Below are 60,948 nucleotides of genomic sequence, written 5' to 3'. Positions count from 1 at the left end.
AGATTAATAAAAAACAAGTGGGAGGAGGGAATGATATGAATTAATTAAAATCTATCAACAATACTAATCATACACTATGAAAAAATTAGTGAGTATGACTCAATTGTTGAGCATCATGCAAGACCAACTAGCTCCTAGATAAACAAGGTGGCCAAACCACTATGCCCCTGCTTTAATGAAGGTAGAGTAGTTGAAGTAGTACTAAACTAAGGAAGAAATCCAACCTTTAATGTCCATTACCAGCTTAAAAGGGTTATGGTAAACAAACTAGCGTAATACTCAACACCAACCTCAATTTCAACAAAAATTAACCAAATACAAAGGAAAACAAGAGTCCACCAATGAGTGGGCATTGCCTCCTAGCGAACAAGGTGCTTTTGGAGAAAGGAAATGATTTTTTAAGTATGTTGAGCTATTATAAAGCAATTTTAGCTTGAAGGTTAAATCTTTGTAGAACGATTACCATTTTTTTTTTTGAAAAGTCAACTCAATTACCTTTTCTCAAATATGGGTGGAAATTTCTCAAAGGAGAATCTAGTTCTCCCTTGTAGCACTTGTGAGTTCAGTCTTAAGAGGGAGTGCGAACAGATTGTAGGCCCAAATTAGTGAAAAAAAATCCGAAACATTGCTTCTATTATTGGGGAGTCAATCGATTGTGTAGCAAATTGCCTCTTTGTGTGTTGTCAATGCTTGCGTAGCCACCACCCTCTCTTCTTGAGAGCAAATTGCCTCCTTGTGTGTTGTCAATGACTCCCTATGTGTCATTAGAGCTTGTGTAGCCACCACCCTCTCTTCTTGGGCTTGGCTAGTCCACTTCTGAGAGAGACTCAATTCAAGGCCTCTCACAACAACTAAAGGATACTAGTAAGCGACCCAATTGTAGCTAGTTCTAAGTGCAGTTCTTTTGCCTAATCTTTGCTTAAAGGCTTGAACACTTGTTTGACCTTTTGATCCAAGCCTCCTTGCGAGTATCTTGTCATGCTTTTGTTGAGCACTATGCTCAATTACAATCTTGCATTGATCAACTGTCTACTTGCCTTGAATTGTCCATTTGTAGTTCTCCCAAGGAGAGAAGCGTTTGAACGTTTACACCACTTCCTTTGTTTTTTAAAACCTCATTTTACGGAGCTTTGTTAAGATGACACGTTAGAGGGAGAGCGTATAATTCTAGGAGGCGCGAGGAAGCTCTGTTTCCACTCAGCCCAAATGTGCACATCTGGGTGAGGGAGTAAGCAACTGTTCTTCTCACGTGTGAGAGAGGATGGTGGCGATGGCGCTAAGCACAACGATGCTGCAAAGAGTCCAACGAATTTACGTGCAATGCAGAAGCATCGTTTTCAAAAGCAGAGTGGTGTGGAACGTGAGGACGTGGAATGGGGAGAAATGAAAACAAGAGAAACCACCGATTGTGAATGATGAAACCTTCCCCCATAAAAACGACAACCAACATTGGAAGGCTTCTTTTAAACTCGCACGCTTCGTCGTTTAATTGTAGACCACCAATGTCAACATAAATCACGTGCACGCACGCACGAACTCACTCATTCATTGTCGTTCCCGCAGCCACGCCTTTCAACCACACCCAAGCTCACCCAAGACACCTACCAACTTTCAACACAACAGATTTGCAATTTCTGCACACATTCCTCCATTGCCAGACTCGCCATCATGCAAACGTTTCTACCAAATGCTTTTTCAGCTAGCACACGGGCTGCTATTCTTTACAGAGCGAAAGCTTTACAAAAAAGTCTATGGACTATGGAATTGTGATGTGAAGGAGAGAGACCCGGAACACGCACCAACTCAACGTGGAATGAAATCCAAAGAGACAACCTCATTCACGTAAAGTCTCCACTAGTCCGCACTCCCACTCGTGCCTCCCTCAGGCTTTGCGGCCCGGAAGAGCCTTCGTATATGCTCCACAATCTCGTATAGCAGCATCAGTAGGAGTGAAGTGAGGAGGAGCTCGGGGAGCGGTGGAGAAGCTTGAGTTCGTCCTGAGTGTCGAGAGGCCTCTCTGTGTCGTTGCGGATCCGCTTCACCTTGGGCGTTCCCAAGTGCTTGTGTTGAAAGCCATACATCTGCAGAATCTGGTTGTCTGCAAAGTTGAAGGCTCGCTCCATCTGCTTCAGGCAGCGCTGAGCTGCGTAATCGGTGCCCTTGCCGCATGGCTTGCAACCAACGAAGTGCGTTACAAACGGCCACCGATCATCTCCAAGACCGGGATGATACTTCTCGATCATATCCTCGTATTTGTCAACGAGAATCGCCCAATACCCGTGAAGATAATAAGCACTCTCCAAGAACACCCTCTCTCCCCATTTTGCTCTCTGCGTGATCAGAAGATAAATGAGAGCAGACTGATCATCAGCCTCGAACTCCGGCCTTCCTTCCAGCGACTTCGTCAGTAGTTTCCCTGCTTCGTCCCTTATCTTTCCCTTTGGACCCATCGGCGCCCACGCATCCAGTAGATCTAGTGACCACTGGCAGTTCCGCAGCAGAAAACTCCCCGTGTTCAGCCCAATCCATTGCTTCTTGTTGTAAACGAGCTCATCCCATCCGTGGAACACTGCATTGTAGTCTTTGTATTTCTCGACGGGCAGCTCGAACACCATGTCTGTGAACATAGCATCACTGTCCATCCACCAAATGAACTCCACTTCCGGATGGGACAGCATGATCTTCCGGAGAAGAGGCAGCTTCGCCCAGAAACCTGACATAACTGTGTCCAGATGCGCCATGTTGTAGAAGATTTCTATGCCGTGAAGGCGGCAGTAGTCTATCTTGTTCTTGATGGACTTAACAAGGTAGTGATCTCCCACTGCATTCTCGCAGGGAGCAGGCTGAGACCCTGTCACCAGAAGGATGCGGGGCTTGCCCTTCACGAAATTGCTGAACTTGGGGTTCCTGGCGAGCCAGGACATTCTTTGCTGGTCCCAATCAGAAATCTTCATGCCCAAAGAGTAAGCCTTGCCGGAGGGCACATCCTCCTCATCAAGCTCCGCCTTGTCATGGGCAACGGAAAGGGTCCGGGAAGCGTCTTTTCGTCCGGGAGCGACCTCGGAGAGGAGTCTGTGAGGGCGTTTGAGGCCATGGAGGTGGTGGCGGAGGCCATTATAGTCTGAGGCAGGGGTACCGAATTTGCCAGCACCGAGGGAGCTACGGAGGACGATGAAGGTGAGGAAGCCACAAAGGAGGGTGATTTTGAGGTTATGGAGGGAACGATGAGGGTGGCGAGGTCTGGGGGAAGGGGAGGGGAAGCTGGGGAGACGCATTGCGAGCGGGAAGGGGAACAGAAATTCTTAGCAGACGGAGCTTGGAACAGAGCTTCAAGGAGAACTTTTTGCTTAGACTGAAGAAGAAGAAGATGCAAGGGACAAACAAGGTGGTAGGGGCAACAACAAAGACCTTCAAAACCGCTACCAAACTGCCACCTTCGCTGTTTCGTAAAACCACCCTTCCTCGCTGGAACCCGCAGTGCCACCTGTACTCTCGGACCCGGCCACCTGTACGCCTGGTGGGTCCACCCTATCCGACATGGCAGTCGCATTCACCCGTCGTCGATTGCCACGTAGATCGTCCCTCCTGTTTTCTATGAGGCGACGTGTTGCTTTTTGCCACGTGTCACTTCGATCACCGTTCATCTCGTCGCGCGCTGACGTCAAGCCATCGCCCCTGCCCGCGAATTGCCACGTAGATGATCACCCCTGTGCGCGACGTGGCCTAGCTGCCCCCTGCTTTTGCCACATGGCACTTTGATCGTCCCATAAATACATTTTTCCCGTCTTCTGTAATGAACCGTTCACTGTTCTGATGCAATCCTGACACCCTGCTGCAATTGCAAACGTTGCACCAATGCACTCCTGCCGCACTTCAAATTGCATTGTGCAAAGTTAAACAAGGTGCTTGAAACGGTTGCACTCCGATTATATTTTACCAATTTAAGTCGCACCATTGCCCCTCAACCGTCTCTCCTCGACGTTTACACTTTGGCAGCGGCAAGTGACAGCCAAAGCATTATTGAAACTTTCTTGAACACTGGGTATGGAAGCTTGTTGGGACAGGGTTCTCATTGTCGTGTCATTAGTGCAAGCCTTGTGTGATGGGTCGCTTCTGTGAATTAGACGCAGACTCACCACTCATCAGATTCATGCTGTGCTGAGGTACGAGAGATCTGAGAACTCATTTTAGAAGAACAGGAAATACACACATCAACACCCCCTCTCGGAACAAAAAGAAGCAACAACGGCTCGGAACAATGACTCCACCTTTGCATAGACGAAGCGCATCTTGCCAGTCACCTTTACCGGAACGACACGCTAAAATTAGAAGCGCAAGGTGCAAAGGAATGAACGGATACAAACTGGCGTGACGAGGGCGAACTTCTTGAAGAAGCAACACCCCCCCTCGCAGAAGAAGAAGTCGCTCTCTAACTAGCTGCAGGAAGACTGGCCTGACTCCGTTATTGTACAGACCAGCCTTTTGTTGTCCGTCCTGCTCCACAAAACAACAGAAAATTCACCGTTGTGGTTTCCAGACGATGGTGCGCGAACCTTTTGCCCTCGAGTGCAAAAACGAGTTACGACGCCACCATTTTTCTTTACGTCAAATCGTGTCAAGTCTGGAGTGTAGTAAAGCGATGCCTTCATGATTCACGATACAGACAGTCGAAGGGTCCCTCCTGCGTCCTGGTTTCTGGTCGCGTTTTAAAATCCAATAATGGAAGACAAGTTCATGATATCCAAACTCTGGGAAATCGCGTTAACGCCACCCGAAGTTAACTTTTTTCGAAGAAATGGGGACTAAATTGTCGGTGACTTTTAGGCATGAGAATCGAGATGGCCACTATGTAATTAGAGCTCAATGAGCTCGGATGTCGAAAAGAGGAGTAAATCGTCTCTAAAACTTAAAAGCTCTTCATGAGACATTATCAATGAGTCTTGCTAAAATGGGTACTATGGAGGGTGTGATGGGATATGGTGGCGAGTTCCACCATGTTTCAATCTAAAATAGCCCACAAATCGAAGAATGCATGAACGTTCTCTTTAAGCCATTGCATATGCAAACAATAGGTTATATGAAACATATCTTTATCACCGTGTTCGGCATTTCTTGCCCGGCATTTCTTGCCCGTCAAGGTGTTTGTTTAATTGTTTGCACTCCGTCTCAAATAGATCTTGTCACTTCTTAACTCAATAGAGTTGGCAAATGCTTAAGCTTCGTGGATCCTTGGTGATGGGTTCCAACTATTTTGGTGCCTCCTCATTAGGACATGCTTCTCTACTCGTACCACCTTGTTGTAAAAATCCTTTATGATTGCTTTTAACAATTTCCTTTTAGTACTTTGGCTAACTCTCCTATCATAAAGGATCTTCGATGATGTTCAATGCATGACTCCTCAAGACTGAGGCCACCTGCACAATCACTCTCGCTAGCTTGGTCATTGTAATTAGCAAGGTTTTTTTAGGCTAACCCCATAGAAGCTGTTGTTAGTCACTCAATGACAATAAGTGCTAGGCTAGAGACATAGTTAAGGGGCATATTTCAACTAGGCAATTTAATGCCCAAGCAATTTCATATATTGAATGGCTCACTTTACATTGAAATGCTTCGTGGCCTACCTACGAGTGCCTCCAAACTAGCATTCCTATTATTGATAATGAAAGGAGAAGAGGGAAATGGACTAATTTCATAAGGCAAAGAAGAGAAAAATGGAAAGGCATGCGAGGAGGCGAATGAAAGGGAAAGGCAATTTTAGAAAAAGTAAGGGATACGGAGAGAGAAAAATTATTTTAGAAGGGGGACATAGAGAGGGGCTTGAAATTTTTAGGTCGGTAAAGGGAAAGGGAGAGGGAGAGAGATAAGACATTGTGTATGTGTGTGCGTGCATGCGTGCGAGTGAGAGAGAGAGAGAGAGAGAGAGAGAGAGAGAGAGAGAGAGAGATGGGAAAGGGGAGATGGTACATTCCTAAAAGAAAACCCACATATCAAAGTACCAAGAGGGAGTGGCATAGGAATAGGGAGTAATAGAGAGGGAGATGTTGAGAGGGAGAGGAAAAAAGGGAGGTGGAGAGAGGGTGAGAGCGAGGAATGCATACGTCTTTACTAAAAAGAGGGAGATGGAGAGAGGAAGAAAGGAGATGAAGAGGGGAAGAGAGGGAGAAATACATGTTGTGGTGGGTAGAGGTGACCTCCTTGAGCTTACAAGACTTTGAGTGTGTGAAAGGGAGAAGAAGAACGTAGGAGAGGCATCGCAAGGATTTAGGTACAGGTCTAGTAGAGATTGAGCAAAACTAATGTAAAAATGAGGAAGGAAAGTGATGTAGTCAAAGGATCCCCCCATCCTAGCTCCTAGTCACATTTTAAAATCCAATAATGGACAACAGGTTGATGATGGGTAAAAATCATGCATGAGATGTCCACTTTGTTACATCGTGATCATGCTCAATGAGATGGGAGGGTCAAAATGAGGAGTAAATCATCAATAAAAACTTTCCATGAGATATCCACTATGTTAAAGCATGATCATGCTCAATAAGTGGGCAAAAATTGCACCATGGAGGGCCCCTCCTCTATTAAACGAGGGAGACCAATTTGGCCCATGATGGCAAGCCATAGTAGGCAAAGTTAGCCTGCCCCATGTGGCCATGCATAGGATCATATTGTGGGGCCAAAATCAGCTACCCCTCGTCTGTCTACTACCCCTTGCATGCTTTGCCTCATCAAAGGACTGGCAACTATTGGGAGACATAGCGCCTCAACTCCTAGTCTGCGATTATTGACCCTTGCCCCACCTTAAGAGGGTAGGAAAATTTTGGCTTTTTAGCCTGTGTTATGGCCAATCTAACTCACCGCTTACCCCCACTTAAAAGTGCATGTTCCCCAAAGAGAGGGCCATGTTGACCTATGCATAGGCTATTTTATCCCATTTTAGGGTCACATGTGAGCATGCCCTTAGAGCATGACAATTGCTATTGTTAGTTTCCGGAGAAAAGTGGGAAGGAGTCATAATCATTGATGACTGCATCAAAGCAACTATGTTGGTAAGACAAACCTAGTGATTCTGTAAACCTTTGTGGTGGTTTTCATGCTAAGTTAAAAGTTTCCTATGTTCTCTCTTCATGCGGGAATTTGGATGCACGATATGTTTGCCTGTGGAACGGATATGTCGGCCATCACAGCTGAATGGGCTATGGCAGAGCTCTTGAAGAGCCCGCAGGTCATGGAAAAGCCCAAAAAGAGATGGATTTCGTGATAGGTAAGGACCGGCTAATGACAGAATCCGACATAACCGACCTCTGAATCCAAAAGGCTACATTAGCCTTACAATGGCTCGAATAATCTCTACTTCCAAGCAAGTTAACTATGAGCCTAGAACTTAATCATGTTGCAACATATGGTTGCTAGTTTCACCCCATTTCAAATAGCCCATTTCAACCCATTAGCCTTGCAATGTCTAGAATAGTATCTACTTCCAAGCAAGGCTTGACCATGTTAACTGTGAGCCTGGGACTCGATCGTGTGGCAACATATGGTTCCTAGTTTCACCCCGTTTCAAATAGCCCATAAATTGAAAAACGCATGAACGTGTTGTTCGAGCCACTACACATGTAAGCAATAAACATATCTTTATTAGGCATTTCTTGCTCATCAAGATGGTGTTTCAATTGTTTGCACTCGACTCCTCAAGATTGAGTAACCACTCGCACAATCACTCTCACTAGCTTGGTCATTCTAATCAGCAAGATGTTCAACATCAGGCCAAGCCATCATTCTAATCTCAAGGTTGGCCTCTATATTTTTGGCTCAAAGTGGCACAATCCATTATGATTACTATGATATCTTTTTACTTGCCTTTATTGCCATGGACTCATAAAAGGTTTGCATCACATATAAGAGTCAATGAGATTTATGCTATGGAAAAGAGCTAGAAATAAGCCCGGCTAGACATGAATTTCTTCGGAACATGTTGCTACTCTGAGGAGGAGTGAAGCAGCAGCCCTTATGGTCACTAGATGGTGGGTTTTATTACAAGATATGTGTAGATCTCCTGAGACATGGGTGCTAATGGCTAAGGCCCTTGTAGAGGTGGTCCCTTTTGTGTATGGTAAGACTACATGATGGGATGTCGTGAATGGTTCCCAACAAGTTCCAATGGTGACTTTACCTCTCCTTTGTCGTTTGATGATTTCATGAAATGAGGTGCTGGCACACACTGAATAAAAGCATGTTAGTGCATAGCGAGATGTTATGTACATGTTTTACGTTTGGGTATAGAGGGGTGTAGAGAAGATGCTTTGGCATCTTTAAAAAATGAATGTGAAGGAACTTTGGGATAATCCTTGTGCATTGACAAATGTAAGAAGAAGAGTTGAAGTTATAATCAAATCTGGCATCCAGTAGTGAAGGAAGAGGATTGACAAGCATTGAGTTACTCCTATCCCCCCCTTTTCATGTTCATGTGGCATTAGAGCCATTTCCCCTCAAAGTTAGAAAGACTAATCCCTAATCTGTAGTGATAGGCTTTACACTAAGCAGATATCTAACCTTGAAGCTCAAAAGGACCTCAAGAGACAACTATGGTGGACGCAAAGGGATCTCATCACCCTTACTGAATAGATGTATGGCATTCGTGATGAAGCAAATGTTTTGTATGATGCAAGGGAAGGAGTTGTGGATGTCAAACAGCATACAACCTTAGAGAATTCTCTTGCTCCTGCATCCTCTCATCCGCCCACCAAAATCAACGAACCTGAACTACACAGGGATGAAGATTTGAAAAAGACATCGGAGAAGAAATTGACCAAGAAAAGGAAGAGTGCCATTGTAGGGGATAAGAATTATGTTCTTTTGCTAGTGTTGGCAAACGTTGGATCGAGGCTCAACCCAAGTCCATAAGAAAATTGAGGAAGGGCTTACTGTATACTCAAAAGAGGAACTGGGACAAAATATAAAGAACACAGGCGGTGCTCCCCTTTGCCCATTTGACTATTACTGCTACTTTTTTATGAGTGTAGCGGTTCGTCAAGGACTATCTCTTGAAATATAGGCACCAAGCCTTGGGAATAGGCAAGCAAGTCTAACACAACCAAGAGTCTCGGGTGTTAAAGACAAAGCCACAGCTGAGTTCGAGGCTAAGGCAAAAAAGGTCCTATGAAGCAAGCCGTAGAGCTAGGACCTTGACTATACAAGGCAACGACAATCAGGTGAAAGCATTGTGAAAGTAAAAGGCATGATTCAATGGGTCATGGAGCAAAAGAGCAAAGATCCAAAAGGACACAACCATAGTCCATCTCCTTGCCTCAAAGTTGAATTTGGCAGCAATGACTTCGGCAAGAGCAGGGAGCACGCCAACATCCATCGTGCATCATTATCGGGTCTCGCACTGAGCTGTCTACACATTTGACTTGAAATTTTTGTATGCGTCATCATGATTACAAATACAAAGTCATTGTGGATCATTTCAATATGGATTTGGAAACAAATAGCTATTGAAAGCATGGTGAGTCAATTTTCATGATGCCAAGGCCACTCACTTCCCAGTTAGGCTTTCCATGAAGATATTATTTTGCTATATATGTGGCATGTAGACCTCACTCATTCAAGTTCTAATGCAGATTCACTAGTGGTGTTTATCCCAATTAGTCCTTCGTGGGAGTGCATTTGTGAAATGTTGATTCTTCTAGAGCTGTGATCTCATTTGATTTTGAGGAGTACATTTGAAGTTTTGACCTTCAGTCGAAGCCTTATGAACTCTTTCTGAGTGGAGTTTTGTGTAAAGACGAAGAGAATCATTTTATCTCCAATAAAGAGTGAGGACGGATGCTTCATGCTTGGAATTGGATTTGAGACTATTCAGCAAGGTTGATGCCCATTACTTTGAAAGTCAAGTAAGCATCTATTGTTATCTTGAGTTTACCCTATTTTACGTTTGCAAAAAGGCCATTATAGCCTCTTTGTCTTTAGGGAAGTATTCATGTAGGGATAAAAATCATAAAAATACACATTTGGGGTAGAAAGTGCTTGATACCAGAGGTTGGATGCCCATTTGATGAGGTGTGGATGCATGTATGCACTTTGATTAAGACCTAACCAAGAAATTCATGTTGGAGAATGCATCTGTGGGTATGAATGTCCAAAATTGGAAGGATTTTGATCTTTAAAAAGAAGGGTGCAGCTATTGCTAGTGCGAGTTTGGGATGCACTTGAGGTCATTTGATGCCCTAATACATGCATTTATAGAAAGTACAAAGATGAAGAGAATCATTTTATCTCCAATAAAGGGCAAGGACGGATGCTTCATGCTTGGAATTGGATTTGAGGCTATTTGACAAGGTTGATGCCCATTACTTTGAAAGTCAAGTAAGCGTCCCTTGTTATCTTGAGTTTACCCTATTTTAAGTCTGCAAAAAGGCCATTATAGCCCACCATATGCACAAGGGTGGTTGATCTTTGCCTTTAGGGAAGTATTTATAAAAATCATAAAAATACACATTTGGGGTAGAAAGTGCTTGATACCAGAGGTTGGATGCCCATTTGATGAGGTGTGGATGCATGTATGCACTTTGATTAAGACCTAACCAAGAAATTCATGTTGGAGAATGCATCTGTGGGTATGAATGTCCAAAATTGGAAGTGTTTTGATCTTTAAAAAGAAGGGTGCAGCTATTGCAAGTGCGAGTTTGGGATGCACTTGAGGTCATTTGATGCCCTAATATATGCATCTATAGAAAGTGGAAAATCCAATGAATGCAATGCTAAATGCATGATTTGATGCCTAAAAGTGGACTATTGGATGGCAAAAATTGATGCTCTTGAATGCTAAAAAATAGAGCAAGTTAAAGCATTTGTGGCAAAGGGCAAAGTTCATATTTAGATACTATATGCTCACATGAAGTGAGTGGAAATTGGTGTGCGAAAAATTCCCAAAATTGCCAACACTTTGGGTGTTGTTGAATTGCATTTGGAAGCAATTATATGCATAAAACTTGTGAATCAAGCATGGTCGAAACCTCTCAAGTTACACAAATTGTGGTGAGAACTCACCAAAAACAACTATAGTGTTTGGTCCTATCGCATGGCTGAAACCTCTGCAAATTGTGGGTGAGAAACTTACCAAAGACAACTATAATGTTTGGTCCTATCGCATGGATAATTTCTCATGGGAAAATGATTATGGGGTTTGATTATGGGTGAAGATGCATGCCTCGAATTGCCATGGGAGGAACCAAAGGGGAGGAGGAAAATTTGGCATATAGGACTTGGGTTGAGAAGTCTAGGAAGGTGTTGCATTGGATATCAATATGCATTTTAAAAACTCTCATTCCACATATTAAGAAGGCCAACACTCCAAAAAAATATTGGGATATAATTCATAAAATGTGTGGTATAAACCCTCAAGCAAGAAAAAATTAGCTTAAGTAAAGACTCCATGGAATGTATAGAGGTGATAGAAGTATTACAGATTATGTTGTAGAAATTAGGAAAACCAGGGGGAATTTGGCTACCATTAATTGCAATGTGGAGGATGATAACTTGGTGTCCATCACCTTGAATGGATTGGGGCCTCAATATAAGTCTTCGGACACATCTATCTCTGTAAGAGTCTATAAGAGGAACTATGCTCGATTTTGAAGAGGTTTCTTTATGCGTGACGAAAGAAATGAAGCCCAGACTAAAAGGGTCAAAGTAATAGTGGAAGAGAGAATCTATCCTACCATAGGGGAGGTAGAAGCGATTTTAGAGGGAGAAGTGGACCCCCAAGAGGCTGTGAGAGAGCCTCATATGCTCATGAACACATATGGATAGAAATGAATATGTGCTAAGAGCTCACAGTTAGATGCAAAGAGGAAGGGAGAGAGCCCCAAACTATGGTATAGGAAGGGCTAGCCATGTGCAACAAGCTAGAAATTGCCATTTTGGTGGAAAATATGGTCATTATTGGAAAGATTACTATGCCAAATGAAGTTCTAGCTGTAGTGGCCATGGTGGAAGGCATCAATATAACAATTATGTTGGCCAAAGGGAGTTTGATTATGAGCATAGGCATAGAGCTCATTTATGAAAATGGAGCAAAGAGCCATGAAATCTATGTTTTTGGGATTAAGATAAATAGTAAATCATGAAAGATTTCTCAAACCCATCTTGAGAGAGAGAAATGAAAATTCTTTGAGGCAGGCTCTTTCCCTTACCCCTTGTGAGATTTTTTCCCTTTGAAGTGTCGTCTTCTTTACACTAATTTCCTCCCTTATCAAAAGAAAACTGCTTTGTGTCTTGGACTGCTTGATTCTCCCTTGCACTGTTTGCCCAATACCTTCAAAGTTCCACCTCCTTCTCTCTTGACAACAAACAAGTGTCTATGTAGTGGTGAATTTGCTAACTTTTGCAATATTACCTTTGAACTTACTCATCATCCCTTTGGTCCTTCCTTTTCGGATGCTTACACCACTTCAATTCCTCCTCCTTAGCTTGTTTTCTCCTCTTGTGCCTCCTCCTCTCTACTTGCTTATTTGCTCATGAGGTTTGCAACACAATTTTTGCACCCGTATTGGGTGTAAGCCAATGTGGTTGCCACTACAAAACTCCTTCCTTCTATTTGAGTTGTTTCTTTGGTCTTACAATCATCTTCTTCTTGGCAAGTTTTAGCAATCACATGATCACAGCTCAAAATTGAATGCTTTTAGTAGTAGTAGCAATAGTAGCACAAACTATCTATCTTGGATGAGTTCTTCCCAAGCTAGTTTGGTCCACCCATGTCATCCCCTACCCATTTCAGACCCCCAAGCCTTAGTTGCTTCCTTCTCCAATGCATTGAAGGAACACCCTCTTTGATATAGTGTTGGGGTTGCTTAATTTTTGGTCCAAATTTAGTAAATCTTTCATGGTTTACCATGGTAACACTTCCTCAACCCTGAGCCTATGTGGAATCATGGTACACACTAGCCTATGTTGTGTGGGAAGAATTATCTTCCATCCTAATTCATATGGAAGAATACATGCACCCAAGCAACCAATGGAGGGCACGTACACAATACAGGCACATTTCAAAGTTTCCAAAGTCCTTTACTGCAAAAATTAAGAGATAGTTGGAAGAAAGGAATGTGAGATGTGGGGTGGGGGAGGGGGGAATTACAAACAACTCAAGTCTATTAATAGGAAATACACCAAAGATGATGCAAATAGTAAGGACCTTTCTTGGTATAGAAAGCTCTTCAACAAGAGAGATGATGTCATTAGCATGAAGAAATTAAAAAAAGGCAGTATCTCATCACTGATGTAGTTTGTCAAATTGTAGTACATGAATGTGCAAAAAATGAAAACACAAGTTTTATGGCAAAAATATTCAACTCAAAATTCCAAACGCTAAGATCACACTAAGTATTCAAAGCTACATCTATCAATTACCATTTAATACATCAGCAACCTTGCTAAATGCATTCGCAAAGTTGCCTGGTTATAGATACAAGTCTCTTCTATCCATCAATTCATGATCCATCCGTTCCCTCTCAAGTGCCATTTTCTCACATTCAATATCTAGGGCTTGCTTGTAATGTATGTGCCATTGCAAGATTGTCTATCTTGCATGATAAGCAATAGGTTGAATTGGTTCTATAACATCTATTGTCTCCTCCATATCTCGAAACTATGTAAAACCTATAAAAAAAACAAGTAATATAAAATGTTAGTTACCCATAAGTTAGACTAGACAAAACAACCCACAACCTTGTCCCTTCTTCTTCCTCCTCATTCCATCTAGTGTAAAGTCATACCCAAGTAGTTGCAATATAACTATAATGGAAATTAGTTTACAACATACATCATCTCCTACTTTTTGATTATTATCTCTCATGTTGATAAAGCACATCATCCTATTTTTTGAATATTCTATTTTTTCTCATGTACATATTGTAGTGGTTACTTGCAGAAGAGCACTTACATATTGTTTGATCACAAGTGGTGTTTTTCCATGGTTGAATTTTGGTGTTGAGGAAGCATTTGTTTCCTTTTTTCTCCATCTCACTCTTGGTCTAGAGGCCTATAAGGTTTGTAACCATAGATATATGCTTCATAATAATTCTTTTCCCTCACATATTTTTTGGTGGAGACATCAAGTAAGGGGTATCGATCTACTCTCAAAAGCAAGTTGACTTCTACAAGGCCCATGTTACAAGAATTTAAAGTACAAGCACGACTATGTTCAAGTATGGAATGCAAAAGTTACAATTGGATCTACTATCAAGAAGATAAATACTCCCTAAAAGCAAGTTGACTTCTATATACATTGTTATTTGGCAAAACACCCATATAAGGTTGTAGACAGTAGCCATACTACTTTATATTCTTGATGTGAGGGCTAAATACAAGCTAAGGCATGTGATTTTGTATTTTGATGTACATGTTGAATATATTTTTCTTTGAGGTATAGAATTTGGATACAAGCCTAAAGATACGTGTCTACTTTCTAGGATACAAGCTGAAGGTATGTCCCTTTAATTATAGCAATAGAAGGATGATTTTTTAAAGATATAAGCTAATAGTTGTGAAGCAGCATCATAAGGAAATCATACAAGTTTTGGGAAACCCTCATAGGCTTCTTCTCCAAGGGATGTCATGAAGAAAGGTTATTTAAGTTGAGATTTGATGGCCGTACCACTCTTCTATGGAAAGCAAGGGGATAAGCGCATGATGTGTATATGGGCATTCAATCAAGGGTGGACCGCACAAATAATTGGCAACTAGATTAAAGGCATGAGATCTTGCCAATCTTGTGGAGGGACTAGCTCTTACTTGGTATCAAACCCTTGCAAATGACATCAAGAATGATTGGATGCAAATATCAACTATGCTAGTAGAAGCTTTCAATATGTAAGAGGTAGTAGAGGATCTATCAAATGACATCAAGAATGATTGGATGCAACTATCAATTGTGCTAGTAGAAGCTTTTAGCATGCAAAAGGCAGTAGAAGTGGTCACACAATAAGGTGGTGAATTGATGTCTAGGATGGTAAGGAATTGTTTGGACAATATGTTAAGGATGTGCTAGAAGTCGATGAGAGGGATCTTGATGGATTTTAGAACTCACAAGATAGATCTAGAGCCAAGCAAATCCATGGCTCAAAAATTGTTGAGGTTGAGAAAGGAAACAGAAGATGCCTTGGAGAAGGAGGTTATGAGCTAAAGCAATATTACTTCGGCATGTGATTTTGAAGGAGGGGCTACAAAGGGACCCTGTAAAATGGAAGCAATTCTATATGACCATCTACATCAATACAGTGAGGATATAGCAATTCCTGCAATATCAATAGCAATCTATGCTATATCACCACCTACCTCAATATGGTGAGGAATATGATGGGAAAGACAAAGTACAATCAGTAGCTTGTGAGTAGTTCATTGAGGTAACCTATCCTATTAACTCCTTACTTAAGATCTCTATTGAGGTAAAGAATAGGAGGATTCATTCCATGCTTTGAAGGAGATAAAAATTTGGGGAGCCAGTACTTAGCGCCCCTAATCTAAATGAGATTTGCTTGGTAAATTTCAATGTCACTTTTCATGCTCTTGGAGTGATTCTTATGCAAGTGGACAACTCATAAAGGAACAATTCATTGCTAAATGCATAGTGTATCCATATTTAGTGCAGATGCTAAACCCTACTAGGAGGATTGCAAAATGGATTCAAGGGTTCCAAGATTTTTCCTTCTTTTAAATAGATGATTTGACTAGAACATCTCTCGCTACACTATCAAATGAAGAAGGAGACATTAGGATTTTCCTAGACATGAAGTCAAGGAGGAATTAGAGAGCTCAGAGTTAGCTATGGGATGAAAAGCCTACTTTGTACCTTTGATGGAGTATTCTTGTCATCTAAGAAAATAAGAACTAGGGGGCAACTTTACATGATAAGCAAGGATATGAGCCACCGGTAAGTAGATATGGGCCTATGTGAGAGCCAACAACAATGTATATTATATCTCTTTGATGATGGGACTAGGACTTCCACTGGAGCACAAACTCAAAGAATTATAGATCCTTAAATATTCTTGGTTATTTGTCAGACAATTTCAAGGATTATGGAAGGTGCCTATGGAATCTTTATGGAAATTGTATGAAGCTACTTGGGGATATTGGGATATTTTGATAGGTGGAAGAGCAACTATCTCCACAAGAAAAAAATGGTTTTGTAGATTGATTCACTCATAAAGCCTTGAAACAAGATCAAGGCCACTTTTTTTTTGGGTTTCATTAGTGAAAGTTAGGAGGAGCTCAATGCCATGAAATGTCATCTAAATAATAGAGAATACCAAGTTGACAGGAAGGCACAAATGAAAAACAACAACTTGCACAAAGGTGATGAGCGGTATTGCCCAAAGATGTAACATGGATTCTAGGGGTCATGCTTCTAGGACCATCATTACAAGGACAATTTGGCAAGAAGGATATTGGTGGCCCAAATTTTATAAAGATGTGTACCAGTAGTGTATAAAACATGCAAAGAATGTCAACAATTTGGGAAAAAGAATATCATCATAGGGCCCTTGCATAAAGCAAAGGCTTATGGACCCTTTAAATTTTGGGGACTTGCTTTTGTGGGGCATTTACCTAGGAGTTCCAGCGGAAAAACCTACATCTTCTAAGCTATTACCTATGACACTCGATTTTTGAAATTCCATGGCCCATGAGGGTCTTAGTTCACCCTGTGATGAGAGATTTAGTCCATTTGCATGTTTGGTATTGCATGAGTTAGCCCATGAGGGTCCTAGTTTCACTTGAAAGGAGGTCCTATAGTTGTGCACTCACTATTTTTCACCATGTTGTGGATTGTGTTTATCCATGTACTACTTACTATATTAGTGTTGGGACATAAGGGGTGCAATTGATTGTATTTGGGAGATAAGGCAACTATTTCATTGGATTATGTTCATGGGTTTCTAATTAGCATAGATCTACCACTGACTACAAGAAGGGTTTTGAGATTTGCCAGAGTGATAGTCAATAGATTGAGAGAGCTTATTTTGCCAATGACTTAGGGAATACTTGAGTAAGCTATATATAGATGCAAGGATAGTTGTATGGGGTTAGCATCATGAGGTCCTCGACCCACTTTTGTTTGTCATGTATGATATAGATTTTGCATAGTCCATTCATTCTTACATAGGTTTTTGATTTGGGCACTATGGCACATGTGTCTTGATATATGTTGATGGGTGCTTATACATGTTTTCCTAATGAGCAACAAGAGGGGTTTTGGATTGCCATTAGTGAAGTTATGCAATTGTTTTTTTTTTGGGCAAAGAAAATTTTGTTTATATTCTGATCATCTATACAATGTTGTGAGGAGCAAATACAAATGAGTGTGTGAGAAAATGATTTTGAGTAATGTGAGTATGTGGTTATGAATTGGTATGTTTCCATGGGATTTATTCTCATGAGGGTCCTAGTCTGCCTTAAGGGTTTATTTATGTTGATGTATTCACTTGCAAGAATCTATGCACAATGACCTGTTGCACTTGTACTCATGAGAGAAATGCCATTCACGTCTTTGTATGTTCTCAACATTTTACATTTGATGTTGTGGACATGTTATGGATTGTTGTGGTCATTATCCCCATTAGAATGATGCAACTCAAAAATAAAATAATAGTTTTGATCGCTAGGAGTCCCAACTCACTTGAATGAGTTAGTTCATATTTAGAGGAGATGAATTTACATTTGGTTTTACCAAATGTAAAAGGCTTGTAGATCTCTTTGAGTTGATTGTTTGATGTGTCTATATTAACTTAACCTAAGCGATATATCCTAAGATATAGCCAATATTTATTGCAATAAGGTATGGGGATCACCTAGATGACATGGTAGATTGGGTAGATCTAGATAATCTAGTCACTTGGATGCTGTGTAATGGTGTGATTGGCATGGACTAGTAGACTCTATAAGGTTAGCTTATGCAATTGCCTCTTTGTCTTTTGAGTTTCATTACAAGGGTGACCTAGGTTGGAGGAGTTGTAGGAAAAAAAGCTCTTGTTGGCACAAAGGGAGAGGGATTAGTAGTTGAAAGGAAGTTGGGCAATCTGTTGGTTATCAATGCTTACCATTTGAAACTAGCGGTCTTGTATGTTGAAAAAGCCACACTCAACATTGTCGGCACAAAGGGAGAGGTATTAGTAGTTGAAAGGAAGTTGGGCAATCTCTTGGTTATCAATGCTTACCATTTGAAACTCGCGGTCTTGTATGTTGAAAAAGCCACTCTTGAGTGACAAGTTACATATACTGTTGTTGGTACACTACCTTTTATTTCTTCTATATGTGGAGAGAGAGAGAGAGAGAGAGAGAGAGAGAGAGAGAGAGAGAGAGAGAGAGAGAGAGAGAGAGGGAGAGACTCACCTTGTCTCTCATGGCACATGCTATAATAGCTATTTTGAGAAGATCTTGTACTAGACCACTTTTCTCTATTTAGGCCTTTGAGGACCTTGAGTTGTGGTACATATAAATTAGGATAGAGTTGAGAATACTTGACTTTCCTCCTTTTGTTTCTTCTTACAAGTGTGAGTTATAGAATGAGGGATTTATTGGGAGGGAGGGTATCTTTATAGGAGGATGGGTATCTTGATATAGGGTTTTAGAGAGGAAACAAAATAAAAATCCTAAAATCAAATGAAAAGAGAGAGAAGAAAGATTAGTTTAGAGACTAAGTTAAACTAGACCGTTGGCTATAGTTATAAAGGTCACTATAGTCCTCACCATAGAGGGTTGAATGTTAACAAAAAGCCTAACAAATACTATTGATTGTAGCCCATAGTTGGGTCAAGCCATAGAGGGTTTATCGTAGTTATAAAGGTCACTAGAATCTTAACCTTAGAGGACCTTGAGTTGTGGTACATGTAAATTAGGATAGAGTTGAGAATACTTGACTTTCCTCCTTTTGTTTCTTCTTACAAGTGTGAGTTATAGAATGAGGGATTTATTAGGAGGGAGGGTATCTTTATAGGAGGATGGGTATCTTGATATAGGGTTTTAGAGAGGAAACAGTATAAAAATCCTAAAATCAAATGAAAAGAGAGAGAAGAAAGATTAGTTTAGAGACTAAAGTTAGACTAGACCATTGGCTATAGTTATAAAGGTCACTATAGTCCTCACCATAGAGGGTTGAATGTTAACAAAAAGCCTATTAAATACTATTGATTGTAGCCCATAGTTGGGTCGAGCCATAGAGGGTTTATCATAGCTATAAAGGTCACTAGAATCTTAACCTTAGAGGGTTACCTATAGAGGCTTGGGAGTCTACTAATGCTTATAGTCTCTTTTAAGCAATTTGTCTTTCATACATCTCTCCTTAGTTGGCTTTCCATTCCATCATCATAGTGGTAAAGACCCTATCGTGAGATTCAAAGGCATACAAAAGGTATGTTCATTGCTTTTCTTCCTTCTTAGCGTTCTCTATACCTCACACAAAGGAAATTCCTCCCTCTACCAACAAGAAACAACCAATACATAGCATGAAAATTTTCTCAAAGAAAACTATGACCAAGACAACATGCCCACTCATAGATCAAAGGAATCTTTGTTTCTCCATGATTCTTTTGCTAAATACCTACTTTGCTATTACTAAGACAACTCCTATGTTGAGTTTGCTAATAAGATCAACTTCAACAAACCACCAACTAGGAATTGAATCACACAGTGCTTCATCTAGAACTCATCACCTAACCATAGAGCAATTTGCTCAATCTTGGAGCACCAGAGGTCATAAGGAGGACACATGGCCCTCGATTGACCTCTACATTCGACACCATGAAAGCCCCATCCACAAGGGATGCATCAATTGAGCTTGTTAAGTACAACCATGTCTCTAGTAGGAAACACTATCTAGGTACTAATTAGTCCTCCCACCAATGAGCCCCACCTTTGCAAATATACAAAGCCATAGTCCATATTTATAATTACCATACTCATCCCCTTCCCTTCTAGACCTCCATCCAAATATAAACTCTAGCTAGGATTACTCATCCTAACCTCTTGACTCCGTCCACTAGTGTCTATCTTGACACATAAGTGAGTCACGAGCTAGTAATGTCCACTCCCCCAAGATAGAGATGCCTAAAAAGTTCTTGCACTTCCTTTGGTGCTAATTGTGTGCACTCCTCTTTGTTAAATACGAGCAGTCTTTGATATATAGAGATCAATAGGAGATTGGATGGAGGTAATAGCTTAAAAAGGAGGAGAAGTGGTCACCCAAAGCTTGCATAGACATTTTCTTGCAAACAATTTTCAAAGATGGAAGAGAAATGCAAAGAAAGATTAGGGAAATGCATGCATAAAAATGGAGTGAGGCAATTTTGAAAGGCATCACAGATGTGGAGGTGAAAACATACATTTGCCAATGTAAGGGGTTGAAAAGTGGAGACGAACACATGCATTTAGTCATGAAAACGTGAAGAAAGACAAGGGAAGTTCATGAGCTAGACATGGAGTGAGGATATTGTGAAAGGGATCTACAAGGGAGATTGGAAACATACATTTGGTGTGTGTAAGAGATGAATTGGAGGGAAACTGTATGCAAAGTTCGAAGCCAACTACTCCATTTAGATGGAAACATGAGTGTGTTTGTCGAGCGCAATTCTGTGAAGGGTGCGGCTAGCATAAGGCATGAGCATTTTCTTGCAAGGGGAAAATAATTTTGATTCAAGCTGTAATCCATGCTTGATGTTTGGAGTAGCATATGCTCCCCATGATCTCGTCATTTTGTGATGCCAAGTGTATGCAAAAGCAAGCTAGGAATCTTATCATAGGTTCTTTACCACTCAATGTCTTCGATTTTATAGCAAATGATTTAGTAAGATAGATCTAAAAGTTAAAGAAATGTAAGCAAATGAAAATATAATGGGTAATGGGAACTTTAAGCTTTAGTAAGTTTGGTTTGGGGCCATTATGTTTTTTTAATTTAGAGCTATGGCTCAAGTACAGAGTAAAGATGGGTGCTCATTGTGACAGTAGGAGTAAGAAATTGAGTATAGCTCCCTTGCTTCTTCCATAGAGCATCATTATACTTATTCAAATGTTATTGGAAAAACAACATAGTCTTGGTAGCCCAAGATTGGGCTAACAGAATCAATGTCTTGGATTTGAGGTGCCTATTTGTCCTTATCTTCTTGATTCTCACTAGCCTCTTATTTCCATTAAATACAAAGTAGGAGAAGAAGAAGCAATGCAAGCATACTCTTTTTTAGGCAAGAAATTGGATAGATTTCCATTTTCTTATCACTAGAGTTATAGGGGCAACATTCTATGTTATCTAAAGCACAAGTCAATCTCCAAATCTTCACCACCATACCTAAACTAAAAAATGCCAACCTTTTCCTTGAGTATGCTTAGTACTATCACATGCCTCTTAAACTTGCGAGTATCTCAACACAAGACATCAATCCATCTCAAAGCATGCCACACCTATTGCCATCTCTATCAAAATTAAATATATACAAGGCTTTCTTAGGATTCACCAGCAACTCTAATGTTATCTTTCCTTTACACCGATTGCTCAAAGATTAAAAATTAGTCTTTTTTGTTCTTACGCATACCTTAGGGTTGAAGGCATAATTTGCCATGTAAATCTAGTCAAAGGTTTTGTGGATAAAATGATCTATTGTTAAGAATCAATTGTAGTGTGATTGCTAAACACATATCATTAAATAACATCGACATATGTGCAACATGATATCAAAGCTATAACTAAATGACAAAGATAGTAGACTGAATTTGAGTGGAGACTTGTCATGTATATATTCCTTCTCATTTGAAAAAATGACGTTGCACAAACAAGTAATTCTAGCATTAAAAACTAGAATAACCATTTAAAGAAAAACAACCGGTTATACACATACCACTTAGACGATTATCAAAGAGATGCACCCTATCATTTTTACTGAATAGTTGAAAATCGAAGCGAAGACAAGGGAGGAATGTCATCGTTCGACGCTTGCCATGTGGCTTAGAAGAGTGGTACTAGCACTTGTGGAAAGAAAGGGCACTTCTAACCTACTACAATATCCCTTAGGTCACTGTTAGAATAGGCATTAGTCCCCTTGGTCCAATGATGTTGGGGAACTAGCCAAAGTCGGCTCATTCGTGGAAAGCATTGACTGGTTGCTTTCCTGTAATTAGCCTCCCTAAGCTTATTCCTCCTACAAAAAAGTCTCAAGAAGCTTATGTTTTGTGAATTTTCATCGATGAGTGCTTTCCTAAAATCAACCTTCGTCAGCTTGTTCCTCCCTACGTAAAAGCAAGATTAATGGAGATTTCATCTCCACCATCTAATAACTTTAGTTTCATCATCTCCACCATCTAATAACTATAGTTTTAGAAGGGGAAACTGGTAGTGCCCCATCAACACCCACCAATCAAATATTTTATCCAAAGGCTCACGATCAGTGCTGATTTTGGATTGCTTTCCATCTCCTCCATCCATTATCACATCCAAGGCCCAAAATTTCCCATGTGTTCGCATCTCATGGTCTTTCACATGAGCGAATAATATGTCCTCAAAATTTTGGATAAAAAAGTTCTTAAATTTGACTTGTGGCCTCCTAATTGCTTGCTAAACCTTGGAACTTTTCTCCTCGAAAATTCCTTTGCCAACCATCCCCATACTCGAAAAAAGTCTCATTACGGGCTTGTACATGTGAGCCCAATGGTTGTGCATCGGTTGCCTTGAGAATTGAAATGGGTGAAGAAAGAAAACATGAGCTAATAACATCTCTCTTGTTCAAAGGTGCCATGACTCAGGCTCAACATTGATGTTCGTGAAATACCAACAAAGACAATCTGCAATGAGTGACTAGAGCCAGCGAGGGATTCATAATTGCAGTCCAAGTAGAGCCACTTTTTGAGTTGCATGTTGTTTGTTGAAATACTGTTGTGTGGCCTAGATGGTTTGCCATGAGGTGCAAATTGCATGTGATTTTTAAGAGAACACATATTAAAATGTGAGCCACCAAAAGCAGGGTTGCACATAGACTGGCAGTGAAGATATTGGCGAGAGGTTGTGTATTCTAGTCCCACCAGTTGTGAGCGCATATAATTCTCTTGAAGGAGGAATTCCCCACCTGAGCGCTTGGGTAACTTGGGGCTTGGGCAAGCGTTACCCTAATGGGGGTTAATTGTGCCTCGACATGTGGCACCTCGCACTTGTCGTGGGCCTGAGTAATCCTTAGGTTCTGTTTCCACGCTACGCACACCCAGGTGTCACTGTCAAGCCCGTAGGTGCGCGCACCGCGGTGGGGTGGAAACAGCTCATGATAACGATGACTCATTGGTAGAGTGATGTGAAGTCAAGCATCATCATTATCTGTGACCTAATATTGATCTTGACCCATTTCATCCCTCCAAGCTCCAACCAACTTGGCTATGGCGATCTTCACCAATTTATGTTTCTCTTCGCCATGGCTATATGCTTTCTCACAAGCTCCTTCCCTTCAAGTTCTTCTGCAACTTTCTCTTTGTACCCTCAAGTCTTTCCCCTCCTCTTGTATAATTTAACAGCTTGGCTATGGCGTCTCCCCCCTTCACAAACTCTTTGGAAATTACCGTTAAGGATGGCGACACCCTTTGGACTCTTGCTCAGGACCTCGGTGTCCCCTGGGAGGATATCCAGTCTGCTAATGGCCTCGAAGATCACTTCATTTATCCGGGTGATGTCCTCAAAGTCCTGATCCCAGTTGTGCCATCCCGTCGGAATTCTTTGCAGCCACTGAGAACACGGCCTTGGATAGTGAGGCCTGGCGACACGGCTTGGGATATCTCCGAAAAGCTGGGCATACCGTTGGAGGATCTGCTGAGCGCCAACCCGTCGCTTCCCGGAGTGTTGTTTCCTGGAGATGTATTGCAGGTGCCGGAAGATCCGGAGAGAGACTTGAAATTCAAGGAAGTTAAGGCACGGATCAAGGGGAAACCTTCATTTGCCAATGCAACTTTCTTTGACGTCTTTCCGCCACAGAGAGGTTCGCGCTTGATGTCCCTGGGACTCCTCGAAAGGTTGTCAGCTCATCGACATTTGGATTTGAGGGACCTCAAGCTCATGCAATGATGTTCTTTTTTTTTTTTTTGGGACGGGGGGTAGTTGAGAGAGAGAGAGAGAGAGGTGTAACCAAATGCAGAGGAGCTGACCAAACGCTGCATTTTGCACGGGATATAGATATTGATGAGTATCGGGTGAAATACAAAATGCTATTGAATGCTCTTCGCCACGTTGAGAGTAGCTTCATGATGCCAGCTCCTAGAGGTGACGCGGGCCTCAGTATTGGTCCTCTTCAAATAAGGTAAGAAATATAATCTAGATTTTTCCTTCAATTTATCAAATTTACTTTTTTACCTAGATGCCTTCAAGTCTCTTTCGTTAGACTTATAGGCTCAGGTTTCGAAATGTCCATTAATGCCACATGTTTTTGACTATATGTTTTAAAATATAGAGACAAAAATGGAAGGAGTTGGAAATTGGTTCTGCATATCATTGCAATGGGTATTTGTTGTTGTAATGTTTCCTTAGCAAATTAATTGGATATTCAGTGCTCCACCAAGACATCTACCTAGGTGTAGATGCTTACATATAAAGCCTGTATATGAGGAGCAGCTAGAGAGTACAAGAATAGGTGAAGAACTGAAGCCATGTTGCATTGGTGTGTCCTTGAAGGGCCCAACGCATACATGAATGGAAAGATCAATCTGACTCTGACAGGTTGGCTGATGACATGGCAATTAGATTGGCGCTGTAGGCGTGCCATTGCCTATCCTTGGGCAATATAATTGAGGGTTGCAGTCTTGTTCCACAACTCCTCTCAAGCTTTATGTGTGCACATGTGTAGGCAGCACTTGTCCATCTCCCTTCCCGCATCAAGAAGAGCATTGGAGGGACACCTGTATTGTTGGCCCAGTTGGGCAGCATCTCTTGAGATCTTCCTTGGTTTGATTTTATCCTCTCTGTGTGTAAACTATTCCAGAGTTAGATTGCTTCCATAATTGTTCTTGTGTGCATGTGCATGGTGAGTCCTCTCAGATGTAGTAGAGCAAGTGTGTTCACTAGAGAGGTCTTGAGAAGACCGCCCACAAGAAGATAACTAGAGGAGCTAACTGGAGTAGACATGGCCCTCGAGGACATACATAGCATGGTATGGTTTGGTGTAACTTCTGGGTCTGATCCATTTCAGCAAAACACTTGAGGGGCTCATCAACTCAGCCGTGGTTTGAAGATCTATTTAGAGCAAGCATTGCATGGTGTCCCAAGGCAAAAATCTGCAGCTAGGGTGGCAGCGATCCCACGAGTTGATCTTATGTAGCCATTAGACGGTGAAAGGCTGAGGCGATGGTCAATAATTGGTGTCAAGGGGTCTACAAGACCAAGTACTCATCGGATGGCACTGTGGACAAGCACAAGGACCGATTTGTGGCTAAAGGATCCTCACAGCGATGTGGGATTGATTATGAGGACTTTTGCCCCTATTGCCAAGATGTCTACTCTCCGGATGGTCTTGGGAGTTGCCACTCATTACCAATGGACGATCTTTCATATGGATGTCAAATCGGCTTTCCTCAATGTTGATGTGCATGAGGAGATTTAGTGGAACAGCCTCCATGTTTTTTGAAGAAGCTGTGTATGGACTCAAGTAGGCACCCCAAGCTTGGAACCAGAAGATGGATGAGTTCTAAGTATAGAAGGATTTTTGGAGGTCCCAAGCAGATCCGAATCTGTATATCTTCAGGGAGGATGGTCTAGCTACCCTTATAATCCTATATGTCGATGACTTGTCCATTATAGGCAGTCATCTGGGACACATTGCCGAGACGATGGTTGCTCTATCACAAGCTTTCGATATGACAGACCTAGGGTTACTTCATTTCTTCCTTGGCCTGGAGATTTGGCAAGGAAAGGAGGGCTACTTTGTGTCTCAGAAGCGCTATGTACAGGAGCTTCTAGCAGATTTCTAGATGGAGGAGTGTAAGTCCATGTATCCCAACACCAAATTGTCCCAAGTATGATCCTAGCGAGCTGGTGGATGCAGATCAGTCCCGTAAGCTGATCAGATCTCAAATTTGGCTACTCAACACTAGATTGGATCTCAGCTATTATGTGGGGCCATTGAGCTCCTATATGTAGACACCAAAGAAGACCCATTGGGATGTAGGTATGAGGATGAGGATTATTCTATTATGCAGGGCAGCAGTCAAGGATCTAGCTACTAGGCTGGATTGATTCCTAATGGGGAGGAGATTTAGACACTCGCCGCTCAACCACGGGGTATTGCTTCATTAGTAGTCTGGAGCAATAAAAGACAACCCACCGTAGCCTTGTCTTTGACCGAGTTGAGTACCGGGGTACTTGTTATTGCTACATGTGAGGTAGTCTGGCTTCGTAGATTGCTTGGGGAGATTAGGTTTGCATTGACGTTTGTGACCGGTATCCACAGTGACAATCAAAGTTGTGTAGCACTTGCTCGTAACCCGGTGTTCCATGTAGGGACGAATCATATTGAGATACAATACCATTATGTCCGGAGCATAAGACAGAGGACAACAAGGCAGACCTGTTTACCAAGCCCTTATCACAACAACTATTTGGTGCTCATTCCAGCTCCCTGAGGCTGATTCTTGATCCAGGAGCTGAGAGGGGGTGTTAGAGTTAGCATCTCCTGTATCATAGAGTGAGGGCCTTTGTTGTGGATATGTCTGTCCATGTGACGTACAAGGGAGTGGATTTGCTGCCTCTTGCAGGCTGCCATATAGGTGCAGTGGCTGCGGACAGGGTAGGGGGTGCCCCAGAGCTCTCCTTGAGGTTGCGAGGTTGCCATGTGGGCGCCACCTAGGCCCCTAGCTAGGTCGGTGACCTGACCAGAAGGTCGGGTTTCACCTGACCTTGAGGCTTGGGTAAGCCTTGGTTCAGCCAGGCAAGCCGGTGAGGGGGACCCTATAAATAGGGCTCCTCCCCTCTTGTTGTACAATCACATGTACAAGGTTTTTGCCTACCAGTTGAGGCATGTTTTTGGATCTCGTGTATACTTTCTCTCTTGCTTTCTTGCACTTTAGTTCGCAATGTATGTGCTCTCTTTTGCTGTCTAGATTATGCTGCACTCTCGCATGCAGTGGCGTAGAACATGTAGTAGAGCACTAGTGACCGTCGGTTTGTGTAGCCTGCTGTGGTCTCCTAGTTGTGGCCCTGCGTTGACGGTTGGACAAGTGCCACTATCACCCTTTGTTGGTCATGCCTCCGATGTGGTGAGGATGGAGGGATAGTACTTGCTGGCGAGTTTGTCATGTCTCTCGCTTTGGTCCTCGGATCTGTCCTCTCCCTAGGGTCTACTGGTCTGTGCTATCTCACGAGAAAAACTTAGTGATCATGCTCTAAGTGGGGTCTCACCAAAGTGTCCTAAGCAGATGCTTGGACGGCCTCATGAATGAAAGTCAACAGGCATCTCTGATCTGGGTAAGATAAGAAACTGGATAGGGGTCCAAACATCCGTGAAGAGACAATGATAGCCACCTTGAATCTCATAGTGTATAGGAGATCTGAAGTGAAGTGCTCCTTCGGCTGGAGCTCTTGCCAATCACATAAAGTACAAATGTGACCCTCTTTTATGCCCTTAGCTCGCCCACACTTAAGAAGTCGATGTGGAGGTGGATCCGTGTATATCGTGGTGGTTCGTGGGTCAATGACGCCCTCCACTTTGAAACCTGCAGGTAGTGGTCCTTGTAGAATTGAGCTTCGCGGGAATCTCGCTGGGCGCCAACTAAGTACTCGATGTGTAGCTATAAGAGATCCTCTCGAATAACTTACGTGATATGTGAGTGGGACAAAGGGTGCCTCAATGCTATATTGAAGGGGGGGTAATATGTCCATATGGAGCCCCAAACCCTCAAACCATCTGCTTGTATGTGCATACGAACACCTCTAATCATCCTCAACCAAAGCCATGGATGAAGATAGGTCCAGTCATGGTTAACCTACCTCAATTTGAGGTATAAGAGCCATAATCCTTGATGCGGTAAAGGCACGTGATCACTTGGAATGCTGAGTCAAGTTGTAGTGGGGATGCTCCGAGATCAGCCATAACTATTTGATATGGGATTGATGGCTTAGTGTGGATCATCCGTGAAAGCAAGAGAACCTGGAGCCTCTCCACTCGAGCCCACTTTGTCTTTGGTAGGTCGCGCCCCCAACAAGGGCTCCCATACATACCTACTAGGCAGACCAAGGAGTCAAAGACAAGAGACTTGGTCTGGGGATCCTAGAAATGAGAGTGAAAGCACTACCGCTCAAGTCTAGCAAGTGTGGCGTATCCCGTGCTCAGTCCGGTCTGCATCACTGGTTACATTGTGCCGGAGAAAGAACCCCCAAGTATTCATTGTGCATTCATTCAGATCTTAGTAGCATGCTATGGGCAAAAACTTTGCTATATGTTTCTCAGGTAATGAGAGATTGGAGGGTGACTTCCTGAAAGCAAGAGAGGGAAGACTTGGTGCTTCTTCAAAGTCTGGTTATAGGTTGCTGGATGGCAGACATGATGAACCTGTTGAGAGCCTCGGTGGTTTAAGGGGATATCTACAGGTGAAAAAAGTACACTATCATCAGAAGATTACCTACTTGAGAGCTCATTTGGAGCTCATGGTCCGACTTTTCTAGAAATACACTTGGGCTGGGAGATCTGTGTGGATTAGCGACTAGGGTCTCATTGCCCAGGCTGGTTACATGGCCGCGGATATTACCCGATTGAAGACAGGTTGAACAAACATCCTTAGGAGCATGGTACTGGGAAGACTCCAAGCTGTCCTTAGATTATGAGGGGGATAGCTGGATGATGGTTGTACCAGGATTGCTCAAGATCACTGGCAGGTTCGTGACTCAAGATGGTGGTGCCATGGACCTGTGGTACTACCGAGATTGTACTTGTGTACCACGGTGGTTCGATTGTGTGGGGGAGGAGCAGGAGCTGTGGGTTGAAAGACCAATGAACAAAGATGATGGTGCCATGGACCTGTGGTACTACCGGGATTGTACCTGTGTACGAGGATGGTTCGATTGCATGGTACCTGACTTGGAAGAGCAGGAACTGTGGGTTGAAAGACCAATGAACAAGGATGACTACGACTCGTTCCAGAGGGCTTTTGAGCCATGGGAGCCAATGGAGCATCTACATCGACGAGTGGGGATTGGCCCACGATGGGTTGGTGAGAGGTGTTGGAGTTTGGTATGTCACCTCCCCATCTGTGAGCCCCCAAATGAGGAGAGCAGGGGGGAGGTGCACCTAGAAGATCTCAGAGATGCCATTGGGGCAAAACTGAGAGGGTTTGCAGGGCTGTCACATTGTGGCCAAGGCCAGCAGCAAGGGCTGGCCAGAGAAAGGCAGGGATGGACCTTCATTGGAGGCTGCAACCAGTGGTAGAAGACTGTGCAGTAATCAGGGTTTGTTTGGAGCAGTATAGGAGCACGTCGTAGCACACCAACAGGTTAGAACTGAGGCGTCTGGAGCTTGGGAGCCACCAGACAGCAAGGCGCCATGTCTGAAGGGGTTGCAAGGTGCTGCAGACAGGATATATGGCTGGAGAAGCATCAGATGTCTGCGCAAGAGAGGACAGCAGATTGGAGCTTCTTGGAGCAGAACGGAGCAGATCTGGTGGACGGAGGAGACAAGAAATAGTGGGACTCGAGCAGAACTGCTACCGGGCAGTCAGGTGACTGTTCAGGGCCACCTATATAAGCAAGAACAGGTTGTGCCAGTCTACAGATTGGGTCAGGCAGATCTGCAGCTCTGCATGCCTAGCAAAAGGCTCCCATGGGGGGGTCATTCACTATTTTAGTGTGCCAAGTCTTTGGTGCCTCAACTTGGGCTGCCACCACTGCAGCAAGTAGGTCCAGAACGTCAGCAGCAGGCCTTCAACTTGGGCTGCCTACAGAGCAGCAAGGAAGGACAGAATGACTGGGGACTTTTGCCTCCCCATTGGCTGCCTACACAGCAGCAAGGAGGTCAAGGTTCACAGGATCAACTTACATTGGGCTGTTAACTGGAGCAGCAGGAAGCTATGTTTGCAGGGTAAATTAATGAAGCCCACAGAAGCTCTAGGAGAGCAACGCAGGCTGAAGTGTTTTGAAGGTGCTACGAGGAGTAGGAGAACAGTTCTGGATGTCACAGGGGTCCACATCTAGTCAGCAACCTGTTGATAGAGGGGGTACATTGTGCACTTGTTTTGTATATTATGTGGTCCACATCCTTGGACACAATATATATTGCTGTTTCTACATCTATCTCTTTAGCATTGTTCAGTTTGCACATCTCTCGCTCTCTAGACGACTACACACTACGGAAAAGCATTAGCACTGTGTGATTCCTGGGCACTATCTCGTTGTTTATCTTCCGCTGCAGCAAGCGTTGGCTGTAGCAAGCAACCTCTACCTCTCTTTTCTAATAGAGGATCAGCATATTGGGATGCACAATCAAAGCTGTACTATTTATCTCCAGATGCGTTGATAGAAGCTAGAACTGTCTGGAAACTCAACTGGAAAGGCAATATGAATAGTTCAGCTGTTGACATGTTAATGGACAATGGGCAAAATTTACTTTGCAAAGAAACTTGCAGCCGATGAAATTGACAATGGGTGAAATAGGCAATGCACAGCACAAGATATTAAGGATGCATGCGTTCAACTCTCACATGTTTACTCATTTGTAGAAGATTTATTTGCCTTGGATATGGGACCAATTGATGTAGTTCTGGGATGATATCGACTGAGCTATCTTGTGTGGGTATGAATGCCAAGGTGCTTTCTTTCTCACACAATGGCAAAGGAATGATGTTGCAGGGTTTTGAGGTACAAAAATGGAGTTAAGTACGGCAAAGGAATTAACCAATGAACTCAAGAAACAAGGCACCCTTATGCTTGACAGTTGATTGAATCACATATGGGCAGTGTTGTCGCTGTGGAGGATGTTGATATTCAGCCTGTACTTTCAAATCTTGCAGATATGTTTACTGGAAAGGGAATTGCATGACAGGTTAAAGCAATTGCTTGATAAGATTTCCATCTCTCATCGTACATTTCCATTCGCATCACTAGTCTTTTGTACTTTATGCAAAGGTCTCAACAAGGCCGCCATAAAAACAACTATCCAATCCCCATGGTTGATAACTTGTTGGACGAACTCAGGGTGTTCAATATTTTATAGAGATAGTTTGGAGCTTGGACTACCACTAACTCAAAGAGGGTGATAAGCGTCAGACAACTGAATGCACAAAGAGGCTTGCGTGAGTCCAAGGTGATTCCCTTCGGATTGCTTGATGCACAAAGTACTTTTTAGTAATTGATGAGTAGATATTATGGCCCATCTATTCCAATTTTTGATGATGACATCCTTATTTACATGAAGAGCGGGTAAAAGCACATCATGTATGTCAGGCAAGTGCTGAAAATATTGAGGCTGCATCAATTTCATGCAAAGGCCAGCAAATCCAATTTTATGGAATAATTAGTGAAATTTTTGGACAACTGTGGGCCATATGGGAATCAAACTGGGCTTTTGAAAAGTGAAATGCACAAGGGATGCCAACAGCCATGTAACACTGCTAAATTGATAAGATTTTTGGTCGTGCCTCATTCTAGAAGAGATTCATACAATGCTTGGCCAAAAAGGAAGCCCCTGCTCATAAATGTCTAAAAGAAAGCTGCCTTCTTGCCTCGTTGTCTAGTGCAACACATGCCAGCTCTGAAGGTCTGAACTTTGAGATGCATGCCCTAGTGTTAGCACGGCCGGAATCTGAATTTCTCGAAACCTTTCAAGTTAAAGGCAGATAAGTGCCATTGGATTGGGAGCCATTTCAAGGCAAAGATATGGAATGAGAGCTTTGAGATCCAAAATTATATAGCCAACTTACCGTGTGTGTGATCATGATTTTGAAAAGTGAGATCACTACTTATATGAGAGCAAACTTTAGATCAAGATGGATGATAGGAGTCTCAGGAACTCTCTCACAATAGCAACTTGTTACTCAAACAGAAAAGAAGGTTGACAAAATGGCTTGGACTGGCAGAGTTTGTTACAATAGCACCAAGCATTGGCCTATCAGATTGATCTTGTTTGGGGCGATACATGGACTCCTAGTTGGAATGCCTTTCACAAAAGTAGACATGGTATGAGAAATTGGCAACCTAGAGAAGGTGGAAGTATGCTATAATTTACTTTTTATATGAGATTTTGTATGTGTGCTAACATGTTTGAATTATTGGCAATTGATATCTCCAAAAGGACCACAACCTAGATATGACAGTATATAGTGTGACTCGGATTTTTCAAGTTTTGATGCCATGTTTGTTACGTTGTACCACTATAATTTTAGAAGCTCGTGCATTCATTATTGTAAATATGTTTCCCCCCCCCAAAGAAGAGACTTCTATTAAGTAAATATGACTCGAAAAGTAATCAAAACCAAAAAGTGCATCACTTGCAAAATGTATGATTCCATGGGAAGTATAAATCTGTCCTTGCATAGGAACAGATATTTTTCAGGTACGGTGGATTGGACTATTAATAATCTAGCAAGTTCACAGATGATAAGAATGGGACTTGATTCTCATATCTAACAATTTTTTTGAGTTGAGCGTTGAAATTCATGGCACCAGTTTTTTCATTATCTTGAATTTGTTCTTTGGTGATCTAAGCTGTGAGTACAGACTATGCCTTTTTCTTGTTCCGATTGACAATTTTGTTTGGAGGACCGTTTCAAAAGAACATATAAGTATCAAATCTTTTTTGTGGTTCTAGAGTCTCTCGGAGGAGAGTTGATTATTGAGGAGAGACTAGTCTTTTTCTGAAGTAGATGATCTGAGCAGGACTAAGATTCTTGAATTCCTTTGAAAAGCTGTACCTTCCTTGCCAAAGAAATCATGCTGTTGAGAATACTTCAAGAAACTTTTAGAGTCGAAAGAACTGGCTTCATTTAACTATTGCAGAGACGTTTACATCTCCCATTGTTTGCTGTTTAAATGTAGTGTACCTTACCATACAGACGCGTGGTTGCTTGCAAAGGAATTTGCAAATTATGAAGATTGTGAGAATGTTGAGTATGCAGAGCGCACAGTAATACGATATTGGCTTCGCTACTGCCCATGGGCTCTTGAATATGGTGATATTGAAACTTTGGCCCGGACTCACAATGGCGGTCCCCAGTATTGGTATCATTTGTCAACAGTGCGCTACATGTGAGTTTAGTTGAACAGGGTAGTGGATGTTTGCCTACTCCAAGTTATTCTATGAAGTTTTCTGGCAAGCTAACATTTTCTGTCTTGGATTGTTTTTCTGATTTTTGTGCTCCAGGCGCAGAGTATGGAGGGGACTCAGAAAATTTGGATACCAACAACGATTACCTGTATTCAGCCACAGTTTAAATCAAAGGGCAATGATTCCACTTTTAAGCTCTTTTATACCCTTTCCTATACCTCTGCTTGATAGAAGAACTTGTGAGACTGCTGCTACTCGCGTTTGAAAGCAAGTAGCAGCAGTCTCACAAGAAAACAATTTCTTCTTCTGGCGAGGCCTGATGGGCTATGTATGGCATCCCCTTTTGTACGGACAGTTGTTATTCTTGTCTTGCTGTAAGCTTCTTCTAATTTGTTACTTGTTATAGTTGCAAAATTGCAGATTCTTTAGTGCTTGGACAAAGCCCCTTTGAGATGCTTGGGTTCCTTTGTGAAGCATATATTCTTTCAGCTTTGCTTGATAGGATCTCAGGGAAAGTAAATCCGATGATGTTCCTGATGCCTGATCTGCTGCTCTGTCTAGATCTGGTAGTATTATTGGCATGCCTTATTGAATCCTATGAGACTTGTTCATATTTACATGCATCTTAAGTGTTGGATCCTTGCTCCTGCCAGATTTTTTTCGAAAGGATAAATTTCTATCAGCAACGTCATGGTAACAAGAGAGCCCTCTTCATTTGTAATTGAAGGTCAGAGGCTCCTACGTGCTAAAAATAAAGCGACAAGAGAGTCTTCCATTTTTTATTGTGGCTTCTACGTGCTGAAAATAAGCTACAGTAATGGTGATTATTGTGAATGAAATTCCCAAATCAAGCCTTGCTCATGTAGTTAAAAGTACATTGCTTCATCTGTGCATGGACAATTGAAGGCGCTAGGGAAAGCCTCATGCACCCAATGCCCCGAATAGGGAGACCAATAGAATCTCTAATATTGTGCTCAGTCACATACTATTGTTTTTCTATTTTCAACTTCATTTCAATAATATTAAAAAGATTTTGTACTAAACCTCTACTTATGCATTGCATTTTAAGATGAGTTGTTGCACTGGTGTAAACTGCACCATCTACTAAGGTTTAGAGAGGACCATAAATGGGCACATGGGGAAACTGCTACCTTAACCCTAAACATGAGGGGTAAATTACAAATAAAACAATTGGTCCAAATTTTTCACTCCACTTCCTTTTTCCATAGGACCTAAGCACATTTTTATATAGCTACATGGGCTCTCTCTTTGACATTACCCCTTAGGTTTCTTACACATCAACCACATTACCATGTCTCATCTATATCGTAGTCACTCACAATCATTCGCCCCAATCAATCTCACCTCTTAGATAGACTCTTATCCTGTCACAAAGCCCTCTAAGGAGAGGGAGGGAGGGGGGCTTTTCACGACCTCATTGATGCACTAGAAGAGGCGGATAACATCACAGTTCTTGCTACCTCTGAGGAGGATGAGGAACATGGCCCTTACTTTGTGTTGCATTATCAATGCCAACAACATGATTTATTCCCAAGCAAGTGATATGACAAGCCAACTCAACATCAATCAACCTTGACAAGTAAAACCATTCAAAGAAGCTCAACAACGATCCCTTACATACATACATAAATCTTTTGAGTACTAACAAAAAACTTTTAAGCTTATTTTCTTTTTCAAAAAATCTTTATGTACAATCAAGATATTTCACTTGATTTTGTCATGGTTCAAAAAATTTGATGCTTTTGCATAAGATGTTGTGCCCCTTTTTGACATGTTTGCAAGGTTGCATTTGATGTGGCAATGCAAGAATTTCACAAACGTTTACCAAATAATATCAAGTTAGTGTTGCTTTGAGGAAAGTGACCTCATTTTACTTGTAGATCTTGCATCTTGTAGGGTTTCTTGAATTGCCACTTGTAATCACTACAAACTACAATCAGTCTATTGGTACGTTGGTGTCAATGACATTTCTTCAGCCTCTTGCATTACATTCTTTTAGGTTGATTGCTATTTTGACATTAGTTATTGCTAATTTACATTAATGATGTTGTTTGCCCCAATAGATACACATTTATGTTGTAAGTGTTTCACACAAATACCCAGTGTAGTTGCAAGTGTTGATGATGCTGCTTGCCCCAAAAGATAGACATTGCTATTGTAAGTGTTTCTCACAAATAGAGATTGATGTTGTAAGTGTTGATGATGCTACTTGCCCCAATAGGTAGACACTTCTTTTTTAAATGTCTCGCACAAATCAACCTAAAAATTTGTTTCTTGATGTAGGTTGCCTTTGCATGTTTTGCCATTTCTGAATCTACGATTCTAGGTTATCAATTGTGCTGCCTTGCATAGCTTGCTTGCAACCAGCCCCTTATAATTGATTGTATAAACTATCCTTTACTCTTGGGCTACTTGCTTTTGATACAATTTGCAATTTGTAAACCTAATTGCTTTCTTTTGCAAGTTTTCCATGCAAGAATTTCTATTTGGTAAGAAAACTTTCATTTCCGTGTCTTGAGCAGGTTCCCTAGTACTTAAAATTTCTTGTTTCTTTTCTCTTTTGCAAGCAACATTTCTTTAGCGCATGTCTTCTTATAGATGGTTGCAATGATCTTATACTTGCCTATTATCTTATAGTTATCATTTCTTGCAATTTGTTGCAAGGCTTTCATTCCTATTTGAGTCATACAAGGGAGCTCTCAAAGGGCTTCCATTCATACAAGGGAGCCTGAAACTGTAGCTCAAGATATGTGTATGCAAAACTAGAGATTTCCCATATTGGGAATTGTAGGTCTTATTGAACTACCTAGCTCTATTCCATGTTTAATAAAAAGGAGGGAGGCTCATGAGATGGCCTCCTAAATATGGCAAGTAAACTCATATGCTTCGAAGGTCAACAGGCACCCGCCAGATGCCGTCTCGACTGGTCGAAGAGAAAGAAAATGAAGATTCTGACGGTTACTACCTACTGTCCCAAGTTTTGGCTCTTTCATCCAAAAGTTATGGCTCCTGTGCTCTATCAATTTTCTCGTCCCTGTAGAAGATCACTGGTAGCACCCACATGTTTGTTGCGCAAGCATGTCCTTGTGTGTGACCTTGCTCGCTTCGTTGACTAAGAAGTTGCCACATCAGATATACAAAGATTGAAGTACTACAATGAATACCAATCACTAGCTACAAGATGCAACATTGAAAATACTAGGATGCTACTCAAAACATGAACCATATGTGTTGAGGAGGTGAGGAGTGAGGGAGAAGCCACCTAATGGCTTGACATAGAAGCCATAGCTTCAACACCTTCCTATGTAATACTTTCAGAATGTTCCCAATCTAAATGCATTAACACACATGCATGGGTGAGTACTCTCAAAGATTGGCTACCTAAGAGTGTGGGCAACGGAGTCTGTCTCTCTGTGTGATATGTGGCAAAGCCAATTAGTATTGTATGCGTGAACGTATTGTTACGGTTTCTTCCCAATTTGATTTTGTGTCCAACCTTCATGTGGCTCCTTAAAAGTCTCTAATTACCACCAATGCCATGATGTCATGGCTTAATCCTAGGAAAGACCTAAGGTTTTAACTCCACCACCCTATGAATTATTATAATAATCCTAATGACAACATCATCTCAAAGGTTAATGAATGGCCTAATCCATTGTTCACTCATTTTCTAGCTCACCTCAGATTGAAGACCATCTTGGCTTCAAGAGCATGTCACCCACCAAATCCTCTAGATTGTGAAATTGTCTATGGTCTCCACTTATCAAGATGCTTTGTTATTGTTGCATAAAAGGCTTCTAAGAAAACAACCAGCAGTCCCTTTTGAGTTGCAAAGTACAACAACAACTAGAAGCATGTCCTTAGGAGTTTTACACAACTTTCCATGAATCCTTAGGAGCTGTCCAAGACTCCTAGGGTGGTCACCTTAAAGATGGTAGTCTAAGGGAGCAAGATTTCCACTTTGCGGCCATGGGTGACATCTCATCTTACCTAATAGAGGATGCCTTTGTGATCAAATCAAAGAATCTTCCTTTCCCCCAAGAAAGACAAGTGGAATACCTAGCCAATGTGCACGCTTAGAACATTTTGTTTCCCAATGTAACTTTATGTGACAGGTGGACAAGAAACTCGACCAGTTTGCCACCCTAATGGCCATCTCACCCAACAATATCTACACCTTGTGTTGTTTAGGAGAAACACTTCAGAGTGATCTCATGAGACCTCTAAATCTGAGTGCAAAATGAATGCTTTTATAAGACAAAGCCTCCAAGCATTTGTTGTTGTACCATGGATAGAGAATCCCCATAGGTTGTGTAGTTCCCCAAGCTCTCCTTATAGCTACACATGGGTCCTTGTAGGCAATAGGTCCTTATAGCCAATTGTTAGACCATTACAATCTTATATAATATGATATAATATGCATAGATCAATATGTATGCATAGAGAGGTATCTGAGTGGATAAGTTAATCAAGTTATCACATTCTAAATCATATTTGAAACTAATTTGGATGTACATTTGAAAGAATTTCGTGTATGGTCAAGTGAGCATGCCTACTCTTGTCACCCTTATCGGCATTTCTCTTCCTTTGAAGTTGAATGCAGGATCAAGTCAAAACCGGAGAGAGTCGTCTTCCTTCTTCATCTTGCCCATAGCTGTAAGAGAAAATTCTTGAGAGCTGGTGAGGAACAACTCAGAAATAATTGATGAGGATTAAGCTCTAGATTGGTTGGAAGGGTTCGCTGTAGAAGCCATAACAAAAATTCCTAGAGACTTGAGGAGTTGTAACACTCTTACAAGAGCCATAATGCGGGTTGAAACACTCTTATTTATTGACTGATAGAAGTATGACCTGTTGAAGCTCAAGATTCTGCAACGTGGCAAGGACCTTGAAATTTCTCAAAAAGACGATTAGTTGATTTGCACATGTGGGCTACTCATAGCTTGACTAGAGGTTCATAGGAGTACTGATGTTGTATGCAGTACGCAAAACAGAGAGCAACAATTGGCTATTAGGAGCCACAAGGTGCTTAAAGGCATTCAAGGGCTCGTTTGTGTGATGTTAAACTTCAAGAGCTCATTTGGTGCTTAAAGCAGAGAAGGTGGAATGCTTAATCAAACTTCAAACTTCTGTGTCCACAAGAGAGAACTCGCAAGCACCAAAGCTACAGTAACAGACAGTCCAAGATATCTCAAAGTATATTGCACAAAAACGGAGCCAACAATTTTTACAGGAGAGCTCCCACACAGATCCCAAAACCTGCAGCAATCCAATGCCCTAAATGCTCTATGGTGAGCCGATCTATTGCTCCTACTTCTGTTCTTCCACTCCTCAGGTTGTGTGCTCCACATTGAGCTTCAGTGACCATCTGTAATGTGAGCTCCTTAGACAACACCCTCCTGCACACATGTGACCTACTACTGAATGTAGGTATGCACCAAGTGATGCTCCTCAGTGAGTGAGGGCTGCCTCCAATCTGAAGTAAGAACAGCACTTACAATGGGGCCTTTTGTAGGAGACAAACCATTTCTGTACTGGCCAACTGGCCAATCTGTCAGCCTGATCTGTTTAGGGTTAGGCTGCGCTCACCCCCGACATAATAGCCCCTCCTGCTGCTGACCTTGCTCCAGACTGTCAAATAGCCAGTTTTCCTGGCCTAAAATAGGCCATGTACCTGCCCAATCTTCTGGCCTTTTCTGGCCCTGCACCAGCCCACCAATATGCCTTTTCTCTAGAGCCTACGGGAGCACCTGCACAGTTCTGCACAGCAGACAATGTGGCTGCATATCTTCAACAGATCCACTGCCCACATGGACCCATAATTGCCGCCGTATGCTTGTGTGATTGGAGTTCCGTACCTGCTGCTACACCAGACGTACTGTTCTGGCCTCCATACATGCTGTTGTACCATCAGTACCGACTGCATGCTGCTCACACGTTTGCCCTAATCCAACGCTGCTCCCACCTCTAACAGTGGACTATGTAGCTGTCCATGTGAAACAAGGAAATCAGCAAGGTTTGAGGCTGAAAAAGCAGAACGTGCGCACAAACAAATAGATAGCGAAATTCAGCTCAAGCGTTTCATAAAAATGCATGACGCTCAAGTTATTTACAGCAAGAACAATTGACCCTAATCGAACTCAAAAAGCATTGATGAAAAGAGGTACCTCAAGCAGAAGAGATATCTTTGGCAATTTTAGAAGACATCAGTGCATACCAAGATCCTAATCATGAAAAGAGTAAGCTACTATTCAACTCAGATGTCATAATGGTGATCTACAGGAAGGAAGAAGTCTACATGCCAAGTTTTGGGGAAAATAACACGACATACAAAGTAAAGAAAGCGCTTTATGATTATGCACTCTACTTCAGTCTTGCTGCCCCCCTTTGTGGCAGTCTATATATTCAGCTTTGAGCTCCTCACAAGTTTGTGCACACCCTTGCTCATGTATTTGACCTCTGTTCTTTGTAGAAGATTCAGTCTTGTGGTTGCACTTTATGCTTCTATTTTTATCTTGGTGATTTCCAGGTTCTTCTAAATTCTCATGATGTCGATTATCTGAAGGAACATGGTGGAAAGAGGGAGAGAGAGAGGGTAGGCTAGGGAGAGACGAAGTGATACTCAAAAGGAGACATAATGTAATGACGAGAGCAATGAACAAAAATGAGAGTACTCACATGTAGACCAAAGAGCTTGTAGCTTGATACTTGATTCATATGACACTAGACAAGAACAAAATATGACAATGATGGTCATCAAACTGTGCACCCTATGTAACTCATAGGCTAAAGTCTGAGCGTGTTCAGAGGTTGATCCAAGCACTCTCATGGCTTGAGACTCAACATGCTCAGAGACTCATGTTATAGCATGGCTACATGACCAGCTCATAGGTCTAGGAATACACCGACATCCTAGAACTCGGCCAGGCCTGATAACGAGACCTATCAAAGCCAATACATGGCTCCCACAATACATCCCCCTCTAAACCTATCAAAGCCAATACAAGGCTCCCACAGTACATCCCCTCCTGGCTCCAAGGGCTAATGAGAGACATGGAGCCACACACCAAAAGAAAATAGGAAAATACATCTTTTTAGGAGAACTATCCAAGGCAGAGAACCTTTGACTCAACACACATGATTTATTTGCATTCATTTTGGGGGACAACCTAGGGCAGAGTACCCTTGACTCAAACAAGAAAGTAGTAAAGATATATTTCATTCATTTTATGCATAGCAAGGGCAGAGAACCCATGTGCCCGAAGTAGCTGCCGCACAAAAGTGTGCACATCCTGCTCGTCGATGATGTGTCGAAGATGCTCATGTCGAGGATGCCTCGAAAGATGTGTCGATGACGACCATGGAAGCAACCACCAAGGACAATCACATCATGACTCTCAATGTACCGATCAGAGAGTCACCGAATGCACAGAAGAGACTAAAAAAAAAGAGCGAAAGTGCTTAAAAAAATGAGCGAAAATGTATTGTAGGAGATGACGAGGTATGAAAAGAGTATTAACCACTGTCGGAAGCCTTAAGTCAATGTACCGGAGTGTCGGTACAGTCGAAATGACTTGTGGGTAAGCTCGGGAAGTTCAAATCACTGGTGGAGGTCATAGGAGTCCAAATTTGAGCAAAAAATGCCAAAAAGCAGCCTAAAACTGCTCCGAGCAAGTTGTACGGACTCCTGGCACTGCGGGATAGGGTCATTTATGTTTGAGCAATGCCAAAATGTCAAAAAACGTCAAAATCGGACCTCAAAAGATCAATAAACAGCCGCTGGATTGCTCCAAAACAAGTTTTGGCGACCAACTGACGAGGAATGTCCGCCAATGCTAAGGGAGAACCACGAACTGATGCGGGAGTGAGCTGAACTCACAAACGAGGACCAGGAGCAATCACTAGGACACCGGAGTACTTGATGGCGAGGAACCATGGCGAGGCTGAGGGAAGGGAGGCTCTACCTTAGAGGAGAGGGGAGCTTCCATTTGTGGGCTTCTCTCATCCTCTAGATAGAGCAAGAAGAAGGGGAAGGTAGGAAGGGAGGCTCTAATACCACATGAAGGAACATGGTGGAAAGAGGGAGAGAGAGAGAGGGTAGGCTAGGGAGAGAGGAAGTGATAGTCAAAAGGAGACATAATGAAATGACTAGAGCACTGAACAAAAGTGAGAGTACTCACATGTGGACCAAAGAGCTTGTAGCTTGATACTTGATTCATATGACACTAGACAAGTATAACACACACACATATGAACACCTATGCATATAACCCAATATGACATGTGGCATCCATAGAACACAATAGACTAGAACTCACACCAGAACACACCAAACTGACTCAACTTGGCTTCATTTTCTAACATTATCATCACTATCATCTTTAAACCTAAAGAAAAAGTAGTGGTAAGATCTAAGAAAGTGCAAACATTTTCATAGTTCATTTGTTTAAGTTAACAAAAAGCACGAGAATAAATCCCTTCTCCTAAAGAAACTTAGATATTTGTATGACCATTGAACTTCACCAAATATACGACGAATCAAGTCTCACAACGGATAGGAAGGTAATTGCTTTGATCCTCAACTCCCTTGTTTCCCAAGAGACTTTCATAAAAGTAAAACTGAGCAGCCAATACACAACTCTAAACCCTTACAGAGAATTGAACGGCATTTTCTTCTCTCACTCTTCTTTCCTAGTCAAAGACGAAACTTTTTAAAACAGAAAGCAGAAATACAGTTAAGAATTGCTGAAAGGGAAAAAGACACGTATCGATTATCGAAGCACGTAAAGCAATCACGTGTTGTTCTCGATCAGACAGACCAAGTTTCCTGTAGGATTTCGCAGTTAAGAAGTGCTGAAAGGGAAAAAGACACGTACCAATTATCAAAGCAGGTAAAGCAATTGCGTGTTGTTCTCGATCAGACAGACCAAGTGTCCTGTATGATTTCACAGCCTTGATATTGTAGCCCTTGATATTGTATACACTGATCAGCTGACAAGGGGTACAAAAGAAACTCTTGCATTGATATGTAAATAACACATCCCTTCTGTGCTAATCCCCTTGATGTCATAAGTACAGGATGCTTTCTTTATTGCAAACGATGCAGCAGTCATTCAAAATCGTAAAGTCAGGTCTTTATTACGGATTCAAGATGTGTTATTTAGATATCAATGTAAGTGTTGGATTTTCTTGCTTGGCTGCATCATGGCAGCAGTGCATAGTCAAACATTCTGGACAACTTGCATGGTTCTTCTTTGAAATGCCATTACACTCTCATGCCTTCCACACCCTTGTCCACCATTAGCTTTGACAAGAAGTCAAAGCTTGGCACATATCCCTCCTCTTTCATTAGCCTGATCATATTCTTCAAAATAGCATAGATCTCTTCACTTTTTGGATTGCTTGTGTCTCCCACAACAAACTCGTGCATTTTATTGCTGACCTGGAGCCATGCCTTGCCAGGTTTCTTCCAAGCTCCTGCACAAAATTTCAACTCTTGTATTTCGCCAGCATCCTCCCAGTTGTGGGCATCTGCATAAATTTTTGACATAAGGACATAGCCAGAAGCATCATTCAGATTCAACTGCACAAATTCGTTGAAGCACTGTCTTCCAAGCTCCATGTTGCCGTAAGTTCTACAGCTTGTGAGCAAAGAAGTCCACATGATGAGATTTGGTGGAGCTGGCATAGTTTGCAGTAAATCCACAACCTCATTGAAGTATCCTGCCCGACTTAGAAGGTCCACCATGCAACTGTAGTGCTCAAACCCTGGAATAATTCCATGGTTCTCTGTCATACATTCAAAGTACTGATAGCCTTTCTCCAGCAAGCCAGAATGACTACAAGTAGCAAGAATACTTATGAATATCACATCGTTTGGTTCCAAACCTTGTTGTTGCATGTCCTCAAAACATGTCATGGCCAATCTACGGTTACCACACTGAGCATACCCAGCAATCATTGCACCCCATGACACCACATCTCGCCTAGGCAAGTCATCAAATACTTTGTGTGCCTCCTTTAAGATTCCACATTTAGCATACAAGTCCACAAGAGTATTCCCAACCATGACATCTATTTCAAGGCCGATTTTCAAGATCTGGTCATGTATCAGCCTGCCCTGCCCAATGGCCCCTATAGTGCCACAAGATTTCAAGACATGCAAGAATGCTAATTTGCTTGGATTGGACGTGTGCTGCTGCATCTTCTCAAAAAGTTCAAGGACACAAAGATCTTTCCCATGCTGAGCATAACCTGCTATTATTACACCCCACGACACTGCATCTCGATTAGACAATCCATCAAATACCTTGCGTGCCTCCTCCAAGCTATCACATTTTGCATACATATCCACGAGGGTGCTTCCAACATCCATTTCAGATTCAAGTCCACCTCTGATGATCTGGTCGTATATATATCTGCCCTGTTCTATAGCTCCCATTGTGCTACACGCTTTCAAAATGCACATTAGCGTGACTTTGCATGGCTTGAAGCCCTCCTGCTGCATGCTGTCAAAAAGTTCGAGAGCAGAAAAACCATGCCCATGCTGCACATATCCTCCAATCATTGTACTCCAGGACACCCTATCTCGACCCTGTAACTTGTCAAACACTTTGTGGGCATCCTCTAGACTGCCACATTTGCAATACATGTCAACAAGGGCACTTCCAATGATGACATCTACTTCAAGTCGACATTTGATGATCTGGTCATGGATCAGCCTGCCTTTTTCTGAGCCTTCCATGCGGCCACAAAGTTTCAAAATGCATAGATATATTGCTTTGTCTGGTGTTACTCCCTCCTGTTGCATTTGTTCAAAAAATCTAAGCGCTAAGAGATCATGCCCATGCTGGACATATCCTGTAATTATCACACCCCATGCCACAACATCTCGATGTGGCAATTCATTAAATGCTTCATGTGCCTCCTCTAGGCTGCCACATTTGACATACATGTCAACAAGGGCACTCCATACAACAGTCTCTGCTTTCAGTCCAGTTCTGATAATCTGGTTATGTACCAGCCTTCCCTGCTCTGTGGCTCCAATGCTACCACACGCTTTCAAGATGCCCGAGAATACAAATTTGTCTGGCTTCAAGCCCTCCAGTTCCAACTCTGTGAAGAGTTCAAAAGAAGAAAGAGCATCTCCATGCTGGGCATATCCAAAAATCATTACCCCCCATGACACTAGATCTCGATTCGGGAATTCATCGAACACCTTCCGTGCTTCCTCTAGGCTTCCGCATTTGGCGTACATGTCAACCAGGCTGTTGCCAAGGATGACATCTATACCAAGTCCACTTCTGAGGATCTGGTCATGTACCAGCCTGCCCTGGCATAGGGTTCCTACAGTGCCGCATGCTTTCAAAATGCAAGAAAATATGAACTCATCTGGCCTTGTTCCATCCTGGTGCATCTTGTGATACAACTCAAGAGCCCTCTCACTTTGTCCAAGCTTAACATTTGCGGAAAGAATTGCATTCCATGTATAGATGCTTGGTTTCAAAACGTTCTGAAAAGCTTGATGTGCTTCCACCAAGCTTCCACAGGCAGCAAACAAGCGAATAAGGTGATCCGCCAAAACGGCAATGGAATCGAGTCCCGTCCTGATCATAAGCGAACGAATCCGCCTGACAGCTACCAGGTCTATCTTTTGGGTGCATCCCTGAAGGAGACGATAAACGATTTCTCTAGATAAAAGGATTCCTTGCTGGTCGAGAAGCTCAGCTACAGTAAGAGCCTCGAATAATCGGCTCTGTTTACATAGTTTAGTGAGATGTCCAACCAATTCGATTGTTCGACGAGGATGGGTCTCTTTTAGACGAGAAGAAGATTGGAGCATCAAAGGGCAGCATGAACGAGATGGATTAGACAGAAATGAGACGCATTTTGAACAAGTTGAATTTCATTCATAAGGCCTGCCCTTAAAGATGCTTAAGGTTGTGTATAAAAGTGAGTAGTCGGACCACTAGATGAAGTTAGTATTGCAAGTTTTGTGTATTTTTGTAGAGTTTGTCCAAATATGATCAATTGTTGTACCATTAGTGGTTGCTGGATGTACAATCAATTGGATGAAGTTGTTTTTGGTTATGAAGTTTATTAGTTTTGATGTCTTGTAGTTGTTACCAACAATGTTAATGTTGAAGTCTCCAATGATTGTTGTGAAGTCCATTGTATTTGTCTTTTCTAATAATTGCTCTATTGAAGTTATAAGCGATGTGGTTGTTGCCAATGGTGATTTGTAGACGTTTATTATTGCAAAATTTTTGAAGCATTTGGTTTGGAAAACTGTTAGCATGCATTGGCAACTATTGGTATGAATGTAATGGTCGTGCAGAAGTTCTAAGTTGTCTTTGTAAAATGTTGCTATGCCCACGCCTTCGTTTTTTTGGATGCATCTGAATCTGGGTAGAGATATGTTTGGGGAGTTCTTAATGTGCAATTCTTGAAGACAATGTATTGTTGCGCTTAGAAGGCTTTCATCGTTCAGTATGTTGACCATGTGTGGATTTAGTGCACATGTGTTTAGAGATTGGAGCGTAATATTTTTTTCTTGATTTGTGGTAAAGTTCTTCTGTTGAATCTTCCATTGGCTATCTGTTTTTAGTCTTTCAATTTCTTTCAACACATTTGGATCCACTTTGATGTGCTTTGGTTCAAGTGGTTTAATAAAGTAAAGATTTTTTGGGTTTTGTATACGAGATAGTGCAGTGTATGTTAGGCCATGTGACTTTATGAGGGAAGGGTCAAATGCAAGGCTATCCATGGATAGCCTTTGTCAACGGTGAATTGTTTTAGCGACGGCTGCTTGAATAAGGAATTGTGTCCTTGTGATAGAATTTAATTTATTTTTTTAAAATTTAAAATTCTCTTGTGATTTGAAGAATTGGAGTCCATGTATTTGGAATTTTATCCGTGTAGTTAGATTGACGCATTGGTATATTGAGTTCATATAGTAATACGTTGTCTCTCCAAAAAGATGTTATCATTGTTGTATTTAAAGATTGATCTATAAAGATCCATGAATCTTTTGTTGGACTAGCTTGGCATAGGCCTCCACACAAGAGAACATCGACTCCCCCAAATGGCTCGAGATGGTTGTGTTTAACTTCTCGTAAACGCATATCGGCGGCAACCAATGTGCTATGTTCAATCAACGATACCTCATAAAAAACAACTAGGTGAAGATCTTTGTATAGTTGGGACAATTCTTGTAGTTTTTCACTTGATAGACTTGTGTAATGTGTTGCCATTAGTGGCAGATGTAGCGCTGAGTGTATTGTTGTCCGTCCAATGTTGAAAGCATTTTTTTCGGTATAAGCCAGTAGCAAGACTTTAGGGGATTCAACATTGCTTGTTTGTTTATGTCAATAATGTCGAAGCAGTGCTTGAACCATGGTCAAAAGAGTAAATGTCTTCCATGTGCTAGCGTTGTCTATTAGGAAGAGGTAGAATGGTTTTGTTGGAGCTACTCTTTTCTTAAGCATAACATCCTCTACTATTCAGCGTTGCTCGTGGTTCAAAGTTCTCATGTTGATGTGGTAGTCATTATTAGGAATAACTTTATATGTGAAGAAAGGTTGGTGGAGGATTCGATTTTTGGTAGGAATTTTTTGCATATCAATGCCAATGTCATAGTTTTCAATGTTGTGTTGTATGTTTGAATTGGTTGCTAAAGTAGTTGAGGTACAATTGGAAGAAGAATTTGTTGGGACAGTAGGGATTATTTTGTTGAATAAGTCTTTGTTTGGATTTATGATTATTTTGTTGTCATTGTACATGTCATGCCACGTAGTAGTTGCTTCGTCCAAAGTTGGCTCAATGGTATGAAATGGAAAATAGAGAAGGCACAGTTCCCCGTAATAGTTTTCAGGGTTTGTGAACTCATTGTAATTGTTAAACCTTATTATTTTACCTTTTCGCATCTTCTTGAACGTATTATGTTTGAACATGCAATTACTTGTAAAATTTGCAAGGCATATGTCATGAAGATGATGTGGCCATTTCAAGTATTTTGCTATAATTTTGTCAAAGAAAATGCTTGTACTTTCGGGATTTCGAGTCTCCAGTTGCTCTCTTCGTTTTAGCAGCAATGTGCATTTATTTGCAGGGTTTGTATTGATATATTGGAATTGTCTTGAAGAAGAGAAAAGTGGCAATGATAACACTAGATACACTACTTATTGAGAGCTGTGTTGGGTATTCAAGATTGCATTGCCTACTCAATCCGTTCACTTGGCGGTGCATTTAAGTTAATAGTATTTGATACAGCTTCTTTTACTGCAAACATAGTTTCCTTGTCTATTTTTGTGATATACAAGGTACAGTAAGTTGCAGCTCCATGAGGATTAAGTATGAATTGCACATCTATATTTGCTTCCCATAAGTTTGACAACCAAGGATTGAAGTTGTTCATATATATGTCTTTTGGCTCTCTTCTCAAGAATAGTGTTGGTTGTGAAATAGATGCTCGTAGAACTTCAATGTATTCTTCGTCTATTAGGTGCAATGCTATTAAGAAGCCATTGAAGTCTAATGACAATGTGCTATCTTGCAACAAAAATGTGTTTATAGTGATTTTAATTGTTTGTTTAAAGTGTATTTTTTTGACTCATCTTTCAAGGGTAGCAAAACTCTAGTTGAAGACATTGGTTTGCAAGGGAATCCAAAGCGACATTTTCCTTTTCTTTTGAAGCATGTCAAGATTCGATGTTTGTGTGTTTGAATATCTTTGGCACTACAAGGGAACATCGAAATGTATTGATCGACAAAATATTCTATGTCTTTGTTTGGAGATATACAAAAAACTGATGCATTTTCAACCCATAAGAGACCGTGATCATGCTGGCTAGCTCTATGTTGGAACTTTGTGATGAAATAAAAGTCATTGATTTTCCCCAGTATGTTGTTGTCTTTTTGCAACAATGTCTTTAGTGCTTGAAATTTGTGAATGTAGTATTGTGCAGTAGTGATTGGATCACTTCGGATTAGATGTTGCAATTCCAAATGTTCGTTTGGATGTCTTTGGGATTCAATTTTGGGGTTTAGCTTGCGAACAATGTTAATTAATGGCATCCACATTTTTTCTGTAGTTGAGGCTGTCACAAAGAATGTTGGAGGACCTAATTGTCTTAACATTGCAAACAAGTTCTTCTTCAGGTAGTACTTGTAGTTTGCTGATGTACAAAGGTGTGTGAAGTCTCGAAACCCTATGTTTGAATGAAGAATTTTTTCAATGTTTGTATCTAGGAGAGCATCCCTCACTTGAATTGTATATCCCTTTGCTTGACCTTTGCGCATCCGAACCCATGATGATGATAGAACTTGTTTGACTAATATTTTCATTGTTTTGAAGAAAATATTTTCTATGGATAGTGCAAATCGTCGATCAACATATGTTAACTCCCACTTTGCTACTATGCCTTGATAAGATGTACGGGTGGGAATGGTATACTTTCGTGCATTTCCAAAGTAAAGTTTTGGAAACGACAGCTCCTCACAAAATTTTTCTTTAAAAATGCTCAAGGGGGAGAATCCTTCTAAAGGTGCTACTACAATTGTTTGCCCTTCGAAATATCATCCTCCAAGTTTTGCATGAGGTTATGTCCATTGTCATTGTCTTCACTATCCTCAAGTTGCACGTGTTTAATATGTTGCTCCCAAAGATTGTTTATGTGGAAGCTGTTGTTTTCTTTGTATAAAGGAGTTGCTAACAACTCTTTCAAAGCAAACATAGTAAGAGCTGGTCAAACGATACCACTCATGTAACTATGTTTAAATGATAGTTTATGCTTTATTGCAATAGCAATTGTGTCGTTCTCACTTAGGAATCTTGGCAAGACTTGTTGGGCTCTGTCCACATCAGCAAGGATATTTATAATGCTTCCACATAGCCCATATTGTCCCTCGTACATTAGTTCTCTTATTTGGGAGAATGGTATTCTAATGGATACTAAACGTGCTTCAATATCATTAAGATTGTTTGTCCATTTTGTTTTTTGGTTCATTTGCATGTTCTTAGTAGAGAACAATGGTATTTTTGTTCTTACGTCTTTATAGCAAAGAGAACATAAGAGCTTTGTTGATGATTGCATACTTGAAATGTTTACTTCATTTACTTGAAGAAATATTGCCATGTTTGGCTTCATTGTTTTCATCTTATAGCGAAATTTCAAGGAGGCACATCATGCACATGGAAAACTTGGAGTGTCCAAGATTTTTTTGAAGTATTGGAGTTCATATGAATTGTTTTTTCTTTTTCTTTTGCGATTGGTGGTGTTGAGTTGCAATTCCAGTGGTGGACTTGTTTATTGAACATGACTAGGAATAGGTTCTAGAATTGAAGGACGCAACTTGTAAATTTTATTTGTGATTGCTCGACCATTGTATGTGTTGGACAGGGCACTCTTAGCGAATTGATCAGCTATGTCTTTTGCAGGAAGTTGTGGATTTTTTTGCCGGAGATTTTGAAGTTGCAAGTTGTCTTGCATAGACCATAGCTTATAACTTCGCTTGACTTCTAGTCTATCTAAAGGATAGATTGTATTAACATTGCTAGATTCATTTACCAACAAAGTCAATGTATTACTCTTTCTCTTAAGCCCTATTGTAGTCTTCTTTGAAAGTTTTTTTCCATCATAACAAAGAAGGGCAAAAGATGCTCCAAGTAAAGCGTGGAATTGTTCAAGGATGTTTACGATCAATGCCCGCGATCCAGTAGAATTAATAGCTAAGTTTCGAACATGCTCAATGGTGAACGTGGTGTCTTTTTCAATTTGAGAAAACATATGCCATGGATTAGCTTGTTGGCCCTATGTGGATGAAATGTTCTCAAATATCATAAATATCATTTCTTCATATGTAAATCTTGGGAAAAAATATAGTAAACACATGAGCACATTTGAGTTTATTGGATTAGCAAGGGAGAAAGCTTCATTTATTGTTAAATGTTTTGTTGCAAAAAGTTCTTGTACTATATCCATTTTGCTACTTCAAATCTTTTCCACAACAAATATATTTGGTGCGCAAAAAAAAAAAATTTTTGGACCATAAGAAGTGCCAAACAATAATTTGTTGCTAATGAAATGTAGCATAGATTTCAAAATGAAGATAGAGTACATCATGCATTTGACTCAAATGCAATGACAAAGCCAAAACTATTAATTGTAAAGCTTCCACTAGGCTTAGTAGTCTTGAGTTTACTTCTAGCGAACATCAAATCTTCTAAAGTCATATATTTCATAAATGGGAAAGGCAATTGAAGAATGGTGTCAACATTTGTTCCCTTGATGTGAATAGGTACTTGCTCACCTCCACGTTGCACAATGTCTCCAGAAAGGGAAGGAACTAGATCAATGTTTTGTAAACTTTTGCAAGAATAGCAGAATGGGTGTGGAGGATCTCTGCTAACTTGCACTCTCCCACATGCTTCACAGACATGCTCAATCAAGTCGGCATTGATATTAGTGAAGTGTACAATGCCAAACACCTGCTAATAAACATAGAGAAAAAAGGGTTACTAGTTGAATTAGGGAAAACAAAGAAGGATTGCAAGACAAGTTAGTCACCTTTGTTCCATATCCCAATCGTGAAACTTGGCTAACAAAAGTAGCTTTAAGCTTGTCTTTTGTTGGACCATCTAGAACCTCAACTGGAATAGTAAAATCAAAAACACAAATGGTCATTCTTTAGAATGTACATGACAACCCCTTCTTCATTGAACTCTTGAATAAGTTATGTAAGAGTGGATTTCCTCTCATTGACAAAAGACAACTGCAATTTACCAAATTATGTGAGTTCTACTTCATCACAATTTAAAAGCCTATGTTGTTGCACACCAGGAAAGACAAGTAACTTGAATAGCAATTATTGCAGCTCGATCTTGGTCTTGAGGTCCGTCAGCCGTAATAATCTCGTCCTCCATGCCATCATCGTCATCGCTAGCAATCTTGATGATGATAATTCCAATTGTCCCCATAACATTTGCTACAAAAAGTTTCCCAATGTTGCTCATCTTAGCAACCCAAGGAACATAAGTACATAATGAATTGTTTGGTAGCAAGTGAAGGTTTCCTTCAAATGACTCCTCTCTAATAATCCATGTAGTAGCATCAATGAGGAGAGAAAATCGAGAAGTACCACCTTCTGTTAAGCCTTTAGGCACAACACTTACACCTTCTATTCTATAGAATTCCCCAATCTTCAAAAAATTGACAAATTGATGGATGTAAGAGTTTGGTATAAGCAATGTCATTGTGTGGGAGCAAAACTTTTTCGTAACGTCTTCTTTCAAGAATGTAGGATACTTTGGATTCAATACTTTGAAAGTACCTTACTTATAAAGTAATTTGCCCTCAAAAACAAATCTATGCGGCACATAATATGACAATTGAGTGATGCTTAGAGGTACTAATGAATTTCTTCCTCCAACATAATTGTCTTTTGAAGGAATAATTGCTTTGGCCAGTGTGGGATTGTGTGGTGATGGCAAGTAGTTGTTAGCATCTTTACAACTTCCATACGAATTTACCTCATCATTCTCTTCCTTGGACTTTAATTGTTTGCTTGCTGCACATTCAAATGTGTGAGTGAGTAAGCTTTATATCCACAAGTTCCAAGAATTATAACTCATTTTAATAATTTACATGTTGTATTGCTTTATAAACTATTGCTTTATAAGTTCATAAATGAGTGTAATGTTGACACTCATTTTGCATCAAATGAATGAACTACAAATGTCTTTTGCTATAAATGAAATACTAAATATCAAATGGAAATACTTGAATTGTTTTACATAAAGTCATTGATTGTAGAAATCTTTCACAATTACCAAATACATATTGTAGTGCTTAAAAGCTGGAAGCCCAAAGCCATAAAAGACTCAATTTGAGTTGATGATGATAACACCATTCACATCAATTTTAGGAGTATGTTTCTTGTCCTTCATTTTAGTGGCATGGTTACGCCTACTTGAATGTTGTACATGTGAAGTAATGGTTGATTTATAGTTAACATATTGAGGATTCTTCCGTACAAGCCTCTCCACTGACAACAAGCACATGAAACAATTTAAACATGGCAACATTTTTTTTAAAATAAAGAAGACAATTTCAGTTTAATACCTTGAGTGTAAACCTCCTCAACCCCTTCTTGGGAAAATTTTCTCACGGCACGACGGGAATTTTTCTTGATTGGAGAATTTTTCAATAAATTGTCTTTGGGAGGTTAACTTGGAGAAGCACAAACAAAAGGAGTGGGCTTTGGGCTAGGTGGGGATGCCCTTTTTTCCTTATAGGAGCAAGCAGACATAGCAATACCTCCTACATAAAGAAATCGTAAATGTAATGAATAGGTTGGCGTGAAAGGAATTCCAAAACAAAACCAAGTTACAAGATACTTTTTATGTGTGCAAAATAACATTTTCTATTAAATTTTACAAAGTAATGGTCATATACCAATTGTTTAATTCGTATCTAATTACTTCTACGAATGTCATAGAAAAAAAAACAAAATAATCTTACAATAAACACTACTAATTTGTTTTTAATAATATCAAATCTTTGAATTCTCACTAATACAACTTCTCTTTGTAAAGATATGCAGAACAAAGCTTTGTTTAAAGCAGGGACGAAATGCGAATACTAAATTTTGCAAACAGCAAGCAATGTAATGATAGAGACAAATAATGTAAGGGATTCGTCCCAAAACACAAGAAGCATGCAAAAAAAAAAGGAATCATTTGTCTTCAAGAAAACAGCTAGCAAAGTAGCTGTTCGTCCAAGGAAGGATTTTTACTCAAGTAAGTTCATTGATCGGGGAAGATGGTGTTGGTTGATCCTGTGTGCATAGTAGACAGCAGCATACAAAAACGAACAACGTAACGCATGTGCAGATGCAAAAAATTACGTATGAGAGGGGATGATCTGAAAACGGAGAAACTGTCAAATCTGCATTCAAGCCTCATGCACTTGTCGATCCAGCAAGAAAACGTCCTCAAATTGTAATATCACTCCAGCAAGCAATACCAGAGTTCAAAGTTCATCAACGCTACTGCATAGAAGACGTCCGCATACAGCAGACGGACGGTCCGCATACAGCACACAATACCAGAGTTCGTTAAACTCACAAAGTTCTTCGACAGTTTAGCATAAAAGACGTCCGCATACAACAGACGGCGGACCGTCCGCATACAACAGACGGATGCAACATTGTTTGGAACCTACACAACTATTCTAATCGAGTTCTACAAAAGCATCGACAGAGAGATGTATGAAAAGTCGCATGCAAGGAAAATATGGGCAGGTAATAACCTACGCAACTATTCTAATCGAGTTCTACAAGTGCATCGACAGAGAGATGTATGCAAAGTCGCATGCAATAAAAAAGGCGAATATATGAACTGCAACGCTACTACGGGTCACAACTTTTGGATGTGTACCATTGCCACAGTCAGTCTGTAGCTTCATATCATTCTCTGCTCCTTCTACAACAGCCTTTCCTCTTAATGTTGGAGTGACAGGAGAATCCAACACTAAGGGACACGATTTGGCAAGTCTTGCACAACAGAGAAATCAGTAAGAAAGCGAGACAATTGACGAAAGTAAGGAAGGACGAAATGTTTCGAAAGACAAAAGCAAAAGAAGAGTTGCACCCTTCATGAAAGCATTGCTATCTGTATCCATTGTATCCGCAGAGACCTCCATTGCTACAGATTTCATTTGCAAAGGTTTCACAAGTTTGATGCCTCTGAAGCGTTCGCCACTCGACCTTAAATAGGAGAGGAGAGATGTACAAGCTGTATAAAATGCCAATTGCAAAATCTTTGCAAATAATTGATGGAGGGTAAGTCGTCGGAGAATCGTCAGAAGAATGAAGAAACATTAAAGCATAGACAACCTAGAGAGCCATCCGCTGTTCTTGCCCATAAATTCCTCTTCGCGACGCCAGTGAGGTCCTCCAGTAAAAAATATCCATCGCAAGGACCTGCTGCAGTTCAGCAGGTTCCTTGCATGGTTGTCAATAACTTGGAATTATGAGCTGCATGAGCTGCTATCGTGGAGAGCCGAATACAAATTTCGCCAGCCTTCGCATTCAGCCTCACATTAATAGCGTTTTAAAGAGCACTCATATCAACCAATAAGAAAATTACCAATAAACATATTCTAATAAATCCTTATTTTCTGCTTTCAGAAACAAGGAACGACGTACCCAGAGAGGGCAGGCCAAAAATGCTTTCTATGATTTTACTTAGTTTTTTTGTTCATCACACTGCATTTGATTATTACTCCTCTTTAAGCTTCCACATGTGTTTTATTGGCCCTCCAAAGGGTCCTAGGAAAGGCTTGTTTTTTTGGGGCGTTGGATTCGGTTTTTGGGTTTTGTTGAGCTCCCGGTCTGTTTGACCGGGTTAGTGGAGTTTCTTGTGCAACTGATTCCATCTCTCTAGGTTGTTCTTCGCTGAGTCTGTGTAGAGGGCGTGGTTGAATGTGGTATGTGAGGTTCGTGTCGATGCGATATGGTCCTTCGTTGTTTCCAGAGAGTATTCAAATATAGCAGATGCTATGACGATAGTCTGTGCACGATTTGCCTTACTCCACCGCTCTATATAAGGACGAGTGAGAGAGATTGTGGCATAGCAATTCATTTTGCGGTTTGTGTCATTTGGTTTCAGTTGGAAATGAATTTTGCAGACGTGGATATGTCGGAGCTGGGAGGTGTCGTGCTTCTGTTACTCTTGTATTTCGATTGCGCTATGAAATATTTTGTTTGGCGATGTGTAAACGGAAAGAAACAACTATGCTTTGCATACTTCGCTTTAGGTGGTTTCGGTATAGTACGGCGTGCCAGAGCCTACCTCAACCATGTCTTTCGACTGCGCAAGCTCATGATCGGTTGGTTATAACTCCCGAGGTTTTCCTGCGTCTCTCTAGTGTTGCGATTATCATGTAAATTTTGTCCATATCAGATACCTAGAGTGCAATATTTTGGGCAGCTGCTGCTGCATGTACACACAATATTAATGACGAACTTCGAAGAACAGTTTAATCTGCGACTCTATCCGAAGGGTTGCTAATTTGATTATGAATCGTTGTCCAACTCCCTGCAAATGACTACAAATTATCAGACTTTTTGGTAGGGAACGTTGCTAGAGTAAAGTGTTATCCACTTATCTATTCCTAAGACGATAAGTTATCTATCCCTCAAATCATAAGGCCTGGGACGTGTAATGACAACTTAACCAAGCAATATCAGGTTGAGGCAAAGCTACTAAGCTTCTTCATTCCGATTTTACTTAATGTCTACGAAAGATTGATTAAAATTTTCCACATGAGTATTAGATACTATTCTATGTTCCTTTTGTTATACGTTTCAACTTTTTTTTGGGCTTTTTTTTGGTGGGGGATTGGTAGTGACAGCAGGCGTTGGTGTACATGTTTGTACCCTCTTTTTTCGTCTGCATTAGTTGCTCGGCATGGTAAACCTAATTTATTAGTAGGTATTTTATTAGTTTCTCAGTATTAGCTTGTAACTCAAATTTTTTCGATTTCAGATTTATACGAGATTGATCCCTATGTTGCACATACATTTATGCCAATTTGCATTCACAAAAGACTTGAATTGATATCGCATAGCTCATCCGTGCTTGTCTTACATGGTAAATGACACTTAGCCATCATAAAATCCACATAGGAAATGGATTACACACACAATAGTTACATAGTGACATTGTTTACGTAATAATAGTTTCACATTGTCATGCAACTACATATATTCAAGGCTTATGAGAGTGTAAGGAGGAACTCCTTTAGTGACTGTAAATGACCTTAACTTAGGACTTCCATGTCAAGTATTTGAAGCAAAATCTAGTATTTTAGAGTTGCCTATGAAAATGCCTTGCAAATGTCACTTTTTTATGAATCCTCTAACTCGAACTCAGTTGAAGCTAGAAACAAGGAAGTTAGAAAGAAGATAGTTAAGCCTAGGAAGGCAACTGTGTGGCGAGGGTTTAAGTGAATACTATCGAAGTGATTCAAATTTCTTTCTTTTGTTCCTTCATTGTAGTATTATTGCTTAGCGGGGACTTGGTTGCATCACATAAGTCGAGGTAAAGTTATGTCACCATTGTTGAATACGAATCGCCACAATAAAACTATTTGCTTCCATGTTCCTTTTGTTGTGTCTTTCAACTAGTTTTTTCCCTCTTTTTTTTTGGCATTGGCAGCAAAAGCAGCTATTGGTGTACATGTTTATACCCTCTTTTTTTGCCAAAAGAAATTGCTCGACATGGCAAGCCTAATTTATTATTAGGTCTTTTATTAGCAATTTGTTCCTAGGAGTAGGATGTAGCTCAAATGTTTTGAATTTAGATTCGTCAGTGGTTGATTCCTATCTTATGCATGCATTCACACATATTTTCATTCATGGAAAACTTGAATTGATCGCACGTATCTGCTCCATGGTTGTTTTACATGGTAAATCATACTTAGTAGTCATGAAATTCATATGACAAACGGAGCATGCATAGATTGGTCTCTTCACCTAGATTGTGTTGACATTTGATAAGAGACAATGGTTGCGTATTGTCATGCAATTATATTCATTCAAGCTTTGTGAGTGTGGTGAGCAACTACTCTAGTGATTCCACATGTACTTAACAACTTAGGACTTGAACATTAAGCATTAAAAGTGAATTCTAGTGTTTCGCAGTTGCTTGTGAAAATGCCTAAGAAAATCTCATCTTTTAATGAATCTACTAACTCGAACTCCATCAAAGTTAGAAAGAAGGAACTCAAGAAGGAGGCAACAAAGTGCAACATAACAAGAAACAAGGCTGCAACAAAGCCTTGGTACTATGAAACTGCAAGGGCATTAGGTTTTTCAGAGTTTATAAGTACGCACATGCACTTGTACAATTAACACTTTGATGTAACTAATTTTGATTAACTATCAAATTTTGTACATATATACTCTCACATGCATTACTAAAATTAATGGAAGAGAGACTAACCTTCCCATTGTGAGATGTCAATATTGCAAGATACAAATGTCTTTTATAATGTTTGGTACTTTTATCTTTAGAATATGATGTTGTGTGGTGAGCATCTTAAAATTTAAAACCTAAAACTATCTTTTTTAATGTTCGGTACTTTAGTCTTTGGAATATGGCATTGTGTGAGAAGCATCTTAAAATTTTAATTATGAAAGTGCACCTTGAAATGGTACCCTTGCAGCGTACGCTTTAAATTTGTAAATAACTATCGTATGGTGAAACATTTACAATGAGGTTGGTTCTCATAGAATCGAGCAATTCCTACATGCGAAGTGAAGCTATTACCCTTGATGATACTGATGCAGAATCATCGAGCTATGCTATGGTAATGATTGACAAGTCATCTGTGAAGCGCTACTTCCAAAATGTCAATGAGAGAGATGACAAAAGAATTAAATTAGAGGCCCCACAGGATGAGAGATCTCCAAGCATCTTGTCCATAGAATCATCAGACCAAGCAAGTGCTGAGTGAGTACTCTCCAATTGATGGGCCCTATCAATTGATGAAATTGACTTGTTTGTCAGAAATGGAACACAATACCACAAAGTAACTATAGACGCACTTGGTAGATGCACAAAATAGCAGGCGTGTCTATAGGCGTTGCTTGAGTAGAGGAATCATAGGTGCATCTAAAAGCGTGTCTAACAACTCGTCTATTTGCGCGTTTAAATAGCGCGTCTATTTACGCGTTTAAATTGAGAAAATACGGGCCCGTCTAACATCACGTTTATCAGTGCGTCTATTTGCGCATGTATTAACACGTCTATTTGCGCATTTAAACTGAGAAAATATTGGCCCGTCTAATGTAGCATTTATCAGCGTGTCTATTTGCACGTGTATTAGTGCATGTATTTACACGTTTACACTGGAAATCAGACGCGTATATAGACGCAAACCAGAGAATACGGAAAGTGAGATTTTGGTGTACATCATTGCTTTCCAAACATTGCCCATGATTACCAAAGCACATAATTATAACAAAAACATCAATGCTTTTTTGTAAGCCCACATATACAAGAATTAAGTGAGGTGAGGAGAATGAGACAATATGTAAAATAGTTTTACCAATATCAATGATGGGCTACGGTTCAATCTCATCCTCAATGAGATCAACCCTTGCCAAACTATCTACTTCAAAATATTCCAAACAAGTGTTTAGATCTACAAATACATTCAACCCACTACTACTTGTGCTACTCGTGCTCATCGAAATCAGCATCACCAATGGTAGGCTCGTCCTCATGGGTAATGGCCTCAATATCTGTATCTCCTATCTCATGATCATCCTCCTCTCTCGTATCATGGTCATCATCATGTCCATGGCCATGATCATCCTCCATACGCTCCATATTAGTAAATGTACTATACATCACTTTGGAACGTGGCATAATAGGTATGACATGCCACCATCGGGTATTATCCACCATTGGTTGATAGACAACCTAATTCAAACACAAATACAATCATGTTATTTTTCTTGCATCAAATATTTAAAAGCGAGTATTTTTATATGTGTGCGCAGTACCTGTTCACATTGTTGCGGTAGTACTAGTGTGTCCTTCCTACTTTGCCAAAACTTTGTGGAGTCAATAGTTACAAAGCCACTTACATGGCGTTTGATTGTTGCATTAGGGCCTCTTTCCACCACGTCCTTAAACCACTTTACATCCAAAACATTCACAAAGAAGCGTCGAAAGTCAAGCTTAATAATATCTTGGATTATGCCACAATAATCACCCATGGCTCCATTGGCTTCCTCAAAGCTAGCAATGACACTGTAATCTTGTGTGTTTCTCTTATCATCAATCCGTTGTGTTCGAAAATGCCTGCCCTCACACCATATAGCATTGAACATAGTGCACTACACCAAGAAAAAATCAATTAAATAAGCAATCTAAATTATTGAAAGCTCCTAACTTATGCATAACATTCTATATACTGACTTTGCTCATGCATCCCCTAGCATACTCCCATTCTTCCATTGTGATATGCATCCCCTCATCTTTCTTTGCTTTCTCCATTTCATCAAGTAGCCAATCCACATGAATATCCTTTGGAAGTGCTCTTAGATACTGAGGGTATGGCACACGAGATCCATGGTGTGTACGAAAGAGGGCCCTTTCTTCTTGTCTTCTTGCCTTTGCATCCTCGTATCTTGTCACCCATCTTTTCATCACATCACTATTAAGCACGCAAGAGAGGTTGATACTATTATGCAACTCCATGTCTATTACTTTGTTGCGTCCTTTCCCTTGAGGCACAATAGAGGTCATCCTTAGGTCTTCATCATCTCTCCATAGTCGTGGGAGAGAGCTATCCACATTAACAAGAAACTCAGAAATATATACAAGTGACTCTTGTACCAACCAACCCTCGGCCATGCTACCTTTGGGTCTTGCATTTTGTCTCACGAAGCCCTTCAAGCTCTTCATGAAGCACTCGAGGAAGAACAACCATCGTGCATGTATAGTACCGCATATAGCAATCTCATCCACCAAATGCACTATAAGATGTAGTTGGCCTGTGAGAATAGAATGTGGAAATGTCTCCTCCATAAATAAACCACCTCCACTGATATAACTCGAGCATTCTCAAGCATGGTGGGATCTATTTCCTTTGAGCTCACATACCTAGAAATGAAAAAGTACATCATATTAGCAATATGCATTCAAACTTGCATGGAGCATTGATACGCATCATATTTTGTATCATGTAAAGTACCTCATAAGCTTGCCCATCTTGTAAATACAATCTTTCACGTCCTTCGATGCACTACGTCAAATGCTAGTAGGTAGTATGAACTGAACCCACGAGGAGGTGGCTGATTAGTTGCTTATAATTATTCACTCACAAATTTGAAAGGAAAAAGATATTATGCACATAAAATACTTACTTGGAGCATCTTGTGCCAATCATGAGATTTCAAGCCATATAATTGCTCTACACCTCTTTTCTTGCTCTTTGTAAAGGCTCCCTTCAAACACCTCATGCATCCAGTGGGAGTACGAATTATAGTAATAGCACGCTTTACCATCACCATCTCTAGCTTTGATAACATCCACAGTGCACGAGGTAAAAAAACACGCCCATTTGGTCTCTCTTGTAGCCAAGCTTCACGCATCCTCCTTGTGGTATGTAGATTCTCCCTTATGCCTGTGGAATCTTGTGTCCCATTCAAATGCTCCCACATGGTAGATGCCACATTCTTGAAGATATGCATGGGATCAAGCAGGTGATTGATCTTGAGGTGGTACCAATATGGTAAATGATAAAAGATGGAGTATCTAAACAAAATAAAGTGTTAGCAGGTAATCTTTATTTCCAGCCAATATAGCACACAATAGTTACAAACCCTTACCGACTCATGCCAAGTGGTGGAGGAGTCGTGGAACCGTCCCAACTTCTCATTTAATTTCCCACGGTGAGTGATTGTGGGAGGACTTCATTCCAAGGGGCAACATATCTAGGATGATCAGGTGGGAGAAATCGATGGTGATTCTCATAGATGACCTTATTCAATGCGTCTGCCCGTGAGGCAACTAGTGAAGGACCACAAACAGGACATGCATGGTAACCCGATGTTGTGAGACGTGAACAATAGACACAATTAAGAGTTGAAGGTGGGT

At 40.9% G+C, this 60,948-nt stretch overlaps 3 protein-coding genes across 3 annotated transcripts; 1 reads left to right on the top strand and 2 right to left on the bottom strand.

Moving 5' to 3' along the window:
• Window positions 1-1,469: 1,469 nt before the first annotated feature.
• LOC147884161 (xyloglucan 6-xylosyltransferase 2-like) lies at window positions 1,470-3,386 on the bottom strand. Its single transcript, XM_087398598.1, has one exon. The coding sequence runs from the start codon at window positions 3,273-3,275 to the stop codon at window positions 1,941-1,943; it is 1,335 nt and encodes a 444-aa protein (XP_087254724.1). The 5' UTR covers window positions 3,276-3,386; the 3' UTR covers window positions 1,470-1,940.
• Window positions 3,387-23,359: 19,973 nt separating this feature from the next.
• On the top strand, window positions 23,360-33,781 carry LOC147884160 (uncharacterized). The gene is made up of 4 exons (XM_087399090.1): window positions 23,360-23,993; window positions 24,188-24,311; window positions 33,023-33,232; window positions 33,348-33,781. Exons 1-4 carry the CDS (start codon window positions 23,543-23,545, stop codon window positions 33,514-33,516), a joined length of 954 nt encoding a protein of 317 aa, XP_087255216.1. The 5' UTR covers window positions 23,360-23,542; the 3' UTR covers window positions 33,517-33,781.
• Window positions 33,782-38,491: 4,710 nt separating this feature from the next.
• On the bottom strand, window positions 38,492-45,246 carry LOC147884159 (pentatricopeptide repeat-containing protein At5g27110-like). The gene is made up of 2 exons (XM_087399126.1): window positions 42,149-45,246; window positions 38,492-39,258 (listed from the first exon to the last, which is right to left on the bottom strand). Exon 1 carries the CDS (start codon window positions 45,112-45,114, stop codon window positions 42,538-42,540), a length of 2,577 nt encoding a protein of 858 aa, XP_087255252.1. The 5' UTR covers window positions 45,115-45,246; the 3' UTR covers window positions 38,492-39,258; window positions 42,149-42,537.
• Window positions 45,247-60,948: the final 15,702 nt, after the last annotated feature.

The sequence above is a fragment of the Dipteris shenzhenensis genome, chromosome 27 (assembly GCF_047967505.1).
Source record: "Dipteris shenzhenensis isolate YYH24624 ecotype China chromosome 27, Dip_SZ_1.0, whole genome shotgun sequence".
NCBI lineage: Eukaryota > Viridiplantae > Streptophyta > Polypodiopsida > Gleicheniales > Dipteridaceae > Dipteris > Dipteris shenzhenensis.
Note: the sequence above shows the minus strand (reverse complement) of the source record. Positions and strands in the feature narration are given on the sequence as shown.

Excerpts from the sequence above, each read along its gene's own strand:
- LOC147884161 (XM_087398598.1), bottom strand. The coding sequence starts at position 3,275 with ATGCGTCTCCCCAGCTTCCCCTCCCCTTCCCCCAGACCTCGCCACCCT.
- LOC147884159 (XM_087399126.1), bottom strand. The coding sequence starts at position 45,114 with ATGCTCCAATCTTCTTCTCGTCTAAAAGAGACCCATCCTCGTCGAACA.
- LOC147884160 (XM_087399090.1), top strand. The coding sequence starts at position 23,543 with ATGGCGTCTCCCCCCTTCACAAACTCTTTGGAAATTACCGTTAAGGAT. Across the intron at positions 23,994-24,187 it reads CGTCTTTCCGCCACAGAGAG|ATATTGATGAGTATCGGGTG; the intron begins GTTCGCGCTTGA and ends CACGGGATATAG. Across the intron at positions 33,233-33,347 it reads TTGTCAACAGTGCGCTACAT|GCGCAGAGTATGGAGGGGAC; the intron begins GTGAGTTTAGTT and ends TTTGTGCTCCAG.